This window comes from Mizuhopecten yessoensis, unplaced genomic scaffold, assembly GCF_002113885.1.
Source record: "Mizuhopecten yessoensis strain PY_sf001 unplaced genomic scaffold, ASM211388v2 scaffold8653.2, whole genome shotgun sequence".
NCBI lineage: Eukaryota > Metazoa > Mollusca > Bivalvia > Pectinida > Pectinidae > Mizuhopecten > Mizuhopecten yessoensis.
In genome coordinates this window covers 548547-620635 of record NW_018485985.1, presented here as the reverse complement: position 1 = coordinate 620635, position 72089 = coordinate 548547, and positions in this window count along the sequence as shown.

Genomic DNA, 72089 nt, shown 5'->3' with positions numbered 1-72089 from the left:
TCATTTATCTTTTATTCTTAAAATGTCCTATATGTTACGATCAAAGAAAAAAAAATTAAATTCCTTCTTTTGAAAACAAATTGTTCTGTCTTCAGTATTTGTAATTGTTATCATCGAAAAGCACAAACGATGCAGCTATTTAGGGAAGATTTCCGCACGGGACAAACATTTTAGGTGCGATTTTCAAACCATAATTAATGATTGTTAAATATAGAATAACTTTGGAAATAATTACTATAGTTAAGATAGATGTACATATTTTATCTACGAAATTTTATAGGAGCTTTGTTAATTGACTTATCAATTGTCTGTAGTCAGTAACATCAATGCTGTCTAATACATCTGTATGTTAGTCGTACTACATAAGATGGCGTAGTGCAGAGATTGGCGTCTGATACATTTATTTTGTACACAGAACCATTAGAGTTATAGAGTAAGACAATTGAAATAAATACGACAAAACAGTTTTAATATATTTCATCAACCACTTCTTTGTTTTCGACGTCAAAGGCTGCGAACTACTTAATCACCCGTTTTGTTAAAAAGGAGACAGCAATCCATTCGTCACACATATTACACATGTTAAATGGATGCTGCAACAACAACCACACTGCATGCCCACTATTTGTAATATTTGTACACATTACATGTGATAACATAGGGGCGAAACAAACAACCAAAGTCACATATTACATTGTACACGTCACACAGCAGGGATCTACCACGATCCACAAACCACACGCATATCAACCACTCAAAGGCATTGCCGTTTTATAATCCTTTCAACTTCAAATGTCAACCATATCAGCTATACATGTCATTACCCAAGCAATGACATCATCATTATAACGACGTTATAGTTAAATGTTCTGTTCATTAATAAGAGTTATTTGTGTTAATTCCAAAATTTTAAGAAATTAATTTATCTCTTTTTCAAAAGGGTCAATTTAAACATCCAGTTTACATTCATTGTCAATATGAATGCCAACTTGAACGTGAAAAATTTCGTCAAGCGCGCTAGCTAGTTGGAATTTAAAATATACATTTATACCATAAGATTTTTGTTTGGTTTGTTTTTTGATTACATTATATTAACAGCGATGGTCATTTAAGGACGTGACAGGTTTTGGTGGCGTAAGAAAGCCGGGATACCCGTAAAAAACTATCGACCTGCGGTAAATTTGTAATATTCAAAGGATAGGTATCAGCCTAGCGATTGGTCAGGTTTTTTTTAACTGACACCAATAAAACAGCTATCTTCGTGCCTTCAATTTTGCTGATGAAAACAACAACCAACCAGCTCACACATATGACATGTGACACTTCAGTGATGAAAAAAACAACCAACCAGCTCACGTACAAGACATGTGACAATTCAATGATGAAACCAACAACCAACCAGCTCACACACGTGGCATGTGACACTTCAGTAATAAGACAACAACCAAACAAATCGCACATATGACATGTGACACTTCAGTGATAAAAAAAACAACCACCCAGCTCACGTACAAGCCATGTGGCAATTCAATGATGAAACCAACAATCAACCAGCTCACACATATGACATGTGACAACTCAATGATGAAACCAACAATCAACCAGCTCACACATGTGACATGTGACACTTCAGTAATAAAACAACAACCAAACAAATCACACATATGACATGTGACAATTCAGTGGTGAAAACAACAACCAACCAGCTCACACACGTGACATGTGACACTTCAGTGATGAAAAAAACAACCAACCAGCTCACGTACAAGACATGTGACAATTCAATGATGAAAACAACAACCAACCAGCTCACACACGTGGCATGTGACACTTCAGTAATAAAACAACAACCAAACAAATCACACATATGACATGCGACAATTCAATGATGAAAACAGCAACCAACCAGCTCACACACAAGACATGTGATATATATAAGTGGTGAAATCAACAACCAACCAGCTCACACACGTGGCATGTGACACTTCAATGATGAAAACAACAACCAACCAGCTCACACATATGACATGTGTTATATCAGTGGTGAAATCAACAACCAACCAGCTCACACACGTGACATGTGACACTTCAGTGATGAAAACAATAATCCATCAGTTCACACACATGACATGTGACACTTCAGTGATTAAAACAACAACCAACCAAATCACACACATGACATGTGACACTTCAGTGATTAAAACAACAACCAACCAGCTCACACACATGACATGTGACACTTCAGTGATGAAAACAATAATCCATCAGTTCACACACATTACATGTGACACTTCAGTGATTAAAACAACAACCAACCAAATCACACACAAGACATGTGACACTTCAGAGATTACAACAACAACCAACCAAATCACACACATGACATGTGACACTTCAGTGATGAAAACAGCAACCAACCAGCTCACACACATGACATGTGATATATCAGTGGTGAAACAACAACCAACAAGCTCACACACATGACATGTGACACTTCAGTGGTGAAAACAACAAACTACAGTCATACATGTTATATTAAATCTCTCAAGCCTTAACCTTTCAAATGGAACTCTAATTATAGAAAGAAAGAAAAATTCAAACAACGCCAAATATTTTCAGCTTTGACTCCGACGATGATACCGATACATCTGCATTAAGGCATCATAGTTATATATCATCAGGGCCCTCCATTAGTGTGTAAAGGCCTAGGGCTACCTCTCTCTCAGCCTTAGTGATTTGTCTATTTTCCCTATTAACTTCACATGCCAGTCTGTTTATTTTTATGAATGTTCTCATTCATTTATTTTACTGCGCAGACGATTTGTGTTTTCAGAATTGATATCTAGAATCGTAATTCTTAATAGGATAAATGCTATCCATTCAGAATTATTTTAGTATTTTTAAGCCGGTGTGAAGTAATTCCTTTTTGTCGTTGTATTGAAACACGAATGTTGAAAGATTACATTGCATATTTGAAATACAACGCAGTATAATAAAACGCCTTCCTTAGTATGAGAAAATGTCAAATTCTGTTGTGTTTTGTTGTACTAAGTATGACTTGAATTTGTTGTCACTGTATTACTTTTAAATCCAACAGTAGTTGTGTTGCTTCTACCCAATGCCCCCATTGGGCAGACGCGATACTGTATGTAGAATAGGATGGTTTTGTGCGCCGATACAAGGCCCCGTAATTCCACTGCAGTGCTTTGTTCAAAACAAAAGTACATACTATTATAACCTGGTATACACCCGGACTTCAATGCGTCACATTCTTATTTCGGATAATGTGGACTCGACGTTCCTATTGATGCAAAGTTTACTACTTTATATTTGTGTCAAATCTCTACTCGGTATATTTTTCCAGTAGACGTTATCAGAAATCATAATACGGACGAAAAGACAGTTAATTGAAATAACGATCGAAACAAACTAAAAATAGCTCCACAATGTCTTAAACTGAACATTAGACCAAGGTCAGGACTTACCCTGAATGTCCGAAAATCTAATATCGCACCTTGATAAAAAAAAATAAAAAAAAAATAAAAAAAATCAATGATGTAGTTTTCAACCAAATTCGTTTCTATTTTTATTTTCTAACTTTCATTAATTGTAGCCATTCAAAACAATTAACAGTATTTGTATGGCCCTCGTCTTTAAAAAGCCCCCTTATGACCACCTTTATGTTGTCTGCGAACGTTGTGGTGTTGGTATTGTGCGTAGACGTAATGCCCCATGGCGTCACTGCAGTGTTCCATAAGCAGTGTTGTCTGCCATAGTCCGTATCAGGCCAATGTGATAGAGGGATGTGAAGTTGTGGCACAATTTAGAAAAGGGTTGTGAAAAATGTGCTGTACAACGACGGCTCAACTGGTCCCTAGTGCTGTTAACATTTTAATAAATCGAGGAAAATCCCGACGAATAGAACAATCCTTTCTTTCCTCAAATAATTTAGGTGGTTGTTTCTTTTTAACACGTTTTCGGCCACATCAAGATGGATGTAAATCAGGAAAAGAAATCAGCAGAATAAAACAAAACAAAACAAAAAAGAGAGTAAAATAACTCCTATTTGGGGAAATAAAAAACGCCCACTATTTGTTGTACTAATGTTGTCTGGTGCTATCATGCAATGGGAAGCAGCAGGTCAATTTTATTCCCGATCCTGATTATTTTTTATTTTTTAAGCCGGTTGAAAGTGGAATGATAATTATGTGGTACTGAGAGGTAGTTAGCTTGAAAACAAAAAACAGTTTGTATTTTACGTACGATGTTGTGTGTGCTGTGTCGCTCTAGAAACACTATACACATTGTAAATTGAAAAATAACATAATTTTGTGTTAAATGAAAGTGGTAGTTCATTAAGTATAAGAATTTGAAAACATTTTCTTATTAATTTACGTTCAATGTTGTGTGTGCTGTGTCGCTCTAGAAACACTATACACATGGTAAATTGAACCCTTGTAGAAGCGGTGTGTAGGTGGGCAGGATATGTAGGCGATAGAAACAAAACAAAACATAAATAACGCAGTTTATAAAGTGTTTGCTTATAAAATAAAGGAAGGACTGGGGGAGGATATTAAGTAATTAGGTGGATGGCATTGTCAGATCAAGGGCTGATCCTTGAATGTTTACACTGGGACAAAGATGACATCCTCGTCGACATTACGAAGGGATTAAACAGAATTTATGGGTATAAGTACAAACAAAGTCTGTTACTTTCCCGCCGTTTTCCTTTTGATCTGGTGTCCAGATGATGACCAATTATAAATTAATTGAAACATTTTCTTCACAGAAGAGAACTTGGTATCAGATTTGAACAGCTACCGATCGATATCGATGTTTTTTAAGAGGAACTTTGATAGCGGCTATGTACATATAACCCAGAAGGGGACAATGGTCAGCACTATATTGGTCTTCACTTGATAGCTACCACGTGGACGGATGTAATTAACACGGATATAATTAATATTTTCTTTCAATAAAACACCGGATTGAGGAAAATAGAAATAGAGTTAGCTGAAACCTAATCGATAGTACGCATTAGAATGTGATTTCTGTCAGGTCGTTTTAAACCAACTTGAAGGTGGTCAGCTAACTTTGTTGAAATGTTTGAACAGAATTTGTCTATAATGCCAATATTTCTTACAATTTGTCCTTTTATGAATAATGACGGACTATGGGTTTGAAGATAAACTGGGCGTTGACCTGGCAATCAGAGCGTATGCGTGCATATATTTTTTTCTGGTCATGCTAAATCATTACTAAACGAAACACCGTTTCTCTTTAGGACAAAATGAAGCAAGCCGTAGTCTTCTTTTTGTATACTTGATGTCCAATTCTAGTAACGTGCACATAAAAATGATATACATTGGTTGTACAGTTATTGTATATGTACAAATCTGTTGCAACAGCCATACACAAAATCAAAAAAGGCGTTGAGTGCTAAAGTCTTTGTAAAGGACAGTTATAATTACCATGCAAAATCAAGATTTGTTGGGTTGTACAACAATTGCAAATGACGGTTTTAATAGCAATATAGAGTCAGAATACGTTGTTTTGTACAAACACGAAAAATGAAATGATCACAAACACACAGTTAAAATATGTTAATTTGTACACAAAAATGTACAGGGCGGTTGTAATAGCCATACAAACACTTTTGAGAGGTATTGGATTGCACAATGGTTGCGCAGTGCATTTGTGATAGCCAAACACCGTTTTATATAAGTGTTGGTTTGTACTAAAAGTGTACCGGGCAGTATTCATAGTTGTACACACACAGCAAAGATGTGTTGGCGAGTACGATGCAATCCTGCTGTTTTTTTTCATTTATTTTAGGTTCTTGATTTTGTAAAAGCTACGCTATTTTAGACGATAGTGTCAACTCGCAACAAAATAACTTATTATCAATATATTTGCAACCTGGAACACTGATTTAATATATTATAATCTGGACACCGGAACATGCAATCTCGCAAAGGCCACATTTTCAGGAGAACGCTTGTCAAACATAGATTCTTAAGACCACAATACAGAAAAGAAAGGAAAAAGAGAAAAAATTGGCATAGGATAAATTGCTGACAGGTCGCTGACGACAATATCCTATTTGTTCTAAAGGGGACTCCAAATTAGTCATCTTATTCACTCAAACAATGAGTACGTTATTTCCGTTTCTATTGTACCCAACCCTACAGAGGTAGGGAGTGGTTCACGTGTTGCCATTATGAATTATTGGTTCAACTTCTTTAAAAAAAAATCTCAAGTACACCTTAAACTGATTCGTAATGTTATAATTAGGTAATAGTGCATATGTTTCCATGATTTTATATGGCTTGTGAAATACATAAACATAAACTTTGCTGAAAGAATGCATGTAATTGCATTTCAATGTGGTTTAGTGGTACATTTTATGGAAAGGATACCGAGTCGACAAGATTTAGATAAAGGGTACCCACAGAGTCATGATTATAGAGGATAATTTTTGTAATTGGACAACAAAAGGTTTAGCATACCACAAATTATTATTATTGATGGGAGGTAGTAAATAGAGAATAATAAACGATCAGAGATTCTTAGTGGACAACAGTTGGTATCCAACTTGTGAAAGGCAACTTGGTTAAACCTTTGCAGATTTTCAACATGGTTTCCTTAGCATACATTATAAGTGTGCTTGTCATATCTTGTGGTAGATACAAGGTTGGTAAGCATGGATTGTGAAAAGACTCATGTAAGCACGACCAAAAAGTGTTTATATGTGACGTTTTGATGACAAGGTCGGTGTGTACACTTATTGGTTGTGCTAAATGAATCTTTTCACAAACAATTTGATGTGTGTATCGCTGTGCTTTGAATATATCACTTATATAATAATTGGAAGTTCTTATATACCGCTTTATCATAACCTAGTTCATAGGTCGTCTGAAAGCAGTTCACAAATTAGTATTCGTGGTTATAGGGCAATTGCAACAAGCCAATATATGTATCAACTCCCTGGGGAGCATACAGCCGGTGCTGCCATTTCGGTGCTCACATACTCAACAAGTCTAGCACTGCCCAACCACGTACTTATGTACAGCTGATTAGACTGGAACAAGCGGAGTAAAGTATCTTGTTCAAAGATTCAACACAGTGCCGTGCCGTGACTCTAACATGACGAGCTCGGAGTCCTACCACTAGACTAGCATGCCTCTTATACTATACAGACACTGTTAAACTCCTTTTCTTCTCTCATTAGCATGGGCTACATCGTTTATGCTAAGGCATTCAAATACAGCTGTAGCAGTGTAGAGGCTGTTTAAATTGAAGACCCCAACAGAACACTTTTAAACAATGCATGATGACATGGAAAAAACTCTTTGACGGCCGAAATACGACACTTTTAAAATACGTATGATGAAATGGGGGAAACATCAAAATTATGAGTAGCGAGAAAAAGCAATTACATCTAACTGAATGTGATCGGGTTATCTCAGTCTTTCCTTAGATACTGTTACATCTTAACATTGGCTGGTGCGGTATTTATTATGTTATAGAATCTAAGACTTCGAATAAGATACAGTTAAAATTGAAAATTTCGGCTTGAGAGAGTGTTTGTGTTTTTTGCGTTGAATAAACCGAAAATTCAAAATGCGAATGTGTATTTGTAATTAGATATTGTATGAATAGATTTCAAGTTTATGGTTGCCATCAGGATCTCACAGTTACACATGCTATTTCTCTATGTGAAATGAAGGACGATATTATTTATAAGAGTGCCTTGTTGTTGTGGTGTCACTTATCGGTTCGAGGTCGTCACAATACTTAGATTTGACCTAGATTTACATGGATGAAGCAGAAGACGCTTATCCTTCCGGAACGCCTGGATTATTCCCCTTTTACTGATGCAATGGTCTCCATATACACTTTCCTTTGCTCATATCAGGCCCTAGTATAATCGATTCTGAGCTCGATTTATGGTTTTGTTGACGTTTCGGTGTTTTCTTGTTCTTCCTAACAAGATGTCTGCCATACTACTTGTACATACACATTCTCGTCTACACATTACTTCACTATGTCCCCGAAGTCCACATCAGCTGTGGTTGACCGCACCTTACTGGTCAGCGGAAAGCAATCATTCAGTTTCCTGTAGTTCCGTCTCAAAGTATACTTCATCGGTGGTCAGTTGTCCAGAATATTTACCTGTAAATTGATTGTCCGGGAAGGACCGATATGTTGTCTCAGAACTTGAGCCTTGTCAGTAAAGCGTGTAAATGCGAAGACACAAGTGTAGCAAATTTATGCCGCTTAATGACACTTTAGGTAAATGTCCTTATTACTTTTTGTTAAAAGTTTTAGCTAAAAAAATGGTATTTTTGTATGTATTTTATAAGGATGGCAATTTTAAATCCCATGTCATGGATATTTTGTATAAACAACACCAATATCTTCTAATTTTTTTATTTTTTTTTAATATTTGGTGCTATGCTCATAATATGTGGTGTTACTGACTTGCTAAGCTGGTAATATTTGGTTAAACTAACCTGTCCAGATGGTCATTTAAGTCCGCAAACTCATTGACCCAATAATACTTCAACGTTAGACAAAGAAATAGGTCGATAATATTGTCTTGGGGTTGTCAACATCTCCTGTGTCTTCGGTACGTCAATTATTTGTCTACATTAGCCACTCCCTAATCGTACTTATTGATATATCTCCACTGGAGCCTTACCGAGTAAGACAAAGGAGTCTTTGGGAGCAATAGGTTTACAATAGCACAATTTCATCGGCGCTCATAATTGCTAATGGCATCAATTAAAAGGCTTCTGTTTTTCAATTATTGAATAAAATCGTAAACACTGCAGTCACAGTTATAATACCTAAGCTGGTCTCAATGTAAAGTAAGTGTGATGACTAATGTAAAATTGTTTAAAGTGTCTCATAAGTCAGTAATGACTGGATGTTAATACGGTCTTACCTGAATGTGTGAAATGTATTTGTTTTATGTATGTATTAACATGACACTATAATAAACTATTTTATTGATTGATTGATATGTATTATTTGTCTAATGACAGCTACACATCACTTACATTAACAAGGACATGGCTTCTGACAATTTATTATTGTCCATATCACTTATATGGATAAACACATTTTGTATTTACCATTTGCATTTCTTAGAATAAACAAATGTTCAACAGGTAACTCAGATTCAATCGCACGACGATTATTTTTACTTAACCTCGTGTTACTCTGCCAATTTGTCCACTACGAGAATTTAATTAACATAGAGAGTTTTTGTTTCTTTAATGTGCTCCTGGCTAAGGAACACCATGGTAGCCAAGCAGTTAAAAATTGTACAACAAACAAACATATTATTTGTTTAAGATGTGTAGATTCGCATATCAAATAATAAGAAACAACATTTGGTTTTATGGTGATATTATTGTTTTTTTTTACAAATATTAAAAGAATTTACAGCACTATGTATTCGAGATGGTTAAAAATGTATCCTTCAACCCGATCCGTATGAAAAACAACGATCTGCCAGCGCGAGATGGACCATACAAATCATTATCAAGGATCCGATCCGTACACTGCTGCATGCGAAACACTAGATCCTGCTGTGGTATACATCTATCTGTATTCAATTTCATTCAGAATATAACTTAACGTAATTTGGCCAAAACACCTCTGTTGACAAGGAAGTTCGATTGGTTAAAGTGACTGTATAACAATCTTAGGCCCAGGGCTTCAATCCTAGTCTTGTCACGCTGAATTTTTACCCCTAAAACACTGCTGTTGATTCTTTTTTCCCATAACAGTCCTACACAAATGTTTTTCAGGAAGAATTTATTAAAGCTGCAGTCATGTCGGAAGAACAGATTCCAATGCATAGTAACAATTTTTTTAAATATTTATTTTCATTTATTGATTTTTTTTTTAGTGCGAGGATCCTCATATCCTCAAGTCAGTAGTAGTGATACTACTTGTTACAACTTTATGTTTTATACAACTAGAAATACGGCAATTAACGCCAGTATTAACAGATACAAACTTTCACGCCAGTTTTCATTGATACAACCTATAACGGAAGAGTTCTTTGATGTAGAGCATTTATCAATAACAAAGTATTCACTAATATAACCTTTGACGCAAGTATTTTATACAACCTTTTTGTTTCATGGCTACAATGTACTATATTTCACGCGAGAATTCATGACTATAACTTATTTTAGACACACAGATATGTATATAGACATGGCAACAAAGGATGATACTTAAGTAGAACACATGTAAACTATATTTTTACTAAGGATCAATACAATTGTCCTGATCACGATAAGATATACGCCAACTTAGGTTTGATATCAGTAATGGCAATATCAACGTGTGCGTTGTTGGAATATCACAAACACACGAACAAAAGGATTTTATTGACAACTTAAATTAACAATTGCTTTCAATCGGCATTAGATGCACTTTTAGGCAGATGAAAGGCTTGAGCATGTAACTCCAGCAAACCCAAAACGGAACAGTACCCAAACCGTGACATCTGTTGTAGCGCGGTCAAAACAATTAGCATGCAATACAAAGAAAGAATTCTACATATGCAATTTATACTAAATAAATTAACACAACAAATAACAGATATTTAATACTTGTATGTCGACTTTATTACTTGAAAAGCATTACTTAGATATAACTTTTAAAACTAACCTGTCCTGGGATTGATTTTTTTTTGATAAATTTGATTTTCGATTGTTTTGGTTATGCAAAATCGATGAAACTGGAACTTCTGCTTTATTCTTTACAACTACCTTGTAAATATTGGTTAAGACCCGGTAATGTCATAACCTCAAAGTGGGAACCGTAAGGCACATTTATTGGAGTAATGAAAAATGTAATTAAATCATCGTACAACACCTTCTAATATAAAGTTATTAATTTGTCGAAATTTAAAAATAGTAACCAGTACAAATACTTAGTAAGGAAACACGTTTAAAACCCCGATATACTAAAAAGATACGAATATTGTGACCGAAATACCATTTATGCATGTCATTCCCTTAAACGGTTGTGATAGCAATGATAAATATCCAAACTATTACAAAACAATGATGAAATAACAGAGAAATGAATATTTCATTCGTGCATTAATTCTAATGCCTGGCGATAATGGGTCGGATATCAGTGATTGGTATTAAGTATGATATTGTACTGCAATTGTTTCACACATTCCGGTACCAATGTAATCGCAAGGGCTGGAGAACTGCCACACTACTTTGCGGATTATACCATCATATGTCGCCAGGTTGTCCTACAGCTCTGTGAGTCTGTGTTTTGTGTATCCCACTAGACGACTCACTAGTAACCGTATCGTCATATGTCTAGCTATTACTTGATGTTAATACCCAATAATCGATAGACAGAAGATCAAGGTTATTCAATTTACTTATTTATTTGCTTTTCTTTACAAAGACCTTGATCCAGAGATACAGTACCGAATTTCGCAACCAGATAAATAGGATAATTTTGTTCTTTATTTAATCTATAATCCCCAGTTAATACATTCTTGAAAGGACAGGCGTCAGTTTATTTTATAGTTAGAAACAAGATTAACTCTTTACTCGGTAATATCAGAGTGGTATTTCAATGATTCTATTTCAAACAAAGTTATGATATTTCACACGGCTGATATTAACCCAGGGTGAACATATTTTCATCTTCGTGACCTCCATTTACAAGGCCAAGTCAATGTTCAGGGAAATGCTGTTCTAATTTAAGAACATGAAAGTTAGTTACATTGACCTATTTACATTGTCGTCGATTAGGGAGAAGACGCTCAGCCTTCCGTAACATCTGGTATCATCCTTCCTGTATTTGGTTTAATTATTTCCTTTGCTCCTATTTTCCACTTGTTTCATCGATTGTGAACTGTGTTTATACGTCCGATTTTCCTGCTTGTACTTTCTTATTTCGCTTACGTTTATTTGTACCATGCATTTGATTTCAAAACGGAAATAAATCAGTGTCAACTAAGTGAGAACATGTGTTCAGTGTCTCTTACATTGATAACGATAAAGCTTTCATGTGTGCTACCACTTGTGTGTCTTGAAGACTCGTCCCCTTCCAGGGCATTGCGTATGCCTTTGATTTGAGGTCCCTTTTGGGTTTCGCCTTTCTTATGAGGTTCCGCATTTCGCATTTTTATAAAGTTATAGGAGATTTCCGGTGAGTATTTCTTGTCAACTTTGTAACGTTCCTTTAAGAGTAATGAGTTTGCACTTTTTGTGAGTTGCTTTTCCGAGTTTGGTTTTGAACTTTTCACGAGGTTTGTTTTAGAGTAGTACTTGTTCCCTTTTGAGGTTTCTTTCCGAGTAATGTTATTCAATTGTTTGGTAATATGCATTTTAGAGTATTGGATTCTCCCTTTTCGCGTTATTCTTATTGAATCACTTATTACGGGCATTCTTGCTTCTAAACACTACAGTTATTATATAGTTGTTAAATCTTTCCCTCAGCGTAGACAGCACAAACGATATATGGAAAAAGATATCACAATTGTATTATTACTTCTCTTTGCGTTATTTGAAAACGAAAAGTACGATAACATTTTTAAACTGATAAATAACATGATTGAGTCGTCCATTCTGATTTGGATTTAGGTTTGATTGGTTTACAGACTATACCTGGGACTAAATAATGGTTCATTGCTCAACATCACATCTTCTTCAACAAGTAAGCAGTCGATAAATGTTTTATTACATAAAGAAAGCACAAAAAGAGTTGAGAATTGTTCATAAATGTTGGTAATCATCTGGCAGAGAATCTGCTGATTATGGAGTATTATTTCATGCTTTGATAAAGGACTCTCAGCCAATCAGAGGCAGTTTATTAACAACTAATAATATATATATAATTAAAGAGTACAGTAGACTTTTTATAAGTGTATATGTGCTGACCTGTATATAACAAATATAGACATCATTGCAAATTAATGGGTTGTGTCTTATCGGGCAATAAAACGCATAGTGAGGCAATGGAAGTGTTTTTCAAACAGTTTATCTAATTGAAGAACCCGGACGGCCATGGGCGATAGTTAGCCAGATGAGAACAAGTATTGGCAGTGTGTTATGTCTGACCTTACAGGACATGTCAGGCAGTGTATAAACCGCCATCACGACAAGCGTGGTAGATAGTAATCAAATTACAAGGACATACAGCAGACACATTAGTACAGTCTGTATCTTACAGGGCACCTCGATAGTTTAACTGTTTTAACACCTCCTGTTTTTACATTAGGTCATTATTCTACGCCAAGACATTTAAGTTCAAGTGTTCCAACAAGTTGAAATGTATAAAAAGCATGCCACTTTTAGGAAAGAAATCCCACTTATGATGCCTATGACAGAATTATATTTATTTTTCCTTTTTTTTTTAAAGAAACAAAAGACAAAACAATCTATTTTTCTAAACACGCTAGAAGTTGGCAACAACCTCGCATGATTCCGTTGATCAGTCTAATGACATGACGTCAGGCAACAATGTTCGCTCTCGTGAAATGTATCGATATTCGACTATCCTTGTGGAAAAATATATGCTTTTCAACGGGAAAACCAATAAATAACCTCTATCTTTTTCAGCGAATAAGTGTTATACGGACCTGAAAACGGATACTGACCTAGAGTTCGTCTCACCATCACAAAGTCTATTTAAGGATTGACCTTTTATTTTGACGGCGTATACGGTAGTATGAAAGCAGTTGGCAACGAACTTATTCTATGGTGCGCGTTAATACTACCGTATACGCCGTCAAAATAAAGGTCAATCCTTAAACTTACATTAAAAAATGTTAAAATGCCCCATTACGCAGGGAAAAAAAGTCGAAGCCGTGTTTGCTAGGACAATGTAGTTCCAGTGAATCTGCATCGATATATAAGTAAATTGAGAAAATACGCGGTGAATAACAATGTTTCCTTCTTTCGTTGTTTTTAGATTTTAAATTAAGCAATGTGAGAAGCCATTTGAACTTTTCTCTTCATTTACAACGGTCGTCATGTACGCGCATTGACACACTGCTCATGGAGTGATGCGGTCAGAACGAAGCAGCCATTGTTGACGCTACCGCCAATGAAATTTGAATGTGCATCTATGGAATAAGAAGTTTGTCAGCATTATTTTGTTGTATAATTAGACATAATGAATCCCGAATATGATCCAAGCATTGCTTGTCATTGGACTGTTATCTCGCTGAAGCGTGAACGGCGCCATATTTGAAACAAGTATCAATCCGCCGAGCCTTTGTTCACTGTGTATACGCTAATTAAACGCACTCAGAGTTTACTAAGCTGAAGAAGGGAGACATGTAAATATAATTGTATAAGGGTCCAGGAAAGATGATGTCATTGAGCTTGGTAGGTCAGTCACACTCCAATAGAAGACCAGTTTGTACTAAGATACATAAGCTTTGAGCTAAATTCTCGAATTAAGTACAAATAAGCGAAAATAAAATAAATATGTAACAACTATTCCCATTTTTTCCGGTTATTACCAATCATGATGCAAATGAGGTATATCTAAATGACATCTCACTGTTCTATTTTTAGAATTAACCTGAGTTGATTAACCTCTAGAAGGGATGGCTGGTAAGATCTCATTAATGCCATGACGCTAACGGTCAGTATCAATTGCTACCAAGGTATCAATTATCTATCAGAAGCTTGAATGGCCGGAGTCAAACTGGACATTCGAGCGGATATCTGACCACTCCCATTGCAGATAATTGAGGTCGCTGATTGTGTCAGTCCGGGTAGGTTTTATTAGGAATCAATTACACAATCCAAAAGTGATAAAACTGGTCGATTCGCGTTTCTATACCTACTGATTTCATTTCAGCGTATTCTTGGCAAGTTGATTGACGTGTTATTATCTTAACAGTTAAATACAAATTGTTCATCTTGTATATGTATCGTGTATTTTTCTTTTTAAATATTGAAGTCGAAAGCCAAACCAACAGGAACAAATAAAAGAGAGAGAAATAAAAACAAAACTGTACATTTTTCAGATATTTCAATAAAGTTGACTATGGTGGCTATGACTTATATATTTGCATGATATAACATGAAATCGAGGTCAGCTTATAGTAACCATTTCGAAATATGAGTGGTTCACGGTTACATTGTTCAACATTAACTCAATTATGTCAGAGATTTCCTCTGTTCTATGTCTGTCTACCAATAAGGACCATACGATAATCATGCCAAAACTAATTTGTATTATCCTAGCCTGATATAGAGATAAAAGTTGGAGGAGGGTGTTCACAAATTTGTTTTCGTTTTTCTGAAGTATAATACACTAAATAAAATGCAGTTTTGTCAAAATGAGGCAGGTGATCAATTGGTCCGACCTCACATCTCGGAGTGTTCTCAAATCTTGACTTTATTTTCTATCATATCATGACGGCATCATCGTAGGGTAGATTTATGACAAAAATGATTGGGGAAAGCCACGAGACAGCACAAATACCTTGGAGTGAAGTCCAGTCTGCGATCTCAAATACATAATCTCACTGGTGAGGACTGGATGAAGCAATGCCCGTGTTTCTACGATATACATGTTCAGGGGCGATTATATCGATACTGATGTCACAACATGTTTATAGTCGTTCAATGAGTGTAATTTGTAGGCTGTCCTCCTGACAAGAGCAGGCATGATTGTTATTACTGCAGAGCTATAATTAATCACGGAGGCTAGAGAGTGAGTGGGCTCATTAGTCCCCCCTGCAATTATACAATGTCTGATACATCAATTGTACATGGCCCTGGACGTACGGGGAAATTGTCAGAACCATAATTTAATCCTTCAACATGCTCTAGAAACATATTTACATGATTAAGATTTTTATATAGATAGATAGATGTATTCATAGATATCAATAGATGCATAGTTGTATATGTAGGAATGATGGATTATAGGCCATCGATAACGTCGTTCAATATCTTGTTCTAACCCGGCGTGGTCTTTTAGAAACGAGACGTAATTCTAGTTACATCTATATACATATATACTGTATATAATTCTCTCTCCCTACGGTAAGTTGATACACAAGACCCGTGTGAATTAAACATGAGCATAGACCAATCAGCGAGTTTTATGACATTTGCACCGTAAACCGACAGAGCCATCAAAAGACTCCTACAGTGTATCCTCGGATACGCCTGCGAATGTCCTATTGGATACACTGGGATACAGAGGCTGTAACACAATGGTCATTGTGAAGGAGCATCATGACCGTTGGCGTGATCAAAGTTCTTTTCGCGAATTGATGACATTTATTTTTCTCGTAAATCGTTTTTCTGACATTTTCTTCCCCCCGATAAAAAGTACTATTCTTATACGTAAAGTGATAAAACAGACGGAAAAGGAATATGGTCGACTTTTATGTTTTTTTCTTGTGTGCATATTCATTTTGCAACTTCAACGATTTTGAGGAGATACCAAAAAGCTATGAAATTGAACATTGTTTGTTACAGATATCTTAAGAAATAGAACTAGGTTTTGTTTGAACTTATTCATGACTTATGTTGCTATGGACAAAATGGGAAATTGAGATCAATGTAAATTATAAAAAATAACAGGTTTTTTTCAGATCATAGACGTATCCCATAAAAATGTTAGGCCTTTCTACATAAAAAGATAGGGAAACGTTGAAACAAACTATGATGCGTCTGAAATATTACGAAGTATGTTTATTCGCGCGAACCAATTTGAAAAATGTTTTCATGTTTCCCTTCGTCAGCTCTGTAGATTTCCAAACACGTTTTTGATATTCTTATATGAGTCAAACTCCGTACCTGATTCTGTTTTGTGCGTCGTTTTTCTTCTAATTAATTGATATAGATGTTTTTGACCTCGTTCCCTGGCCGGTCACCGCGATATGGTCATCTTGTTACGATTTTAGTTTAATAAGATAATTAATTATGATATTTGACCACCAGCACTTCCTCTATCAGCCCAATGGTAGTAGAATCGATACAGCGAAGAGCACTAATTTATAACTAGATAATTAATATTGCAAAGCAATATATAACCCATACCTGCCCTCTGTAATTTCATAGCACATCAGAGAATAGACGAAAATAGTGCCCTTGACATAGGTGTCCTAAATGCGGTATACAGAATGCTGAATGATCCCTATACACACAGGTACATGCATACATAGAACATTCTCTCTAGCGGACAAGACCACATATAGCAATATTTGACCGCCGAAGACTTGATAAGCCATTTGTCAGAGCGTGTTATCAATTTAGATGTATATCACGTGGTCAATTAGCAATAAAAACCTGTATGTAGAAAATTGATATTAATATTAACAAAATTGGAAAGCTTTAGCTCGAAAATATAGGTGTCTGGACTGACTATTTTAGACGATGTATGTTACAAGCACATCCCTATAAACATTAAAGGTCCATTCTGCTGCATCGGCGACTCTCGCCATGTAAATCTAGGTCAAATACAAGTATGTCACGGCCGCTCATCGGCGACACTCGCCATGTAAATCTAGGTCAAATACAAGTAATGTCACGCCCGCTCATCGGCGACTCTCGCCATGTAAATCTAGGTCAAATACAAGTATGTCACGCCCGGTCATCGATAACTCGTTTAGTGACAACAAAACCACAAGGCACCCTAAAAAGTATAATCTAACAACATCGACCTTCATATCACACAAAGAAATGGCATATTTAACGGAGATCCTGATGGCGACAATTAAAACTGTCGAAAGTTTTCATCAACATACATGATTGGAAACCCTGTGTTATACTGTAAGTTTGTCCGTCAGCAGTCGACATATATCACGAATGTCATGATATACGGAGCAAGCTCTTAAGCACTGAACCAGTAGCGACATGTGAACATCGTAGGTAAGGGAAGCAGGATTGTTACTATCGACAAAGGGAAAGTTCACGATCGGAAATCCGACTTTGACCCACTATATTTCAAAGTTATACATGGATATTGCCCTTTTACCTGAGCAGTTACTGCAAACTAACAACTTAGCTTTTTCTTTCTGGTATGGAAGCTAGTTTTAGGAGGTGAGAACAGGTAAGTACGGGGCTCAGATTTCTGCACTAGCTACAATCTACATATGCAAATTTGATTTAGTTACTAGGAAGAACAAACCTGCAGGCGTGTGTTTTTTAAAATCACACCTCGTGTCTAATTATATCAGTGTGCTTTGTTTGTTTAAAGTTTCGCCGACCATATTTTTAAAACAGTTATAGTTTTAAAGCTAGATGTCCGTAAGTTAAGATAGTTAAATATATTCAATTTCATCACTTAAGGAGCCCTGTCCCACTGCTATGTGATGTTTCGTTAATACAGTAACCTTCCGTAAATCGTTTTCGAATATAACTGTTACACACTTTGGCCTCGACATTTCCGTTGCTTAGGCACCTCAGTCGGTTGGAACCATAATTAACACTCTGAAGTCCTGGGTTCGGATCCCGGTTTAGTTCGGCTAGATTTTTTACAATCAGAGCACTATTGTTGATTATGTTTATGTTTATTTCTTCACTATTTTCCCCATAAAACTATCGCAAGTTATGGTGTTCTTTTCAGAAATGATTTACAGAAGCTATGATCATGCCGGCAAAACGATGTTCGGATTTCATTTGGAAATATGCTACTATATAAGTATTGTATGCCGTCGATCGGTGTCAAAGTAACCAAGTTATCAATTTGAGGATCTGTCATTACCTGGATTATACCAATAAATACAGTACGTGGCGGATCCGAATATCATGATTTATTTAGTCAGCAATACGACTAAATTTGATGCATTTATAAAAACATTAATTTTTTAACTTAAATTTATTTAAGTTTGATGCATTTATAAAAGCAGTTAACAAACAGTATAAAATGTCATTCTCTTTCGTTATCAACTAAGTGCTAAAACTGACACATCATCGAGAGTTCATGTATGCGCACGTGGTCCCTTGTATCACCGGTGAGTCCTAGAAGGACGAGAAATCTGTACGATGCTGTGTAATTCACTTTTGGCAAACTATTACCAAATTTTAAAGGTTGTGTGTTTGTTACATTTATCTTTCAAGATACGACGTGGTAGACTCTGCTGATGATTTCTTTTAAACACCGAGGTTTACCGTAACCTTGATGGCCACCGTTATCTATTTTGAGTAGTAACTAAGGGATTTAACGCCATTCCTCTTCTGTTTAAATAGTAGATTAGACCACTTTTGTCCCCAGCATCACCGATGAGCCCAAGAAGGACGAAACATATATGGGTCTCGAACACGCTACCCAGTGGTAGAGGGCTAGCGATTGTGGACGGTCAGACGCCTTTACCACTCGGTCAACCTTGGCCCAACCTCTTTGTGTGTTGTGGTTAGATGACAAGAGGCTGACATGTAAAAATTAACCTTACCAGATTTATTGAATTAATTCTGTCGCCTTTCCCTCTAAATGTGTACCTAACGTTTATTTTGTATTCTATATCTGTCAAAATAACTTTGTATCCTTAAAAGAGTTCATATCAGAAACATGTTTCGTGGAAATAACGCCTTTAAGACCATGCTTACTTTTGTCAAAGATGTTGATTAGGTGTTCGGATTAAAGACGACTTTTACGCAATTCCTCGAAATTACAATCTTTTTAAAAATAATTCTGCAGTGTATACCTACGTTTTTTACGGCGGATTAGACAAAGTTCCATGTTACGTAAAACTCTTGGAAAATAGATATTGGTTTCATAATTAATTTCCTAATCAAAGACGGATGCTTTCTAACATGTGTCATATTCGGGTCCTGTGGGGAATTAAGCAACTTGCATATACCAGATTCATCAGAATCGGAAACAAGGATTTGCCCCTTCTCTTGTGTTATTCAGCCTTGATGGGAGAACCGGTAGAAAATACACGGACATTGACGGATTGATTAGTAGGGAGTGATTCTTGATTAAAATAGAATATTAATCAAATTCATTTACACATGAATGAAACTTGGGATACATTTTTTGTGTTGGACATTGACAAATGATCTTATGTTACGAGTTTCTGTTCATCATGATCACGGCGCATGCGAAAAAACTGAGCTCTAACAACGCGAAAACATATAACCGCCAGACAGTAATGAATCCAGAATTTTCTCTTAAGGTTAACCAATTCACCCCTAGTAACATTTGAACCTAACCAAATCAAAAGCTGGGTAAGACCAGTGAAAATATGCCAAAAAATTAACAACTATACTGCAACCATTTTTCCAGAGACACTTGGGCGTTTAACGAGGACATACATGAAGGAAATTGTTCATATTCATAACGTTTTTGATTGGTCAACAGAATATAAAACCACTAGTGGAATAGTATTGGCAGAGGTAATTACATCTTATACCCTAATTCCTTCATGTGTTCCCAACTGTTGGACCCAGAACGAGGTTTTGATTAGTAGACGTCAGTTATCTTTCATCATCAATACTGGCTAATCAGTGGCCAATATAAATGTGTGCAAGATACAAGACCTCACGGGACCTAGAGTCTGCTAAACAAGCGTATCGTCGACCAAGAGTCTCCCAGGCAGCATCCATATCAGATGTAAGCGAGATAAACTGACGTCACAAGGATGACGTTCTCTCGCACTTGCGGGACACTGAGAATTAAACCCATACCGAGTCGCGTCTTCGTAATTAAAACTCGTGTAGCTAGGGCACACGCCATGCATGTAAAGTACTTTTCATCGTCATGATATAAGTTCTTACTGATTGAGAAAAGGTTATTAGTGTCATAGATCAAGCTTGATAAACGATGACATTTATTTTTTAAATGAGTTCTTTTTGTATTCCTCTACTCATATCCAAAATTACCTCAAGAATCAAGTGATGCAAGATAATATCGTGGCTGAATATAATGAAGCTGATTCCGTTTATTGATCAAGATAGATAATATTTCATATACTTTGACAATAGAACATGTTAGAATTCAAATGTTATATGTACATGGGAACATAGAATTTGCATGTGTACTAAGTAAACTTTTTTTTATCTAATGTTTTGTTTTGTTTTGTTTTATATTGTTAAACGTTCTATTTACAGCTAATGTCATTTAAGGCGTGCTCGTGTGAATGTGTGCCGGTGCCGAAGGCACCCAGCACAACATTCCGACCGGTCACACTATACTGACAACGGGAGAACCAGTTGTTGCCATTCCCCTAAATGCTGAAAGTAAAACAGTGAATGACAAATACTATTTTTAACGACTTTGGTGTATGTCCCGGCCTGGGGACAGAACCCAATGCCTTCCTCTCCAGGGGGAACGTTTAACATTAAAGCAAAAAGTGAGGTGTTGCCAAGCAAGGGGCTAGGAAATCAAATATAGTTAGAAGTAGAAAAAAAAAAATCTCAAATATTGCAATGGGTGCAACCGATTTATTATGGTCTCTTTTGTGTCCCCTGGTAGAGGGCACAAAAGCAAATCACCCATTCTGCTATGGGTTTCCACATTAGTCGCCTCTTACGATACACATACAGTGGGTAACAGCAGGTGTATTCTTTTCTCGATTCGGTGCTATGTTAAAAAAAGGATATAGCGAAATGTCATGAAAAAAGAAATTCAAATTAAAAATCGATAAAACTAGGGCAAAGGATAAAAAAGAAACAAAGAAAAGATTTCCTGGACGTATTGAAAAATTAAGAGGAGAATAAAACAATGTTCTTAAGAAGGGAAATCGTCATTTGATTTACCGACGACACCTGCCATGAAAATTTAGGTAATGTAATGTCTTCATACCAAGAACCGGGGTATCGGCGATTGAATCACAAGGCTGAGTATAAACATAAGCATCGCCTTTCATATCGCACATACAAGTAGTATACTTCCAAACGCAATCATGATGACGATCATAACAATTGTCCAATGTTTTCATAATCTGCACCTGTAGAAGTCCCGACTTGTATGTTTGTCTATCAGCAGTCGAATGATTTTAGTTTCCTCGCAAACACCTTTTCTTAAAGAGATACATGACGCCGGAAACGCTCTTGCATCTTTCAAAGATTGACAGAGAAATTGATATACCTTTAACTCAATATATAATTAGAATATTCAACCAAGGTTGTCAATTCGTCTCGCCACCAAGCACTAAAAACTGTCCTCATAATAAATGTAAATTTGAACCGTTCCGCAAACATTTGAAACTTGGTATTAGCGGAAAGCTTACAAGTTTCTCTTTCGGGGAAAAATAAGGATTTGTGTTGGGGTTTTTAATAAGAGAGAAAGAGTTTTTACGGCGTCATGTATCTCTTTTAAACGAATTACCTGAGCGACTAGGTGACTATATCTAACACGTGTGAAGTACATGCTAATATCGATTATTTTCGTTTGTTTGCTTGGGTTTTACGTCCTATTAACAGCTATGGTCATTTAAGGACGTGTTAGGTTTTGTTGGTGGAGGAAAGCCGGAGTTCTCGGAGAAAAACCACCGACCAACGGTCAGTACCTGCCACCTCCCCCACCTAGGTCTCGAACCCGCGACCCAGTGGTGGAGGGCTAGTGGTAGCAGAATGTCAGACGCCTTAATCACTTGGCCACCGCGGCCCCTGTTTTTAATAATGAACAATTTTATAATGAACAAGTTTAATAATGAACAATTTTATCAGTTCTTGAAAGTGATACGCAATCCATAACCAATGCAAAAGATCAACCGATTTAACAAAATGGTATCTCATCAAAACGTATGTGTACATACAGAAGAGGAGGCTAGGTACATATTATCCGGCAGCTGAGTAAACAAAAATGACTCGGAGTTTTTCTTTGAAACAGTATAACCTTGTTCCAGATTGATATTCAAATTTGTGTTTGTGTGCTTAATAAATCTAACACATAACGTTCTCGCTATGCTTCACTTTTTCTGCATAGTCCTGGACAGCATACGTAATGATTTTGAAAACCTTCCAGTTGATGGATTGTCTGGGTCACTGGTAGGTAAGCATTGCATCTTGGTATCTTTGACACCGCTAAGGTCATCCTTTATGCCATGACCGATAGGGCTTGCACAAGAGTTAAGACAAAGAACAGGAATGGGGCTTACTGGTATTTAGGTAAAATAGAGTAAGGTAATGAAGTGCTTCTATCTATTTTGAACTCGTATGAGTATGTGACGATGTAAAATATGGTAAAACGTTTGTCCAGACATTTTTTAAGCAAGCTGTGTGTTACTGATATCAATTGGGTCTAGTCAGTTTCTTTAGAGGAAAATGGAGCAGGAGGCAATGTGGAACCAACGGCCTATGTGGCGGGAACTTAGTCGATTATAGGCAAGCTAGAACCATCTTTGATAACACGGTGAAAGTTTGTATTAAGATGATCAAAACTAACCAGCTTACGTTAAACACGCTTATGCTGTGAATCACTAATTTTTGTGGGGTTTTTGATTTCGTTGATTTCGTGGGTAATTTTCATTCACGGATTCAAATGTCCACGAAGTGATTACAAGTATCACATTTCCCCATTCTCCGTGTGAGCGGTTACTCGTAATCCCCGAATTCATGCACAAAACAATGGTGTCTTTTTGAAAAACCACGATATTTGGGCCCCAAGACCATATCTAATCAGTATAACGTATTCAATCGCACTTGCATATACACTCATTCGTTGTATTACTTTCTAAAATTCGCAATGTCAATTAAAGCATAATTCGAACTCATAATCGATAAAACCATGACAATATATAAACAAAGGGAAGGTTTTAATGGAATCTTCCTAAAACATTTAAGGAGAATAAAACCAATTCCAGAAAAGTAAACGTATATTGCTCCATCGACGATAACCGCCATATAAATCGAGGTCAAAGCAAGGTAATAACACGTTCTCCGAGTAAGAACTTGGAAAAGACACCCACACATATGCCCAGTCGGGATTGCATTATAATGAAGTCGCCTTTAATTTTCCTAGTACATGTATAAGGTGATAAAACAAAAATAAAATCGATTCTACACATCACACAATAGTTTAATATGAGAACATTTTAACGTTTTGCAGGACATAACATATTCAGTCATGACTTAAACAGACAATCTTGCTTTTTATAATATTAACAACAAGTTACGTATTACAACGCATAGCACGACGTTTTGAAGACGTTTAAAGCGTGTATAAAACTTCACTTTTAACATTTAAGGATTAACTTGAATATATTTTTCGCGGTTTATGATGAGAGTACACTCCGTTTTTTTGTGTTATACATGTAGCTCCATAACATGAAAAATATATTCAAGTTAATCCTTATAATTTAATCTACTATACACTATCCCTGTGGAAATCCACTTTTATTGATGGACTCTTTTCTCTTAGAAATTATTGCGCCGCTGTATCAACCAATCAAAAGCGACGTTACAAATGGCGACGAATTTGTTTTACGTTAGGGATGATAACATAATTTTTTAGCCAATGGAAATGCTAGTTACAAGCAAGATTAAATTATTACATTATAATCTACGTCGATGAGAGTCGTTACTTTGATAGCGTGCTTGTTTTGGATGTAACACTTCCTTGAATCGCGCTTAGATCACGTGACATCACCTTTCTATGGTCAATACATATGTAAACATTAACAAGGGTTACTGCAGTTATTAATGACCTGGAGAAAATCTCACGTGGTTGTCAGGACCTGTAAACGAAGGTCTCACTTAATTTTACTGAACTGTAAACAAAGGTCTAACGTGGTTTTCATAACCTGTAAACAAAAGTCTCACGTGTTTTAATGACATAAAAACAAACTTCTCACGTGGTTTTACTGACCTGTGAACAAAGGTTTCATGTGGTTTTACTGACCTGTAAACAAAGGTCTCATGTGTTTGAACTGACATGTAAACAAAGGTCACGCGTTGTTTTGCTGACCTGTAAACAAAGGTCTCACGTGGTTTTAATGGCCTGTAAACACAGGTCTCACGTGGTGTGAATAACCTGTAAACAAAGATCTCACGAGAGGTCTTAATAGCATGTAAACAACGGACTCGAAAGAAGCCTTAATGACCTGTTAAAAGGTTACGTGACATATTGATGACCTGTAAACAAAGGTATCGTGAGGTACTGATATGGTAAAAAAGTCACGTGGTATTGATCCGTAAACAAATGACTCACGTGACATTGATCAGTAAACAAACGTGTAGCGTGATAAAAGCACCTGTGTATCACCCAATAAATGAAGATTGTCGGAGAAGCTTTAAATAACGTGTTAGGCATTGATTGGAAATTAACGAGAACATGTTCGCGGCCAAATCTCTACAATGTCATTATGACCCTAGTGGCTAGTGACAGAACGGTCAATATATTGGTCAATTTTGTTTGGGAAGCAGCCAGACGTGACATGAAGACATCCCCGGTCCCTTAGTAAAAATCAAAACAAAATAACCCTACACTGCTCAGACAAAATCATATCAATAATACCACTTACATAAAACTTGCAACCATTATGAACTCAATTGGAGAGCAATGCATTGCTATTTAGTTTGTTGCGAATACTATATACAAATTGAATCACAATATAAACACCATGAGGGTGACATCCGGTCATTAATCGTTGTTTCGACTACATTAGACCTATGTGTCGTGAGTCCATAGGATTGAGTGTTCATCATAATGGCTTCCCCTTCAGGTTTACATGTGATAACGAGAAAAAAGTGAAGCCATTCAGACATAAAAAAAATGTAAGGGAACCATGGCACTTTAACCTAATTAAGTATGACGTACGTATCTGTTCGCTTAGATTTCTATCTACTCCAGTACCCGTAGTACCTGTCATTGCATTTGTTGAAAAAATGAAAATATAACATAAGCTTGATGACTGGTGTTTTGTTTCCCGCCGTTGACATATGAATGAAACGGTAAAATAGAGTTCCAGAATATAGAAATCATTGTTAATGTAGCATGGACCTCCTGGTGTAGGGATGATATCTGATTTCTCACAACAGGGCCTTCTCGATTTCAGGCGAAATAACCTGTCGCCGTGTCGTCTGCACTGAGCACTACTGTTCCACATTACTCATTAACCACCATTATGAGTACGGATCGGTGATACATGTACATGTACTGTAAACTTTAACCTATTTCGGCACACTCGAATTTAAGCGCATTATCAACTTTTTTAATAGATAAGCGCATTGATTAATTGTCTTACTCCGAAAATATACAACAGAGAACAATAAACGGTTGTCTTTTACATTTTCGTTTCGTTTGTCTGTTCTCGTTTCCGGGTTTTTTTTCCGAATATACGTTTTTCCTGATAATTTTGACTGTGTTGATGGCCTAAGAATATAATAATTGTTACATTTATATTTCGAAACAAAGTATTGTTTCTAAGCAAGTTTCTCACACCTTTTACATAAAAATGCTCAACTCTTTTATACATGTATATGTGGGTTTTCTGGGGGTTTTCCCCATTTATACTCCCATGAATATTCTAAATGGTAAAACGGCATATTCATCGGCACGCCGTACACAAAACGACACTTTCGTGTTTTTCAAATTGTGTGCATGCTCGTGAAAAATCCTTGTTCTTTTAGGACATTGCGTTGGCAATACATCAATGAAGAATACTTCGGGTAAACGTTATTCATAAGACTGTGAATGCCATATCAAGATATTTCACCACTTAAGCTTTGAACTGTTGATATGGCATTCACAGTCTTATTGAACGACATAGTATAGTATACGTACGCTGTAGATTTTTGTTAACTTATAATTATAAATATCTTTATTAAAACACCGCAATATTATATGCATCTTGTATGTTTTTAATGAATAAAACAGCATTCTGTCAGTGGTACACTCCTGACGTCATAAGTATGACGTAATAATGATGGCGTCAGCACGTGGACCATAAAATCTCAGTCTGTATGTATGTCATCTAAATTTGGTGTAAGGATTGAATACTGCCACGTCATACAATGGTGAAATTATGTCTTTAAATGAAATTTCGTCAATGTTTACATGACATGAATGGAGGAAAAGGCAAGAAACCAAGTCGTTCTATCGATTCGGGAACTTAGAACACAAATAACATTATTATAAAAAAACAAGTTACAAATGTTAAAGACTATTAAACTGATCCCTAGATGTAATATATAGACCAGATGGTATCACAAATGTTTTCTTTACAGGGCCATTATTTATCTGTAAACGTAGGAGAGCAAAACTAAACATTTCATTCACTAAAAAATGATTAACGGAAAACGGGAATTAGAATGAATGATGATTAAATTCAAGTGGCAATAAACAGTCAAACAAGAATTGTTTATTGTGTGTGTAATATAAATGTTATTGGGCAATAAACGTCGAACGTGTGTCTACATTGTAGTAGTAAAAGCGATAGAGGGGAAAGCGACAAGACATTTATGTCTCCAACACACGACATACCCCCATATCATAGCGCACACAAATCTCATCATATTGTCTCTGCCTAAAATCTCTTGCAGATGTTTAAAGGTTTTAGCGACAAGTCTGACAATTAAATATATAGCAGATTCGTAAGTGAAAACAAACAATGTTCATTACTAGCAGCTGTGTAATTAAATTTAAATTTGATTTACTGTTTTTACTAATTTTATCTAATTGCATGATGTTACGCAAGTTGTTGTTGTTTTAAGGGAGTGCGCGATAGAGCACAAAGCTTTTAGCAGGCACAGACTTCGTTTTAGATCCTTATTATCAACTGAACCACGCAGCAATAATGGCAGTATACATTACTTTCACGCCTGTCACTTTTGTTCATCATATCTCGAATAAAACACCGGAGGTCTTTAGTTAAAAATGTTCCAAAGCTTTACCCAACGAAATGAGGAAGCGTCACTGTAGCATGTAACTTTTTTTATGAAAACTTTGACTTTTTCCTTTAACACCGTATGTTTTGAATTATTCTTGTATACAGAGCAACGCGTACACTTTTCCTTTCTTATATATACCTAACAGGGACTTAAGAATGCCACTACCACTGCCAGATTTCTTTTCCCCGCATAAAATTATAATTGCTTTGATAAATCATTTTTGAAAAGAAAACAGCACTTATGATAAAAAAAATAAGAAATAAAGATGAAATAGACAAAAACGGAAACAACAGCGTTCCTAATGTAGAAATATAGAATGGATCTCAAATTGTTATACCGTCGCTCAAACCAACACAACTACCCCGTGAACGACAGTAATCTGGACCTACTGCGTTACTCTTATAATCCAAACGTTATTAAGGAAGGTTATTGTATAAACGAAAAACGAAATAAGGATTATCTTGTATTTTGCTTGTAGAGGACCAGGAATCCTTAAGGTAACAATACGTGTTTTAATACTTATAAGAGTGCAAAAAAATACTTATTTATTATAAAGGAGATTATTACCTCATCACAGTGACTAAGCTATAAGTGAGATTTGAAAACATGATAACTCTTTATTACGTACTGTTTTCTTATACTTTGTTTTATTTGTGTCTCAATCTTAGCTGTTTATTGTTTTAACCGCAGTGGAAAGCCAATACAGACATATACTAATACCAGAAAACCACGCCAAATGGTCGTCTGCCCACATCCTACGGATGTCAGACCGACTTTTCTTCTCAAATGCTCAAAGATCAACTGTCAGTGTACCCAAAACGGGAGAGTTTTTGTTTAAAATTGATGTATGTTCTACTAGACTCTCAAATCCAAATGTGTTAATCTATTTTTTTCATAAAGATATATCATAATGATGTTCAATTTATTATTACAGGTTGAGTTTTCTGGCAAGTCCTTTCAACATCTGAGGTCATTTAAGGACGTTTCTGACACGTGGTTCCATACACTGCATGCACAGTAATATCATGGTCACGTAGGCTCTTGAACATATGTTATTGTACCACGAGAAAGGGACATCTCGGTATTTTGGCTATTATTGGTACATTGCATAAACGATCAATAAACAATACACACATTCCAAGTGTTTTCAAAGGATTATCTCGATAACTTTGATTTTTTTCCCTCAAAATTCTCTTCTGTTTTGAAATAAAATTAAATAGGTTTCTGAAATTGATACCCAAAGAAATAGCGTTACACGATAATAAGGAAAGTCATGTTTTCGTTATTATTTCCATCCTTAAACTGTCCATGTAACCATACTCAGCAGCCAATAAAGCTGATATACAGATTGATTGACACAAAAGTATCATATGTGAAAATTGCATATATATAATATTTCTTTGCATATCATGCCAATTCCATTGGTTGCTTTTCCAAAAGCGTTCCGTTTTAGGTAAGGACACTGATTAGACATTCACCTGTATCTTAAAGCTGCATGCATGATTATTTGAACTCGTCTTTTCATTGAAATGTTACCAATTCAAAAAACAAAAACAAAAATACATTTCAATTGCTCTTTTAAAAGCATCAATAGTAACGAACTAAACGTGGTTGGCAATGACATGCCATGTAACTTGTTTCGTAATAAAACTTTCCCTTTTGCACAAGAAACCTTCATATTTCATCTAACATTGTGGTTACTGAATACTATCCAATCAATTGAAATTTATCTCTTCAATACCCAATTTCTTCTTATTTTTAACGATCGCTATACCACTGCAACAACTGTCCCTGTCAAGTATTGACAAGTGATTCAGGCATGAATATAGCTTTGACAAATCGTTTCCAAAGAAATCCATATATTGGGGAAATGTATGCGAAATAATCTTGGCAAGACTGGGATTCGAACCCTGTACTGCAGATTGTTATACTATATCTCTAACTGATTGAGCTATCTGGTCAACCGAAGTGTACTAGCCCAAATGTACTACAGTTATCCAAACGGAAGTTAATGGGTGGTTACTATGCATAGGTAAAAAAGGCAGTGCAGTGGGACAGGGATCTTGAAGCCAGACTGTCTACCAGCAAATAATCAAGTCAGTTTCAACTATATTAGGCTATATAATGCATGTCCCTCGTCCCCCTGGGTTTTGAAAAAGGATGACTGTCAAGCTCCTAACTGGTAGTGTCAACAACACTCGTCAATTGGTACCCGTAGGATAGTCATGAAACTGCTTGTGTCTAGATTCTAGGTAAGCCTCTAGATAGATTATTAAACGTACACCGATACCGATTTAACTACATAATGACATGTTAATGTCATGAAAGACAGCTGACGTTTAGAGGATTCCGAAATAGAAACTAATCCGGACATAAAAATAATGCAGGTAAGACCAACACAATGGGAAAGGGCCAAAAGATATTAACGCGTATAATCTTTCACGGATCTTCATATCATAGGGATCGAAATGTACACTGAATCCTCAGTCAGGTTCACTCTTCTAATCAACAATTATGTTCCTCCAAAGATCCGTCAGAAAAATATATCTCCAATCCAGTAAGAGCAAACTCCCTCCAGTGTCCATCTAGTGTGAAAGAGACGTCTCTAACGGCTATCCACTCCATATAATAACAACTTTGAACAATATGGAAACACAATTTTTAAAACCGGCCAATCCAAAAGCACAAAAGTGTAAAAAAGTTTATGCTTGTTCACCAATCTTTTGAAAAGAAGTATCTTATCCAGTAACAAGTACAATCCGGTCGTTGTTTGGTTTTTGATATCCTGCACATCATTCTCAATATAACTGCCCACAAAAAATGCTCCGTCACATTGGCTTTTGTCCAATGCTGAAGTGGACGCTATATTCAAAATACACTCTTTGAAATGCCTTTGACTCGAAATTCATAAAAAGCCTCCTTATGGCGCGTTAATATTTGGGACATAAAATCTGAAGCAGATCATTATTACATGAATATTCTTATTCTAATAAGAATTATTTCTTATTCTTATCATTAAATTAAAAGAAAACATCATGAGGACTGCATCGCACAGTTTTTGTTTTATTTAGTTTAACGTACTATAAACAGCTAAGGTCAATTAAGGACGTGCCGCCATGCATGTTGTGTATGCGTGCATGTGTGTATGTATGGCGGAGGCAGGGTATGTTGGCGTATTTGACTCCTTGTGATAGCGCGGATCTGATGCCGACTTTATAGTGCTATATCACTGAAATACCATGCCGAAGGCACCCTGCAAAGCATTCCACGAGTTTGCAGTAGTTAAGGCTTTCCAAAGAAATTTTGCATAGTACAAGCACTATATTCCTCTCCAGAAAACGCCTTTACCAGTTACAAAAGCGATAGTTTAACAATAAAAGTGCTCTATCACTTAGCTAATACGCTTTTTGAAGATGAAACGTCGCGTTGAACGTAAACATATTCATCAACCTGCATGTGACATATTTGATCATACTAGAACTATGGAAAAGACATGTATCTCATTCGAAGAATCTAAATGAAAGTGAAACAAAACGATAGCGACTTCCGCTCCGCGAGGAAACAGATTTTTTCATGAACAATAGGTTTATAGGCGACTTTCCTAAAAGTGTTGTCTATTTAGGGGATAGTACGTTGTCTTGAGTGGCTATACTAGCGATTAGAACATGAAATTTGGGTTTGAACTCGAGACCGATAGGTCGAGAGTTTACCCCGAATTTCATGTTCTAATCGCCAGTATAGACACGAAAAACAACGTACTATCCCCATTCTAACACACCTTAACAAATATACTACGCTAATATGTTTAGAAACATTGTATTTCCTTGTACAAAAGTACGAAGTAAAATACTTTGTGACCCGAACTGGCGACGTCTCATCCTGCAGCGGACTGACAAATCGGAAAGAAGCTTTCAAAAGTCGGTCATTTGGCCCCGCCCATACTGCCGAGCGCTCGATCTGTATGTTGACGAGGCGGAATATTTGGATTGTTCGTGAACGTCCTGTTACCTGTCCTGTAAAGGTAACCCTAATGAGCTCTATATAAGGATTCATTAAATACATTGGACATCTCTAAATTGCTTTACGTTGATTCCAATTAAAATGTTTACTGATATCTGCAAAATGCAAGAGTGTTGTAGTCTATATTAATTCCAGTATTAACAAACTCATTAAGTCTAAATATCATACTGGCATGTCACAAGTGTTGTCGAACAACATAGGTTTCAAAGTCAATGTACATTGTTTAAACAAACGCAATAATTACATAAAAATAAAATAAGATAAATAAGTCTTGCACTAAAATCGTTTCGACTTACAGATAAATTTTTGGACAGAGTCAAACATATTTAAGTTATATTGATCTGGCATATCAGGATTTCCATACAGCAGCAGATTTAAATTATTCCCATGAGGAAGATTTCTAAAACATCGTAATCTTAATTGTTCGAAGTTAGGACAAAAGAGGAGAAAGAGTTCAGTAGTTTCAGCAGAACGGTTACATGAACACATGGGACTTTCAAGTAAGTTACGTAAAAATAAGTGATTTTTAAGGGAACTAGAGTTCATCCTCAGTCGAGCGTGGTGAATTTGGCCAAATCTACTCTTGCAGTTGTAGTAATAAAATGGAACACGATTATTGTGATGAAAGTCGACATTCACGGACTTCTTAAGGTTAGTGAGTGATGGGTTATCCTTAACGTCATCCCGAAGAGCATTCCATACGTCAACAGAGGAAGGTAGAAAAGAATCTTTATAGAGTTTAGTACGACATCTTATTTGACAGAATTTATTCGCGTTTCTAGTATCGTGAGAATGAATGTCAGAATGACGAGCGGGGAGTATGTTAGTTAAATAGGAGGGACACTGACCATGAACAATCTTATGAAGCTGTGTTATTAAATGTTTTCGTCTTCTTTCAATAAGAGGGTCCGAACTAGTTTCTAAATACAATCTCTCATGACTTTTTAATTTAGTAGCCCCAGTTACAATCCTGGCTCATTCGAGTTGAATATTTTCTAACAGTTGGCTTTGGCCTATCGTTATATTGTCCCATATCACGTCACCATATTCTAACAAAAGTCGAATAAAAGTAAAATAAATAGTTTGAAGCTTTTTCTGTCGATAGTAAATTTCAGTTTTCTTAAGAGGCCTATTTTTTTGAAGCTTTGTTAATTATATACTGAACATGATCAGTCCACCCTCCATTAGACGAAATAAAGACACCAATGTGTTTGTGGCATGTTACCACTGTTAGTGGGTTGTTGTTCATAGACAAAAGGGGATGAAGTGGTTTGTCATTTTTTCTGCTTACTGTCATTGACACTGTCTTACTAGGATTGAAATCGACAAGCCATGTTTTTGACCATTCATGAATTTTGTTTAGATTATCATTCAAGAGATTAGCGCTCAGATCCGGCAAATCCACTATAACGTATAGAGACGTGTCGTCAGCAAACAACTTTATAATACAATTAATATCTTCGACGATGTCATTTATAAATATTAGAAACAATAATTGACCTAGAATTGACCCTTGAGGAACTCCAGCAGAAATGTAAGTTAAGTTTGATTGTTTACCATTGATGACAACATGTTGGCAGCGATTACGTAAATAGCTCGAGAACCAATCAAATAATTTACCTGTGATACCTAAGTTTTGGAGTTTAGAAAGAAGGCCACGATGCCATACTCGGTCGAAAGCCTTACTTATATCGCAGAAGACCATTCTAATTTCTTTACCTTTATCTAAAGCGGAAAATATATCGTTAGAGATAGATACAAGTTGATTTATAGTGGAATCACCGGATCTGAAACCCGACTGACAAGATGAAAGTAGGGACTTGTCAGTTAAAAAGTTATAAACATATTAATATACTGAACAAAAAAAGAAACGCACAATTAAAGTATGCGATCAATAGCCAATGATATTTTGGGATACTGTAGAAGAAAAGTCTGTGTGACGTCACTCGTGTCATCAGTAGGTACTCAAAGTGGGATACCGTCGATCAACAGAATGACACTTCAGTACCTGGTGTGGGCACCTATTGCACGAATCCCTGCACGGATTCTCCTATGCATTGAATTCATGAGAACATTTATTCGCCTTAAGGGAATGTTGTTCCATTCTTGTGTTAATGCTGCGATCAACTGGGTGCGGTTAGTTGGGTGGTTTTGACGTTTCCTTATACGCCTGTCGGCTTTGTGCGGGTTTTGTTCAGTATATATACACCTTTCCATCATTTTACCTATGAAAGACAAAAGAGAGATCGGACGGCAATTTCCGAGAACAGATGGATCATCTTTTTGTGCACGGGACTAACATTCGCCCTCTTCCATTGCGACGGGAACTTATGAGTAGTAAGAGAGTGGTTAAATAATGTTTGAAGTGGATAACTAAGAATTTCGGCTGCTTCTTTGATTAGACGAGGGTTTATGAGGTCAGGACCAACAGCTTTTTTGCAGTCAAGAGAATGTATTACGTCAAGAACATCTTGTCGGGATATGACAATGTCAGAAAGAGTATGATTATAGGATTTGTGTAGATCAGGATGGTCAGCATTAGAGTCGTTAATATTAGATTGTGAGCTGAAGAAAGTGTTAAAGGCATTGGCTTTGTCTAAGTCGTCGTGTATAAAGTTACCGTTATCGGAAATAGGAGGAATATGCTTTTTTTTGCTTGAGTTAGACATAAGACGATTAACAATCTTCCACCATTCTTTGCTACTGGTATAAGTATGCTTTGTACATAATTTGTTAAAATAATCACGTTTGGATTTACGAATGGCATTTATACACATGTTACGAGCTTTCCTGAAATTCGACCAGTCGTCAGTATTCTGTGACTGTTTGGCTTTGCGGTGTATATACTTACGTTTACGAATCAGTTTTCTAATTGCACTATTCATCCAAGCAGCATTATTCGCTCTTACAAGTATATCTTTATTAGGTATGCACTCAGTTGCAATTGTAAGTAAATAACGTGTGAATTGCTCTGTACTTTTGTTTATGTCATTGATGTCGAAAGTGCTATCCCAGTCAACTTTAGAAAGTCTGTCACGATATTCGTCATAGTTGCCTAGGTCATATAGACATACCTTACGTTTAAAACTGGATTTTAGGGGTTTTGAAATGTTAAGAGTGCCATACACGGGACAATGATATCTAATAGGCTGAACGAGGAAATTTTCACCGACATGACACATGTTTACTAAAGAAGGATCACTTGCGCAAATTATATCTAAAAGGGAGGAAGACGATTCAGTGAAGAAAGTAGGACTGGCAATGCTTTGGGTAAGATTTAAAGTACATGTATATAGTAAATTACGTAGGTGTAGACAGTGATTAGTTTCACTTAGTAAATTTGCATTGAAGTCACCAGTTACAATTATATTAGAGATTCCGGTACTGAAAGCAAGATCTGTAGAATGGGCAATGTGATCCAAGGAAGAAACTGGTGCATCGGGGGGCCTATAGAAAGTCCCATATAAAATGGACCTTCCAGAAATATTTAGCTGCAACCATACACACTCGACTGAGGGTAACTCTAGGTCGGGTCGACGTTTAGAGGAAATTTCATTGCTTACATATACTGCCACTTCTCCTCCTTGCCTATTGGGTCTGCAGTAACAATTAGGGAATGCAAAACCAGGAAAGTCAAAATCAGAAGTTATCTCGTCAGGACTAAGCCACGTTTCGGTAAAGGACAGGATAGTTATATCATGTAGTTCACTGAAAAGAATATCAAGTTTTTGTTACAAACTTTGGACATTCAGGTGCACAAAAGAATAGTTGGCGTCATTAAATAAAGTTGTAAAATTAGAAGAACATGATGAAACCGAGGAAAGATCTGATTCAGACTCACTTGGCCCAGGGTTACTCTCAACATCACAAGAGAGAGGGAGCAAAAGTCTGATTATTAACAAAGTGATACATAGCGTGGTAGATAGAGATGCAACACTCTTAACTTCATTAGGTACATTCATATCGGTAAAAAGTGTTTGTAACTTAATCGGAGTAAGAAGGACATTCACCAATAGCGGTAATACATATAGCATAAATAGCACAATTAAGATGTCTACAAGCATAGCTCCAGACATACATGTATGGTTACAAAATACAGAATAACAACGATTGTAAAAAAGGCCTATCCGGATACAATACAAATTAGGGCAGATCGGCATTAAAGTTACAGAGGATTATCTTTGGAGAAACATGAGAAATCGCATCCGGATAGGGTGCATAGTGAACCATTTCGTACTAAGACCAATAGAGTTTTGAGTAGTAAAGTATAATGCAGTGTAGTATTTGAAGAAAAGTATATTTATAATAGGGTGAACGTTGTGAAGGGAAGGGGTCGTGCTAAAAATGAAAAATAAAGTAGTCAAAAGGTTGGAGAACATGATGAACAATAGATGGATCAGGAGGATAGAACAATGCACTTGGCATGAGATAATGGAGGAGTACGCTAGGAGAATATATACATACATCCGTACATACATCTAGAATAAGGACATATATAGCAGTATAATACAAAAGTGATGTTTACCTCAATATAATAAAGTTTAAAAATATATAGATTCACACAAAAGAAAAGACGTTTCAAGAGATTTGATTTCTACCCCAAACGAGATCCGCGAAAGAAGACATCACTAACACTCATTAGCTAGTCAGCACTATTGCATACTTAAAGGAGCGTTGACAGAAAATGAAGCAAAGTGAACCGAAATGGATGGATTGGCAATAGCAATAAATGTTCAAAGCAGTGTCGCAGCAGGGCATAAGTAAAATGAAAATAAATTCGAAATGTTTCGCAGATCACCCTTGAGACAGGGGCCAGTTCACTCGACATTTTAAAGTACATACATACATAAATACATACATACATACATACATACACACATGCATACATACTTACATACATATAAAACATAATTTATACATACATAGTACAGATATCTAGTATACATAACGTAAATACATCAACATGGTATCGGAGGATCACTGGTGTTAAGTAGCTGTAAGTACAATGAATCAGAATAGCACGTTTTTGTTTCAAATCTTATTTCATAGCTATGAAAGTCATTTTATAACTCATAGCAAAACAAACACTGCATGGAGATAATATACGACTGTAGTATAAATGGAAACTGTACTGTAGCGATGTACACTAGAGTCCGTGTGTACTGCAGACCAGAAGGGCTTACTCGCTACATTAATATAACAGTTTCATGTCATAGTCATTAGTCAAGTGTGCATATCATGGCCGAATGCAGTGAGATCTCGTTCCGTTTTTATTAGATGGACGCGCTCATTACGATCTTTAACCAATATTTTTCCGTTGGTAGTCCAGGTCTGAGAGGCAAGGCCATTTTTTACAGCCTGTCGAGCGAGATAGGCGAGTTGGCTGCGGAGCTGTGTAAGATCTTCATTTACAGATATATGTTGAAAGTTTTCATTTTTTATAAAGTTTTTGTCAGATTTCAGCAGGAGGAATTTGGTGTCAACCGAGCGAAGACACGTGATGAATTGTCGTGGCTTGGATTGGTTGGGACGGGGTTTCCCTACACGATGAGACCTTTCAACGTCGTCCGGACCCAGATTTATCCCACATCCCACCTGGAAATCTTACTAATGACCGCCGGCCATATTGCTCAACGTCGTCAATTTGGTGTCTGAGTTTTTCATTTTCAGATTCGAGGGAATTCACACGATCAGTCAAAGGAGCAATATGATTTTGGACGATAACGTTTATGTCTTCCATCATCAAGCTGCGCACAGCTTTGGCAATACGGTCTATGTCAGAGTCGGATATTATATTGCTCATGGTACTGGGCTGTATAAATTGTTGAGGTACAATCCCCTGTGACGACAGTGCGTTCATCAGCAGTTGCTGCTGAAGCTGGTTAGGGAGGGGCGTTTGGTTAGCAATGAATTATTGACCACTAGCACAAGGTGTCGACATAGTTAGATCAGATGACATGTTTGGATTACAGGTGACAGAAGGTGACGTCAATCTCACAAAGAATTTCGGTTGATTTTGCCCGTTTAATGTCTCTTGTTAATGATGGGGATGGGGTTGAGGTGGTCGAGATATTGGAGCGATTCCGTTTACTGTATCGTTCTGGAGTGGAGGTATATGGCCCGTACATGTATACAACGTGAACACTCGTGCAAATGTATGTACACCGTTTATACGCATGGATGATCACAGGTACACAAAGGCTTTGAAGTAATCATCAAATATATGAGTGTTTATTAGAGTAATATAATAACATCAGTGCAACGATAGTTCGAACCTATCTTTCATTATTTCCTCCAGTCTTTATACGTCCTCCATCGTTCATCTATACAGGGTTTTTTTCACATTTTTATCGGAGCTGAGTGGAGGCCGTCCATACTCAATCAGGGGAGGCAATTCAAATCCAAATGTGTCTATGGTATACAAGAATTTGCCTATTAAACAAGGAAGTATATCGTCCCGTCCTTTTAGGACATTAAGAGTCTATAACAAAAGCCAAGATTATCATTAGGGCCCTTATGCGGCAAATCTTCCTAAGGTATGATTTTTTCTCTTTAGTGGCGTTCTCCAACAGGAACTTTAACACTGCTGTTTGAACCCTTGGTGACGTCGAATTCGGCCGGGATGCAAGAATCTCAACACATTTTAGAACCGTATCAGTACTGTCTGCTTTGTTTAATGAATCCATCGTCTTGGTTTCTCATTCTCCTCTTTAGATATCTGAAAAAGTAAAACACCTTATTCATAAAAGAAACCTCCCAATAGCGCATTGATATTTAAACATGGTATCTGAATAACTGAAACAAAGTTAAATAATATTAACATTATTTGAAAATGTGAATAAACTACAAGCAAACAAAATTTAGTAGCGCACTCTCGGGTTTTCAGTAGTTAAGGCTATTTATTCCAAAGAATATTTCGCCGAGTACAAGCAACATGTATTCCTTTCCAGAAAACACCTTTACCATTTACAAAAGCGATAGTTTAACGATAAAAAGTGCCCTATCACATAGCATATACGCTTTGTTAATGATGAAAACGACGCGTTTAACGTAATCATATGCATGTATGTGACATAATGCATGCTACATAATGGTTCATACTGGAACTATGAAAAAGACAACTGCCATGTATGTCATCGTAGAATCTAAATGAAAGTGAAACAATACGATAGTGACTTCCGTTATGCGAGGAAACATTGTTTATAAGCAACTTACCTAAAAGTGTTGTCTACTGTTTTGTAGATAACAGACGCATGCTACGTGACGGCACCATCAAAAGATAAAACATTCAAGGTCAAACATCACATCATCGATCTCGTCGCTCCTAACATAGACAGGAAATATATTTCGACTGACCCCCTTCCAACTTGATTTTGTCGAGCAATACACTAGCATAAACATGAGTCTGTATCTCAATCTTGAAAACATTATCATAGCGGAGCAAACAACATTTCGGGAGACGATTTTGTAAATAGATATATTTTGTTGTTCCGATTCGACCTCACACCCGCTTTACTTTGCGACGGTCTTAACGAGCACCGTGGACGTGATGTGTTGGCAAACTTGAATAACCTCATGGAAATAGACTGTCTCAGACTAATCCTTTTCGATTATAGCGTTAAAATGAATACCGTAGACATTATGGGTGTTTATGCCCGGAAAAGGTTGCTATTTATGTAAACAATCACGGTTGCCAATACGTATTAGACACAGCAATACGTTTGCATTTTCAATTAGTTAAAGGTCTCAATAAATATTCGGATCTCGACTCATACATGGTGTATTCGTCAGTGACATACACAATCTAAACTAGACTTGGACGCAGAAAACATCAAATTCAGTTAGTCCACTCGTTCATGTGCGTGATATATGAAAAGATGAAAAGGAAAGAAAGAGTGTCTAAAAAATCTCAATGCTAATTTTTTCTTGATTTGTTAATACAAGCATGACAAAAACATATCAATGGGTCCCTGAAGAAAGATGAAACACAAAAAGGTAAAAAAATAATGTAAAAACAAAACACAAAAAAACCCAGAATACCGAAGTGTCAATACACAATAATTCGAACTCATAATCGACAAATCTACGGCAAACTATGAACAGAGGAAATATTTACGTGAAGACCCTAGACAAGTTACAAACAGAATAAAATAAGGGGTTCCGGAAGGTTAAGCGCTGTCTGCATCATCGATGATACCTGTCATGTATATCTAAGACGAATCAAAGTAATATCACGTTCTCACATCGAAAACTTGGGAAGTGATAAGAACACCACAAGGCACTCTAATGAGCATAACCAAAAATATTCACAGGGACAGAGAAACAGAGAAAAGGAATACATGTATTCTTTGCGAGATCCTGATGGCGACCATAAAACGTGTCGCTAGTCTTTGTCAACATGCACCTTTGGAAACCCTGTGTTATAAGTTAGTCCGTTTGCAGTCGACATCTATCACAGAAATCGTGATATTCCAAGCAAGCTCTTGCGTATCGAGTTAACTGCAACGTGTAAACAAACAAAAATGTGTATGAGGGACGTAGTAAATCAATTGCCGATGACTCCTTCTCTGATTGTGACCGGGTAGTTCGATTAAACGCCCGAGGGTATCCGAACCTTGTTTTTAATTGTAAGGTAAAAGAAAGATAACGTAGTCAATTCCTTCATGGTAATAAAACTGTAATTATTGAAGGAATGTACGGTAAATCTTGATATATGTTATATTGTTGTAATGTATTCCAATTTAAAAAAAATATATACAAACTGTCGTCACAGGGAAAAAAACATATGCAATGTTTAGTAATAATCAAATCATTTAACATGTTGCTATACAAATATGTTTGTCAGTGTCATTAACTGATTTGCTCAGCCCTACATTGCATTAGAATGTCACCTAGGCAGTGTGGCCTTGAACAGTATACAGTGTATCTATGGTAATACTAGCTGTATCAACAGCAGCTGATCATGGCGTCTGATTTCAACATCTTACACACTACTACTAGTTCGATTTGGTTAGAAGTGATGCAGTGTATAGATAAATAAGTACATATAGCCATTTTACATCTGATTTAGTTGGACAGTAAGTGGAAATCGCAGTGAGATTTGTGGACATACGGGGGTAGAGTATTCTATCAATACCGCAGTTTGTAATAAAAAATGATCAGGAACATTGTTACTAGCATCTATTAATAGGATGCGTACCTGAGGAATCAACCTTTCCAATCTTTAAAATCAATTTGCGACTAATTTTGGTAAATTCATTTACGTAATAGACATTCTGTACCGCTGTTTTTCATTGGAATAGCTGTTTCCCCTCAATGATGATGCAGATAACCTTTTTCATTATCCCACATTGTAAATTTTGATTTGTTAATTATGATTGCCTATCCACTTTTATTTACGTTAGAAAAACTCTTAAAGAAATAAATATCATAAAACATTAATAAGTCGACCGTCAAACAAAGGTAACATCAATGTACGGCTATTTTTATCAAATAGTAGGATCATCTCAGCTTAAACATCTTAATTTGTCACGTTGAAAAAGCAAATATGATGTATTTCGTGCAGCCATTACTGGTAAGAACGCGAAAGTCGTTTATGAAATAACTTCTAACGGCGATGATTTCGAGAGACTGAGAGTTCGCCGGAGACATTGTGCACAACGATTCTAATTTCTTGTGTTCTTCACCTTGTACTTTCTCGAGCGTCTCAATGAAATTATTTCTTTCAATCATAATTCGCCCTAGCTTTATTGATTTTGAATTGTGGTTTTAGTGACACTTGTGTATTTTTTTGCTTTTCGAATCATGGTTAAATGGACACTTTGGCATTCCTCCTTTTTATATAAGAAGGGAATCTTAACTAGCCAGATTGATTTGTTTAAAGGTGACATAGTATGATTGGAAACAGTAAATTGTGAAAGGTTAATTATATCAGTTCGTCAGCCTTTTACGATAACAGATTACATATCATTTTTGTGGTGTAATTTCAGTCAACAGCAATATAGCTACATTAGTGTGTAATGGAGCTGGACAGCGTTGATCGTTGACAAACAGATGACTCATTAGGTTGAGCGTCCGTCTTGATTTCGGAAGGTCCCAGGTTCGATCCTGGTCTAGCCGTGCCTTTTCCTCTCCTGTCACAGCGGTGACTGTGACCAATCCTTGTTTCAACTATTGGGTGAACGCTTTGCAAGGGGACACCCTAACCCGGGTATTTAGTGGTAATTTATTCAGGGAAAAGACTTAAAAAATGTGGGTAGGATGCAGCATAACTGGACTGGGTCAATCGTCGGCGAACAGGTACGACTCAATCGGTACGTATAGAGCATCTGTCTTGATTTAGAAGGGCACTGGGTTCGAATCCCAATCTAGTCGTGCAATTTGTGCTACTGTTAAGGTTCAACAAGCCCCCTAAAAGATGACGTTGTCAACTAAAATTCCAACCCCCTGGTAAGTCATGTTCAAAGACCTCAATTACAAATCGGAACTCACATATGTTATTTATATATATTGAACTTGTACATTGGCCATACAAAAAATACATAGCCAGGTAAACGTAGTCAAAAAAAAGGCATTAAGACTGATGTCTTTATAGAAATAGTTCACCGGACTTATAACATGTCAATCTCTTTTGCAACCCTACTGAGTCCTGGGAAATGACTCATAATCTAAAGTTTATTTATATACCTAGGTCAAGCGGGGCTTTATTTCTCTTTAACTATATGAAGTTTAAGTAGTATTTATGGGCACATGTCTATGGTTATACACATATATACCGTTAAAATATGTTACTCTGACGTTTTACTATGATTTTTGTACAGTCCCATAGCAACAATCATCTACTTGTGAGGCCGATATGCCTCTCCACACATAGTTAAAGAGAAATAAAGCCCCGCTTGACCTAGGTATATAAATGATCTTCAAATAACATGTAATTTCGAAACATTCAGTTGGGTCACTTAGGAGAATGACATGTTATAAATCTGGTGAGCAACTTTTATCATTACATCAGCCTTAATGCCGTTTTTTGACTTCGTTGACCTGGTTATATACCTTTTTAATAGCTCATGTACAAGTTCAATGTATTTAAATTACATATATATATTCCGATTTGTGATGAGAATATTTGAATATATCTTGCCATGGGGTTGAAATTTAGGGTGACTATTACCTCTTTTAGGGGGCTTGTTGAACCTTAAAGCTGCATTCCCCGGACAATAAAAAAATTAGTGTATTAAATTACCTTCCCTTAATGCACTGCATATGTAATTCAATGTCATGGCAATCTATGTATGTTGGAATAAGAAGCATATGGATAACAAATTGTCAGAAAGCAATCTCGTAGTCTAATAAATGGTCGAGAGGAGGAGTAAAAAATATGAAAGTGTTTAAAATTTGGTTCGGTTTATTTGTGTTTTATGTCCTGTCGGTAGCTTTGGTCATGAAAGGACGTGCCGCCAGGTTTTGGTAGTGAATGAAAGCCGGAATATCTGAAGAAAAACAACCGACCTGTGGCCAGTACCTGGCGACCACCCCACGCAGACTTCAAACTCTTGACCAATCAGTGAAGGGCTAGTGATCGCAGACGGTCAGACGTCTCAACCACTCGGCCAGCGCGACCTACACAGTGTTTACAATCCTAAATGTGACGCACCATTATTTTCAAAATTATCTTGCCATCCTGAGATTGTACGAAATTCGTCTAAGCATTGTGTAAACAACCGTGTCCTTTGACGCTATACATGTAACTGTTTCCGTCTACGGTTTTGTGAAGACTAATATGTGTTGGAAATAGATGAGGCAAACTATAGTTGATTTCTTCATTATCCCTTAAGGAGAAGACAGTAAGCATTATGTAAAAGAGTTCTAAACATCATCTAAACCAGCATTATATATCATCTAAACCAGTATTATATATCATCTAAACCATTATTATATATCATGTAAACCAGTATTATATATCATGTAAACCAGTATTATATATCATGTAAACCAGTATTATATATCAGCTAAACCAGTATTATATATCATCTAAACCAGTATTAAATACCATCTAAACCAGTATTATATATCATCTAAACCAGTATTATATATCATCTAAACCAGTATTATATATCATCTAAACCAGTATTAAATATCATCTAAACCAGTATTAAATATCATCTAAACCAGTATTATATATCATCTAAACCAGTATTAAATACCATCTAAATCAGTATTAAACATCATCTAAACCAGTATTAAATACCATCTTAACCAGTATTAAACATCATCTAAACTAGTATCATATATCATCTAAACTAGTATTATATATCATCTAAACTAGTATTATATATCATCTAATCCAGTATTATATACCATCTAAACCAGTATTATATATCATCTAAACCAGTATTATATATCATCTAAACCATTATTATATATCATCTAAACCAGTATTAAATACCATCTAAACCAGTATTAAATATCATCTAAACCAGTATTAAATGATCACTTAACAACATGGAGGCGCGTTTTGAGTTGCTTTGTTGACCTGCTTGTCCGCGAACTGCACTCGTTGATAGTGGGTACATGGTTAACCTGTGACACAAGTTTGGATCTGGTAGAGTAGGTTGACAAGTATACTCCAGTTGTGAGCATTACACGAAAGCTGAAATAGCACCCTCGGTGGCTGTATTCTGCGGGTGTTTTTAATGTTTTTCTCTTTCTTCTTTGACGGATATGCCCTGAAAATGTTTGGTACGAAATGTACCTTAATCTCTCTACATGAATTTTGCGTGTCGCCACATCGCAGCTGACTATTTTTCAACAAAGAAAAATAATGCGATTAATAGCCTACTTTTAATGATTAGTGTTTGATACAGTCGATCCAAAAGTTGATGGGTATTAATAACATTAGCAAACAAAATTCAACTTAAGTTACAGTTGATTCATTTCGACCTTTAAAATTTCTTCTATTTTAATGGTTTTATTTTAACGAGAAATCACTCTATCTCGCGAAGTACTGTTATACGGCAACCGATGATAGATCTAATGGCCCGGCAGTACCGCAATAATTGATCACCAGACGAGTTGTTGTTGATTTTGACAAAGCTTCAAAGGAAACCGCCCACAGAAACAAATGTCTATTCCATGATCATGTTCATGTCACAGTCTCTGTCAGTAACTTCCGGTCGTTAATATAAAATCGTTTTTGTGTAAATTGATTGCAAACACTTATAGTTTGATATCACAATGTGGTTTGATTGAAATGGTTATATAAAAAAAGTTTCGTCTTGTCCTTTGTAATGGTAATGAATTTCCTGGTAACATTAACGAGAGATACATTTTCTGTATTTCCTGTCGCATGTTTTTAGAAACGCTTTGCAAACTCCACTTTTGTGGTTTATTGAAACGATGAAAAATCAATTATTTAACTTTTAACTCAGGAAAGAAAATGTAGCTAAATTTGCGGTTGGATTAACTTCATTTTTTATTATAATACCATATAACCTTATATAGTTGTGGGGTGTGTAGTCTTGATAAATCGACAAAGAGCCCTTCATAGGGGCTTCCGTAAAAGTATGACCAAGAGTATGACCAAGAGTCCTTAAGAATGAAGATTATAGTTGTGAAATGTTTACCAAGAATGCTTTATTGTGATGTTTAAAGTTGTGAAAATAAACAATAGCACTTTAGCATGAAGTTAAATTTGTAGTCGTGAAACATTCACCAAGTATTACATAAGTAAACGACAAGACATTGCCTGAAGTTCTCAAATGATGGTTTGGTAAAGTGTACACCAAGTCTAAAATTTAATTTCGTTTTATAAAAGCTAACATAAATAAACTTTAATATGATTATATATTGCATGTTCTATAAAGTACATAATTGTAAATTGTATAGTAAACTTCTTCTGGTTTTAATATAAAGTCTTCTACTTTAATATTTTTTTTGAATTTCATTCGATACATTTTACTATCTAGTGCAACATGCAGAACATATATACCTATACATTTAACCAAGGAAAAATATTTGAATACACGTAGTTTCTTTAATTAAACATTTCCGAAATCTGTATTGTACAGAGTTTTAAGAGTCATCTTGAATACTTTACCAAAACCTTTAAATACTTACTGATTTAATGTCCGTGTATATCACGATTAGGTGCTACTCTGTAGATATAATGTTTACGTCATAAAATGGTTGAATCTGCTGGTGGACTAACAGTTCCCGAAGTTGGCCGTTACCTTACAGCTGAAGTTCATTCTGACGTGGTTTACATAAAGTATTAGTTTGAGTCTAAATTGGTTGTGGTAGTTTAGAGTTGTAAAATACTCAATAAAAATCCGAAGAAAGAAGATATATAATTTATTTATTTATTCATTATTGTACATGCAAAGAGACAAAACAAGTCACAATATACTATATCATATTGATATTTCGTCCATGTATGCCTAATCAGGGGTACCTAAAAAAGAAAGAATGTATCTAATTGTTTATTTATGTAAGTTCAGAGAATAATATCTTCCATTTATGACAAATCATTGGTACTTGGAAAATGAAGAGCACAGAAGGAAAGAAAATATATTTTCCATTGACATCTGCGAACAAAAATATCAAATATAAAAAAAGTATTCTCTAACATTACAAATTATTATAGTCTCTTAAACAGCCCTGGAAAAGTAGGCCTAGTGCATACTTCACTTAGACTTTACCGTTTTATTTAAAAGGGGCACTTCAAGGGATTCAGTGTTGCTAAATGGTTGCGTAAATTCCACTTCTGATCGTTTTTGTCAATAAAATTATACATTTTCATAGTTTAAACTTTGCTGCAACACCTGGGGTCTTCAATGTGATGTACGACGTATGTACTCTCCCTGCTCGAGTTAATTGTGTCGGCACACCGTCGGAGGAACACGATAGTCCCACAGCAAGACGCAACGTGCAAAACCACCTATATTTCTTCATTCATTAAAAATACTTTTATTATAGAATACGCGTGCGAGTGCCATTGTACACTACGATCCTAATTGCATAAACATCACCCTTAAGCTCTAGTTTACATCACGTGAGGACCTTTAGTACTCTTTGTAAAGCTTTATGGCTATTCAGTTAGTTCGGGATGACTTTACGGTAGTACTCTCAACAAAGTGCATATGTTTTACACTTCAAATGACAATTATTCCACGTGCAATAGTACCGAATTATCTCAAGATTGGCGTGACTCTGTTCTCATCAAATGAAAATGAACCCTATGTCAGACGTCAGTGACAAAGAGATAAAAACAGAATAAGCGTTAATACCGTACATTTCTTTCATATATTCAAAATGTTGAAAAAACATCATATTATATATTCATTTTTAACTTTTAATTTTTGATTAATTAATTAATTTATCTATTATTAAAATAAACCATCACATTCTAGCGGGAATTAAACATCAAACAAAAGAGCCACTGATTCCTTGTATAGTTGTATACCCAACATGGGACACAAACATGGAAGTTTAAATATTTTTTTCTCTCGGGTTTTTGAAGACATGATATAGGAAGACAAACGCTTAACTAATTAACACATCCCAAAACTAAAATATTGAACAAAATTAAACGCAAGGTTCATGATGTAGAAATTGTGGTACACTTCCGGCAGTAAGAGAATACAACTATCAACCCCTGTAACCCTATCAAGGCCCTATAACCACGGATACTAATTTGTGAACCGCTTTGACAAGATTATACGTTGCATAACGTCACATGTGGAATCATTAACAAGGTTTAAACATATTCATTCAAAGGATTTATTTTGGTGAAACGATTTATTAATGAATCGTTAATCAACGCAAAAAAATATCAATCATTTTATTTTTCTAAAATTGGTATTTTAGCCATTATTCCTTCGGCATTTTTTTTGAATGATGAAAATAACAACGACCAGTATTATGTATGTGCCCTGTTTGAATCTAACAGAATCAAAATTGTAGAGTTACGTTAATTAGCAGTCGTTAATAGCGAAAAAACGCAAGAATGTCCTGAGAAATATGCGTCACCTTCAGAAATGACCTTGGCCGTGACAACTGTGTCTTATATTTATATTAAAAATACGTCCTAAATACTTCAATTCTTTATATCATTTTCCCTAAGGATTATTTATATATATTCCTATAATCGTTAAAATAATATCTTAGTAGTTAATATATTAACAATAATAAAGATGGATTAATAAGGATTAGTGTATTATCTTTTTTCCACACTTACACATTGACCCTTGGGCTAAATTGCTTTGAGCGGGGACAAACGTGCCTTAATCTTTCTTGTATTTTTTGGAATAGATAAAAAGGATTTAAACCATTCTTAACTAAGTTAGATTGCATCGATAAAGATGATTTGATTAATTTTATAGTTATGTTTTAAAAACTATATTTTGATGTATTTGTTTCACATTCTATTATATTCATTCAAATTCCTTCATATATTTAATGTATTTTTCATTTTTATTTATATATTTATTATTCTTATTTATAAATTTGTTTATTATTCGTATTTATTGTATTTATGTATTGTTTTGACCCCGATGGTATTGACTCTTCGTTTCGATTTAAAGTTTGAATCTTGTCCTTGTGTGTTGACAGCATTGTAGAAAAAAATACTGTACTTCTTAATTTAGAGTCAATCTCAACAACTTTGAGGTTCATATGCTCAAACATTATTGTTTAGTGTCGCTAAAAGCCAACATTTGTTACATTTTTATAAGCTATTTGATCACAAATGAGGTTGAGACATAAACTAAAACATGTTTACACATTTGTTGATAGTAAGACAATTACTGATGAGAATGAGTTTATTCCTTAGGTAAACATTGCTTTGTTCTGTACAAGGAAATGACGACTTTAGTCAAATGCTTTTCACACCTGCAATCATATTGTATACAGAAATATGTGTATACCCAACATTGCTAAACCAGAAACCAGTCTGTATAATTGGAGATATTTTTATCCACACAAGAAAGTGTTATTCGTGATCGTTGTGGAACACAACAAACTAAACTAGCCTTTTCGCTGGATTTCTTCGCAAGTCTGCCTAATTCTCCGTGAGTGGTCTCATGATAGCTAAAACAAGCTTATTTCCACATGATTCCGATTATCAGTTGACTGTTCTTTGATCTACTTAATGGCGATTGAACAAGGAATGCGTGTAAAGCGTCGATTTATCCGGATCTTATTGCGCACCGAGCGATGTAAGTGGCTGTCGGTGCGATTACGTTTGATTGGGTGAGAGACGTCAGTCAGTGGTGACAGCCATTCATTGTAATCGCTATTGATTGGACAAGCACGACTCGCGAGATTACGGCACCGTCGACGCCATTTAAGCTGTCATCTCCTTCCCGCCAGTGACAGACAATACCGCACGTGGTCGGCTATGATGCGCAATCTATATGAAGCATACAGTAAACAATGAACAACCTTTCAGTCTTTCATTACTATAATAGAGTGATGAACCCCTTACTTGGTGTACAAACTTTCACAAACAAATCTACTCCAAACTGTGGGAATGATTATTTTCCTCCCACATCCAATACAAGTGGTAATGTCTTGAAAAACAAACGTTGATTTTAGAATTTTCCTGCAAATCGGAGTTATCTTCCATGATCTACTAATGTTGACTTGACGTCATTGCATTGTCGACCTGGCATCATACAAATGATACTTATTCAGCCACTCTACTCTAATTGTCACACTGCTAGGTTTAAATATCGCCGTCACGAGAAGACTTTTGTTAACAGGATTTAGTTTGAAAGTCTTGCGAAAAGAAAGTAAATGCGATATTAAATTGTTGTTTTTATTCATTATTTGATAGTAAATGGGTAAACATTGGTCATTTGTGCCTGTAACTTTATTCATGCTGATTATGATTCTTGGTATTAATATCGATGTATTTCATTTCGTGCAGTCTGTGTGGGACGGACAATTGCTTACTACACTGGTTGTCTGTATATATAATGTAGCCCGAAATGTCTCCGTAATACAACCATCTTTAAGTGGACATATGTCCCTTCAGTTAGCCAAAGTGGTCCTGTAATACCCGATTCCTATTGTCCAACTATCCAGTCAGATCTTTAAGGGATGTATGCCCTTTTTGATTTGGCACAAAGTGTTCCTTGAAGTTATACAGCCAACCCACTCCAATATTTCCACTGTACAGTTATTGCAATCACCTCTGTGCATGAGTTTGTTAAGCTCAACATTAAAGATGCAATGTGGTAGACTATGTTTTGGGACTTTTTTGTCCCTATGGTTTGTTGTAAGGTAGATAGTCTTCTAAGTTTATTTGGGGGGGGGGGGGAGTGGCTGGGAGCGGTACACTTCATAGCTATGCGCGCTCGTTATCTTATTTGAAATTAATCAGTACTTTTCTGATTTTTAAATACACAAAATTGAGCGTTTTTATGCACCAGACCTTTATTTCAACAGTAGTTCAGACCAATCTGAATTTCCTACTATTTTACCACTTACATCACCGATGAGTACTGGAAGGACGTAACAGCTATATGATGCAGTACAATTAATTTTTAAATACTGTTTCTAAATCAATGTTACAGGTGGTATCACCTGTGCGTGTTTTACGTTCATCTTTCAGGGATATACGCCCATAAAGTTTGCCCAATGTTTTCTTATAGCACAGCTATCCTACGCCAGTCTGGAGAATGTTTTAGAGGATATATATCCTCTGATGTAACACATTGCGTTTTATTTATACAGGTGTTTACAGGCCAAATTTAAAAGCCTTTATACTTATGTAATCCCATGCATCACGAGACACAATTCTTAGCGTATTAATACAACACTGACCGGAACTACAATATCTAATATAAATAAACATGACGGCTGCTGAAATATCGCTGGGCTATGTGAAATTTGACAATGTCATTGTAAATTTATGTGCAAAAGAAAAAAAAGAATAAAAAACACTTTTATTACAACGAAAACAAGACCAAGGTCTGCAATATCGTACAAAATGCACATCGGTTGAACTCACCAATGCCGGCAATGGAAACAATTTTTGCGCTCATGCAATTTATCAGAACTATCGTCTGTTACACTGCACTGATCGACAGGGGTTCGTTACAAATGTCTGAAATACACATATTCTATAGACCTACTGATACATATGTTACAGACCTACTGATATGAGTCACATAAACATTTCAGACATTTGTAACGAACCTATGCTCCGTCGCAAGATCACTCACTTCTAACGCTATCAGTTTCATGCGTCTCGCATCCACGGTTCCGTAGTTTCTGTCGACATGTCAAATAACGAGGCTGTTATAGAATCTACCGACTGTTGTCAGGTTCCCATACAATCAACAAATAAATTCACGCCTGGATTCTTCACAAAATGAGCAAAGAGAAAAGTTCGAATTAACTTCCAAAAATAACTCCCTCGTGGAGGGCAAGGTCGGATTTACGGTGTTCACTGTATTTGTCCATGCGCGAAGTTTGTTCCGGGGGGAAATCGAAACAATTTCAAATCTAACTTTCAGCTCAGAGTTCTATTGATAAACTTTAATCACCCTATAGACATATCATACGCAATTGTATTGATACTGAATTGTGGAATAACATTAAAGTGTTTGTTAAAATTTCAAAGTACTACTTTGTTTGCCAATCAGCACACGACAAACACGCTGTTCAAACTACTGAACGAAATTTTGTGGACTGTTGATAAGGCGGGCATTTTTAATTTTAAACATAAATTATAAGTTAAAAAAGAACATAAGAGGCAGAGAAACGTAAATATAAGTATTGGACTGTTTTTGTATGGTATTTATGATGTATATGAATGACAAGCGCGCATTATGTTGTTGTGTCATTCAAATAGATCATAAATACCAAACAAAAACAGTTCAATGCTAAAATAATACATCGCATTCCATTTACATAGCTTTTATACTTAAGCAGCCAAAAGTATCTCATTTATACAGCTTTTATGCTTTTATCATTCGCAGCGTTCAATTCATGCAGTTTTTATACTCATGTAACCCATAGCGTTCCATTAATCACCTTTTTACTATACATCTCTTTTGTTCACGTAAAACCGAAAGAAGACATTTCATTAAGAACACTTAAAATGATATCTCCGGTCAAAAAACAACCTTTATGCCACTCTCGGGTACAATGCAGGCCTATATAGAAACAAGACAAAAAGTTAGTATTAACTTTTTTCCCTGGCATGTCTATATTGTATAAGAATAACTTAGTGGTAAAAAGGTTGATTAAATAACAAGTATACTTGTATCCAAACAAATTATTTTATTGTGTCATTATAATAAGTTACATGTAGAACGAAATACCAACAATTGTTAACAATATTGTTTATAAAAAAAATCTAATGACGCCCTCATGATTGGTAGATAGCGAGGACTTTCAATAAGGTTTCCTTTCATATTTCATTATCGAAACAAGTCTAGGACTTTCTAAAATAAAATTCTGTTTATTTCTTTCATGATATTGATTTGTTGCAAATATTCGTGACACAACGTTTTTTCATGCTGCCTTGAAATCTAAAAACAATATATCGACATTTCATCTCCACGTCTTTCTCTTTTGTGACATCATAATGCAATTGGAAGTTTGTGACGCTATAAAAATTGTGACATCACAATTAAAAGAATGAGAATCTTCATCCAATCACAGCTACACATACATACATTGTCATTTGAACACACGTTTGATAGCTAGTTGTTATCAAACGTGTGTTCAAAAGACAATGTATGTTTTCGGTTGTATGATACTGATAACGGTTTTAGAATAAGAAAGGCCTTTGCTGTAACAGAAACAGTCAAACCTGTTCAGTTACAATGTCAGTAACCTGGCATAAAAAACGACCACACATAGTTTGATACAGTAGCTACTGCACAAACCTTATATTTATTACAAATATAATTCGGCAACAATAACGTCTATATGAGTTGTAAGATTATATCCATCGTAAAGACATTGCTTATAAAATCACTTGACACTTTCTTATTTATGTAGTAAAACACGTCTACTTGGGCGTAATTCAGTTTACAGTCTTATTTTAAGAACCGACATATGATTGTTGATATTTGTCTGCATTGCTCGTCTGTAGACTATGTAACTGTTCTTTTAATAAGTTTTTTTTAATAACATAGACCTGTTTATGTCTTCTTTGAAGGGAATATTAAGTACTTAATCCAGTTTATATGCATTTTTTTCAATATCACGCAACCTTTCATTTTTGTTTGTGGGGATTTTCTACATGAAATAGAACATTTTATAGATTATTGTAAGAATGTTTCATACACGAACACAGCATATTTTAGATTACTTTTCATGGCATTTTTCACGATCATAGAACATTTTACAGCTAAACTCTTTGTTTCCTGTGTGATTGTAAAGATAACCAAATTATGAATACAATAGTTTTAAAAATATTGTACAAGTATTTCATTTTGGAATTTACAACAGGCTCATGTTAAGGCCTATCACATTCATAAACCCGTTTTATATCGAATGTAATGCTATAAAAGATAAACTATTAAACCAATATAAATAGATAAACTAGTTAAACCAATTTGAATCGATTAACAAGTTAACCGATATTAACCGTTATAAACCGGTATAAACCAATATGTTCAATGCTGATCGTCTAGAACAGTGTAATTCGTTATTTATGTATAACGGGAAGAACAACAGATTGCAGGCGCGGCAACCAATTTGATCAAATCTTGCATCATGTCATAGCGGTAAACCTCGCTGCAAATTGAAATGATTCCAAATTAAGCCTTTTAGTCACTGTTCTTTCTTAGATCGCCAGCCTAATTTTCGCTGTGAAAACAATTGGAAATGCTGTCACGGTGTTAAATTGAAAAATTTTGGATTTCGATATCCACGTGTTTTGATACCCCCTCCCCGAGCTTAGCACTAAGTACTAGACATGCATTTATATGGATGCACACATATTGTTTAGATCGTTGGTATAACGGTAAGATGTATCAAGAATGCGTGTACGGTCTAAACCTGTACCTGTAATGAAGTATTATTTGCCAAATCTTGAGTCCTGCACATTGTGACATAAATAATCATACACATTATAGGATATAATTAAATCATACACATTATAGGATATAATTAAATCATACACATTGTAGGAAAAAGGAATTCAAGGTAAAGTTAAATATCCATTATTTTAGTAGTGATACTGGTAGTCTTATTGTTTATAAATTACTAGACTACCTGTTGATGATTCTAAGTAACAAAGTTTTTGCACATATTTAATTACCATTAATTGTGTGTTTATGTATCTATAGATAGAGATAAATGATTACAATAAAGCTAGTTAGATTTCCATCCTTTGCACAATGTTGGAAATACTTACCAGTACTCAATCTAAATAATTTTAAAGGTAAATTTTTCATATTTGTACATTATCATTAATTTTTATAACAATTCACCAGATGAATTTATCGAGGTATTTTCTATTTGAGCATCAGTATGTACACGAGAGCTCGAGGCAGAAAGAGGGGTCGCAGTTCGAATCCAACTCTCGTTGAAACCCGACACGCGGAAAAAAAAAAGACAAAAGGAAGCAGCAACAATGACACAAGATCATGAGCTTGACCAGCCACTACTGCAGTATCATCTATTCCTCAAGAACACAGGACATTGGTGTCAGGTATGCCATCAGTTCCATCACAGCTCATGTCGGTATGTGATGATGTTGATATGCACGTTCCAGCTAACTTGAAACAAAAAATCTGGAATGGCAAGTATGTTGACCTGTCTTCATTATAGCCAAAAAATGTAAACTCTGAAAATGAAACACATAGCTTATCAATTTCTGATGGCGAATTGATAATCAAACCAAGAGTTCAAAAAGTTAGGATTGACAATATTTCTTCATGGACAAATGCCTTTCTGATATTTATCAGCATTCACTGTGTAGCCCATTCTGAAGATATTCAGGGCTTGTTAAAGTATCTGCAGTCGGCAAGAATGGGGACACGCAGGTCAGGGGGGAACAGGCTGGAAAACATATGGTGAACAGATTAAAGAAAGCAGCCAATCCACGGTTGCCTTGGGGGCTTGTCGATAGTAAACTTTGGTTATTGTAGATGTATTCTCAGCCAAATAGCACGCCTAGTCAAGTGAATTCTCCTAGGGTTGCTAATGGAGGGTTTCGTTTGAAATGCTTTGAGTTTAATTACAAGGGTAATTGTACGTAGATGCACATATGCTCACACATGCATGCGCTGTTCTAGGAATCATTCAGTCAGCAAGTGTTTTCGTGCATCAAACCCCAACCCATACAAGTACCAAAACAATACAACAAAACAAGCTAGCAACAAGTCACCTGTCACAGCAAGACAGTGGCATTCTAACGTCTCTGTGGTCACTGAGAAAAACACCAATTATTCTGAACAGGTTAAAGGAACTTTTGAAAGGGTACACAAACAAAAATGCTGCCAGTGAGTTGTTGGAGGGCTTCCAGTCAGGTGTTCACATTCAATATACAGGTTCTTGGACTCCATCATCAGCTAAGAATCTTTTATCTGCTTCTCAAAATCCCGACATGCTTACTGCCAAATTAAAATGAAATCGAGTTGGGTCGATTTTCGGGTTCATATGATCAAATCCCTTTGTCCACACTTCACATTTCACCTGTTGGTCTAATTCCTAAAAAGAATTGGGGCATGAGACTCATTACCCATCTCTCATTTCCTCCAGGCAGTAGTGTAAATGATTTCATTGACCCCAACCAATGCTCAGTGCCATATACATCTTTTGATCAGGTCATAAGCATGATTTCAAACATTGGTCACTTTGCACTGGTAGGCAAGAGGGATATACAGTCAGCCTTTCGTTTGTTACAATGAATCCAGCTGATTTTGATAGACTAGGAATATTTTTCCAGGATCAGTATTTCATCGCCAAATGGCTACCAATGAGCTGTTCCGTATCTTGTTCCCTTTTCGAAAAGTTTTTCTACTTTTTTGAACTAGCTTATTAGAGACAAATCTGGGCTAAATACATCTGAACATTATCTTGATGATTTTATTTTAGCTGGTAAGCTCAACAGATTGTCAGGAACAGATGGAACTCTTCGGTGTGCTGTGTGATGATCTTGGGGTGCCAATAGCAGAGGACAAATCAGAAAGTCCTCCTACTGTTTTAATTTTCGTAGGCTTAGAAATCGATACAGTTAATATGCAGGTTAGAGTACCACATGCTAAAGTAACTGCGCTTCAAGATAGCCTTCAACCGTTTTTAACTAAACAACATAAAATCACTTTAAATGAGTTGCAATCACTGACAGGTCTATTGGTGTTTTGTGCTAGAGCAATTCCTTCTGGGAGAGCATTCACTCCGAGTCCATGTCAAGTGCAAAATAACCTCATCACCTTATTAGAATTGCAAAAGGGATGCGAGAAGATGCACTCACTTGGTCGAGATTCTTTTAGCAATTTAACGGCACATGTATTTTTCCTGAACACAGTTGGTCCACAAACAATACACTTCAGTTATTCACAGACAGTGTCGGAAGTAGTCAGTTAGGATGTTGGGCTTACTTCAGAGGTGAACGGGCCACTCTCCAATGGCCATCACATTGGCAAAACCTTGGCATACTGTCAGATGTCACCTTTCTTGAGTTAGTGCCCATTGTCTTAGCAATCCAAATGTGGTACCACACGCTTCAAGGCAAGCGCATTGTATTCAGGTCAGACAACCAGGCTTTAGTTTCCATATTGAACAAGATTGCCCCAAAGGCAGGTAGAGTAATGTCCTTCATTAGAGAACTAGTATTCTTATCAATGACAAGCAATATTGAATTCAGAGCAAAACATATTGCCGGCAGAGATAATGAAATTACTGACTCACTGTCTCGTTTTCAGTGGGAAAGGTTTCGAACCTTAGCCCCCAATGCAGCACCGTAACCAACTCGCATCCAAGACAGATTCCTCTAGATGCTATCAGCCGTGAGGTAGACAGGTTACTAGATGCATCACTGGCAGTTAATCCACAGAAAACCTATCATGCAGGAGTCCAGAATTTTAATAGGTTTCGATCACACATTACCAGTTTTCTGCCGTGCTGCAGAAAGCACTTCATTTTGGATGCTTTGATACAAAACGGTTCAAATCCCATTCCTTTCGCATCGGAGCAGCAACAGCCGTATCCATGCGGGGAATCCAAGATGACGATTACAAAAAGATGGGGCGCTGGTGTAGTCAAGCATACAAACTATATATTAGGTAAACATGATATTAGTACAAGTAGGTAAATTAATTTGTCATTTTAATTTTGTCGGACGACCATACTGAAAGCAAGTTAAGCTTTCAGGTTCAACCATCCTTGTGTGGTTAGCCGATTCTTCAATGGTAAAGCAGACTTTTGTGCACGCCCGGAACAGACCAGATGGGATACATCTTGGTATGCAGCGCCTTGGGGTAACGATTTGGTGGCAGGGCAAAAGTGGCATGTCGGCTACAAAGTTAAAGAAGACAGTACAGTTTCTTCAAAGATTTGAGGAGAGTCCATCAATTCTGGTCATACATTATGGTGCCAATGACTTGGGTAATGTTCCATTAGCTGATCTCCGTGAGGACATTTGTAAAGATATAATTGCTTTACATAAATCACTACCAAAAACGTTGATTATCTGGTCACAACTTCTGCCGAGGTCAGTGTGGAGATACAGTGATAACCCAAAAGCTATGAAATCATCATTGGTTGCGTTATTGGTCTAGGGGGAGGTTACATTAAGTATCCAGATATGACTGTTGTCTAACCAGAGTTGTATGAAGATGATGGTGTTCATTTGGCAGCATTAAGAAACAATATATTCGTAATCACTCTCCAGGGTGGAATAGAGACACTCATCCAGTCAGAAAACAAATATATATTTCCAGACTTTCACTGCGAAATGTATTTATGATCTAGGCCACAGTTTTGCCTGGCAGCGACTTCTGGCCTCCAGGGTTGTTTGTGGTGGTGGACAGTTGATATTGGCAATATCCCTGTCTATATGGCTGATGTCGCTACATAAAGGAAACCAGTATTATCATTGTTGAAGTTTCCATAATTTGATTTGTTGAATTTTATTGACTAGACATCAGAGGATGTCTGTACCCAGGATCCTTTTGATAGCATTGCATTGCGTTGTGTGGTACGCCAACTGCGGTGTACACTTTGTATTTGTATTGTAGCGGGACTGGACTGGGTCGATCGTCGGCGACAAGGTAGCTCAATTGGTAGAGCATCCGTCTAGAGTTCGGAAGGTCCCAGGTTCGAACCCCGGTCTGGCGGTGCATTTTTCCTCTCCTGTTACAGTGGTGCCTGTGACCAACCCTTTTACAGTATTATAAAATACTGTGGCCAAGATCTTCCAAATACGTCGTAGTTAAATCCTTATTGTGTGATTGAGGCATTGATCTATGATAATGATGGTTGTTCATAAATTAAGTATCTGAAACAAACATGATATCAAGAATAAAACATACAAACGAAAAAGCTACTCACCTGTATAGCTTTCCAGAAAGTATGAAATCCAGTTTCAAAATAAAATAGTAATGCCTTAAAATTGGAAGAAACTCGATGTGGCAAAACCCCTTTTCGATCCTTTTTTCTTCTGTTAATCGTATAGCTATGAATTGAAGCTATTTTTCGCCAGTTTTCATGATTATAACATACGATTCTGTTTCAGACAGCATGACAAATACCTGTTGGAATAAATATGAATTAATAAAAATATACATTTACTGCAAAAGAATATATCCATATGTAAGAACCGAACATGGCTTTCCTTCTATTTCTTCAAAGAAAGATTACAGTGATGATCAGGTTGTGGGCCAGCATCTCTTGGCTGTCGCACCTGACCTTGTTGTTTAATTATTTACGGCGGTGGACGATTGATAGCCTTACTGTAATTAATGCTAGTGACACTGACAATGGAAATTCATAGCTCCACGCCAAGGTTCAGAGCTATCTACGACGTTTCTGTCAGGGCCAACCGAACTAATGGCCACGCACTGTCCTTAACAATCGCCAAACAAACGGATTTTAATTAACTGACGTTACGGGCTGTTTGCCAGACATAGAAATTTGTGAAGATTTTAGTTAACTTACCATACAATTACAGTAATCCTAGGACATGTAAACTGGGTTGTTTCAGTGCCAACGTGGTAAATGCGTTTGAAAAATGATAACCACTAGAAGCGAAAGGAGAAATAAGTTTCAATTAGTAAATCGATGCGGAAAGTCAAATAAAGTTAACCTTTACTTCACAGTATTGCATTTTTACCAATTTAGCAGTCATAAGAACAACTTAACGTCAAAAGATTGAAATTTTTGTCAACCTATTTTCTTCACACCGGATACGCTTGCCTTATCAGTGAACATATCTTATCTTTTTAACCTTTTTTGATATTTATTTAGTTAAAAATGTTTTCTCTTCAAAAACATAATTGAAAGGACAGGAGGTATGCCAGAGAAATGTCAACAATCGGGGTGAGATTCTTGGTTGTCTTCGGCCTAAGGCTATCCTTTGGGTAAACAATCGAAAATATTACCAATTGGATTGAGATTTCTTTTTGATGCCCTAATGCTAGATTAAGATAAGGTTAATCATTGGTAGAAACGTAAAGACGATAGATCATGATAGATCCAAATCTCTGAGGTACGTATGAAACTCTTGCTAAGCATATTTACTTATTGAATAAATCAAACATGTTCTAGCGTACCAAAAACGGCGTTCTCTGCTAATGACATTTTTAAATTATTTTGTATTTATCTAAAGGAGAATACATCATTGCTGTCTGTCATCATAGAACCTGCTAATACAAATTAGGGGTATAATGAATAGCATAGGTAAGTGCACTTATTAAACATTGTTATAAATACAGTGTGCTGAAATTTAATTACAATGAACCATGCGCGCATGTGTCATCAATGTGGTGCTAAATAGTTGGAAATCCAAATAAGCCTTAACTGCTGTTGAAACCGAAAGAGAAATTATAAATTATAAATTAATTTGAAAATTAGAGGGATCAAACAAAATCTACCATTAGAGTCTACCACCGTGTATCTTTTCAGTTTCTAGAGTAAGGAATTTACAGTATACAGACTTTGCCTCAAGATTCATATCTCTTGAAAGGCGTTTTCTGATGACGCAAGAAAAATGTCATAGATTTTTTAACTTTTAACGCATATATTATTTTTGTAAAAGAATTCAACTAATTGCTTTCTAACAACATACAATCAACTTACTCAAAAGGGGTATAATACATGTCGATATTTAACGTCACTGGAAATGTTTATTTGCCGTCTTCCGCAGAGAAAGGAATATTGTGATGTCTATGAGAATTTCCAGGAAACGAGTAATTCACTCAACTAACTAGAACGTTTTTACATAATTGAAATGTCAAATTTCAATCAACATTTGTCAAATTTATTTCATGCAACGTAAAGCTTAATTTGTCAATAAAACGGATGCGTGTAGCCATGTATATCAATCTGTGTTTAAATAAATAACACTCTGACACAGCCTTTAATTGAATTTAAACTAATGCGTATGAACTAATTAATGATATTAATCAAATAGATTGCCTTTTAGAAAGTATAATTAGATTGTTTTAAAGGTGGACATGTTTAAACCGGTCCTCTATTGATCTTGTCCAAAAGTTCGTGATTTTATTTGGATGGCGTGTTTTAGTAGAACTATACATTTAGACTCACAAAGCGATGCCCTAGGCAGTTGGTTTAAACACAGAAATTGGTAATTTCTGACTTTTGAGCAACGTTTTACTAATTTTTGCAGCATCTTATTTTGTATAACTGCCATTCATTTTTAATACAATATGATTTTGGCAGAGATAAAATTTGTCTGTCAGTGATATTTTCACAGCATAATAAAAGTTAATAAATGGCTACCTCAACGTTATTTAAGATAGATCGCCTCTTTGTTTATGATTTTGCTCATCCAAAAAAGTCAAGGGGTTACGATCACCTCCGTTCTGTGCACCCCCATAACCCCTGGACATGTCATGGCAAAATCAAAGGCACGTAGTTAGTTTATTTAATTTGATTGGTTTAAGGTTAAAAACTGACCAATCGCTAGAGTGATACATAGTGTTTAAATATAACATATGAGTGAACCTGATTTCAAAGTCAGCCAAATTTACCCTAATGGTGTCGTGCCATTATTTTAATTGACAAACTAGTCTATTTAAATAATGCACAACGTTGCAGATACAGAGCCTTCAATTTCGTCATAACATATTCAAGGGGTGCAGAGAGCTTAACCTCTTAAAATTTCAATATATTGCAGTATTAGATACATTGATAGTTATAGATTAGTACACTGTATTTTCAGGGTTTGTCGCGAGAACAATTTTCTCATCGCGAGCACGTTGATAAAATCGAAAGGTAACAACAGGTTGACTCGAGATTGTGTATCTACGTGCGAGGGATGAGAACATTGTTCGAGCGACAAACACTGAAAATACTGTATGATAAACTATTTATCATCTATAAACTACTACCTTATATATTTCTCTATTAAAAAAATAAACACAGTATTTTCCATATTACTTCTAAGCTCAATGGTCAACGATCGCCTGTGACAAACGTAAACAAATAGAAGCTTTGCACGGAGGAATACAATGCACCTTAAAACTACGTAGAAACATTATTTCTAAAACAATCCTGTCGTCATTGGCTTTTCCATATGCACATTTACACCTGAAATGGTGTTTTTATTCTCACAATATTTGTCCGTTACTTTGTATTGATATGTTTATGACTTTTTTCTTACGCTGATCACTTTTGTGTGGACACTATTTCCGGTTTCGGACGTCATCTAGCGCGAGCAGACGTTCTTTTTTGAGAAAATACGTTCCCAAGTCCTGGGGAATGGGAAAATCCGTTCTCAAATTCTTCCCAAGTTGTTCTCAAGTCGTTCTCAACTTCTTCTCATACTGACAATCAATGATAATGGATTTATCATGCTACCGGTAGGTGGTATAAAGTAGTACTGTATACATGTAGCGGTTATATTTCGCGGGGGTTTAATTATGCTATATTAGCGCGTTGACTATTATCCGCGAATTCTAAACACCAGCGAAATTATTGGAAATGATAACCACTTTTACGGACCTTATCACAACATGTTGAAAGTACGTAAAACCATACGCTATTATGTATGCTTTAATGAACTCAAATGAGCTGATCACCGGACAACTGGGCAGTCCATGTAACAATAACACTTATATAACATATAACTGGCCACAACATATGTATGTGTACACAGTAGGTGATTAATTGATTACAGTTTACTCCTACAAAAATACACATTAGGGTTTGATTTGATTTTGACGAAGCTCGGGATCAGTGTTTTCAAACGGTTTACCTGTATTTCGAGGTTTAACCATTAAATGATGACATTCAAAATACTTAACACGACACATGGGATTAGGTTGCACAGCGAAATTTAACCCCCGCGAATATGTACTGAATACGAAACCACGAAATATTGACCCCGCGAATTTTAAGCGCTATACAGTATATAGAGTAAAAGCATAAATGTTCTTAATTATAAACTGAAGAGGGTACAGTCGGGTATAGCAAAAGAGATGTAATGTGACGACTACTGTGTCATAAAAGGCATGTTCAGTTTCCCTCTATTTTACCAATACAGTACACAGTCAGTCAGTTTAGTTGTCACAATATACATAGACTGTCCACATTATTTGCCATAGACTGAAATCATTAAAAATGCATTCAGGTTTTCGGCCGGGGCTACGCTCTTAATCGAGACATCAAAACTCTATGTTAGGCTATGTGCAGTGTGTGTTGCCAAAAATTGCTGTAGCAATAAAACCTATGAATCTATGAATCCCACGTAAATGCCAATATTATGACAGTGTAAAAAAAACCGAGTAAACTTGTCGCTTGACCTCAGCTGTCAGCGGGAAAAATGAAACATTTTTGTTATCTGAGAAACAACAGGTGGACTGAAGTAGCCAATATATACTTATTGAATTTCTTCAAGACATTAGCTGTTCCCGTTTAATGTCATTGTGTCGTGTTCTAACGGGTAATGCTGAATCAAACTTGGTGAATATTGACTATTCCATCACAAACAGTTAGTAGAGATATCTTCAGCAGATGTCGTAGGTAAGTAAACACAAAAACGCACGAGCCAATGGTCCGACGAATTCCGTCTTTGCGTATTGCAGAGTTACCTTCTCTTGAGAGCAGGGATTGATTGTTACGTCATTTGTTTTTGAGAGTAACGTCATCAATTTTTGAGAAAACGCCGTAATTTTCTCGCACAAACCAATGACGTAACAATCAATACCTGCTCTCAAGAGAAGATAACTCTGCAATACGCAAAGACGGAATACTGTAAACAATGGTATCAATAATGGGATTATATTGCGTTACGCCTCTTCATGCCTTAACCTGTTAATCTGTTAATTGTAATGTCCTTTATGTACAATAACATATGCCAATTGTTAAAACTCCTAATATAATTACATGTCTGAATTTGAATTTAACTCAGAAAGAAAATTGCATTTGAAAACTTAGTGACATTTCTTGTGGTCATGTTATTGTGACCGGATCAATGATTTTCTAGAAATTACGTTACCTTTGAAGTGATCTACTCACAAACAGTCTACCGAGCCGACAATAGAATTGTGGTCCATATTTTCAATCAGCTTAATCAAAAAGCCCCGCGTTGTAGTAACATTTAAATGGCTGTATTTGCAAATCAGTGAATAAGCCTCAAACGTTGTGATCAGTGAAATGGAACATCCACTTGCGTGTTAGCCTTTTTAACCAATAAAGATTTTTGAAATGCTGCTCGCGTTTGTTATCATTAATCTTACTAATCTACCGAGCAAAACATCTGACGTCACCGATCACGCGACGTATCATGTCTGTAATTTGATATAGTACTATGTATCCCGGAAAAATAAGTTTTATGATTTGTTGATTTAATCACTATACAAATGTACATGTTATTCTCACAAATCAAACATTAGGTATTTTCTGAGTAAAATACGATATTTTTTTCACATCTGAACTACGTACTACAGGTACAAATCAATTAAAAGATATCTCAATTGTAATTTGTTAATTAATTGGAATAGTGATGTTCACTTCTGTATCTTTCTTGCATCTACTTTTGTCAAAATTAAACCAGAATGTATAACTATTTGCTTCGACAATATAAGTTTTTATATTCTAACCTCACACGTTTTTTGGCATCATTTGAAAACACTTAAAACCAGATTTTAACTAGCGACTAATTCATGGAAGTGATAATTGGGAAGAGACCGTGTCACTATCACTCTTGGGTGTTAATTTCACACCCGAAGTTCGGCGTTTATTTTTTTCCCCTTAAAAATCATAAAATGGCGGAAGGGTATTCGTCAGAATCACGTGACTGTAGTAATGCAATCCTTTGGCCTTTAAAAGACGGATTAATTAGCGAGAGATATTGGTCTTATTGTTTTAGCTTCCGACTTGGCAGTAAAATTGTTTTCACTAAGCAAATGCCGACTGTCACTTGCCGCAACGACCCCGCCTACTTCTGGTGAATTCGTTAACGGAAATCAGATTTCATTAAAGGGATCATCCGTTACCTGACATCGCTTGTGTTTCCGGTGGAAAGTCCCTTAATGAGATTGCGCCCCTGGTTGACACCTTCTCCAATTCGATAAGCACCAAATTAACGATCATTGTCAGTTAGCTGTCAGGGAATCGTGTTTTACCGCCGGCAAAAGTGTATGGAAGTTCGGCATACTTAATACAGGCACACCCATACAGACGCTGAAAATAGCAAGACATATAAGGGATCTGGTCAGTAGATACAAAATATCGACCGTCGCCAGGTTCCTGTTTCCTCGTGAAAGTTATCATGCAAAAGTAGAAAACTGAACAAAAAGAAGCATCGATATATACATATAAATAATATAAACAATTATATCGTCTGGCCTTGCTAACGTGATTAAGAGTACAAAATCGGTGACGTGTAGTTCCTTTCAAACCCATGCGCTGGACAAACAATACGGCTTAATCTGTCGGTATCTGGTTCTACAGACATTTTTCACTAGAATACAGTGCAATTATACTTGACAGACCGGGCACGTGATCTTCGACAACTAACTAATAATAGATTTTTATCAAATCACAAGCTTGCATTCCATTCTCCCCACTCCTGTTCCGTTAAATAGTATGCCCTTATCACCGTGACGTCATTTATAGAAACAGCGGCGCCACATTGGTGCATGCATCCCTTTGTAAATGTACAGAAACGGAAGGCTATTAAGTGGTCTTTAAACGGGAACAATTGCACCCTGTCATAGGTCAGAAATTAAATTTTTGAAACAATCTCAATTACCGACAGATCTTGTCCAAATGCCTTATGGTGAAGTACATTGCTGTAAAAGGGAGCAAGTAGTTTACTTGTCTTCTCATAAGAGTCCTGTTTGTTCGATACGGGTTTAACATCTTTGTTTAGCAACTTAAATCACACGACGACAATGACCCATTCGAAGATCATAAATTAGTGCTACTGTTCTTTATTATGAAACAACGGACACCGACAAAGGAATATGACATGTCAATCAGATACTGTATCAACTGAATGGTTAACGTGATCTAGCTGTGCATGCAAAGCATGGCACCCGGACACAACGTCAGCACAATGAGTAACCAGGAATACCTAGACAGATATAGATATAACGACTCGTTTAGACACACTTGTTTTTACAATATTATATTTTCGGTTAATGTACCTCTCAATGTCACCTAAAATAATGATTAAAGATGACTGGGATATAACTGAAATTTGATTCTAATTCATTTTCCAAACTTCGTTACCTTTGGTAACCAAAGCTAGCAGGAATGACCTCTTTTTCTCTCTGTCAAAACCACCATATGTTTCCCTACTCCAGACTCGTTAACCCTGATAGGCAAGTTGACCTAGATAATCTAATCATTTTGATTAAGCCTATCATTTGCGCGGGGAACATTCTGAACGTGAGCTTGACAGGTTTTAAGTACATGTAGATCTAGAGGTTAAATGGAAATGTTTGTTTGTCCGCTAGCAAATCTTTAAACACACACAAACTTAATATATGCGCTGACAAGACAAACAGATATTTATCACCGAAAAGTACTTTAAAATGTTAAAAGATCGTTCAAGAAATTCAAATAATGAGTTTTTACTGAAATATCTACATTGTACTTTGAATTGTCTTAAACAATCTTTCAAACTGTATCGAAATAAGTGTTTGTTAAATCTTTTGAAACACGTACAGTGGCCTTTTATTATACTTACTGATATTACATATTTTTGTATGTTTTGAATGTGACAACGAAAATTGGAATTAAAAAAAATCGTTTTGAAACACATAGCGGGTTTAACGACACGTCAATGATTTCATTCATATAGTTAGGATTTGATGAGTTTGAGAGTACCGAAATGCCAACAAAACAAAACTGAATGTCGATTATATTGAAACAAATATGAACAAGTAGTACAGGAAGACCATTGCAAAGGTAAAATGATAAAAAGACCAGGTGTTCCAAAAATAAAAGCGCGCTCTAATTCCTCGACGGCATCCATTGAGTGTTAAATACAAGTAATGTCAGTTTAAAATGTGAAAACCAAAGTAGAAAACACGAAACCCTTTGCAGCTGATTTCATAACGTCGGTTTATATATATATCGCATGAGGAAATAACACATTTTTAAATGAAGTTGTGTGCTGTAGATAAAGTGAATATTTGTTATATGTAATATTTATTTATTTTTTAAATGGAAATATTTATAAAAACATAATTATGAATTGTTCCCAGCTCGCTTCATGGACTTTCTCACGTTCCAGTGTAAGCATTCATATTGACTGTGAATGCTAAATGAAAGCAGTCTAATGCTTAAATGGTTTCACAACAAAAACTCATCTGTTCTTGTTGATACTTTTCCTAGTAAATGTGTCTCTCTGATCAATTTACTGTGAAAGAATGAAAAAAATGTGATTTTCCACACTGGATATATAAAATAAAAATCAACCGTATTTACGCATTTCAACGATTTTGGTCACCGCCTTAAGTGTATTAGTTTTTTTTAAGATTTCAAATATAAAGTTCATGTACAATGCGTTTCGACAAATAAAACAGCTGTAAACGATAGTTTTATTATACTGTATATCTTATCGAAACGTCTCCATGTTATACCAAACCATTCAACACTGAAATACAGTATTACTCCTGTGTGCTGCAGACATAGAAATCTCCGAACTTGTTAAGCTTTCCAAAGTTGGGTATTCCATCCTCAACCCCAACTCCCCTACATAAAAAATACATTAAAATGCAAAAACAAAATTGATGACGCGATCTTATTGTGCTCTGGCTACGAGCATAAAGAGATGACGTCTGATGACGCCGTCTGAGTGTTAAGTAGTGACGTGTTTAGCAGAAGGGGGCGTATGCGCTGTCTCAATCAAGGAAGATCAATACAGCTTTGTCATCTTTTTCTAGTAATACCTTGGGTATACACCTGTGAAGGTCACATCATCATAAAGAAAGATAAATCTTTCCCTAGCAACACCTAGAAAATGCACCTCTGTCGTGTAGGATATTATTTTCTTTAAAAACCCAAAATAACCTACCATGGTATATTACTATGTCATCTTAACATAACCACTGGCGGTGCTTCTACTGTCGGTGACACTTTTATCAACCATGGTGGGTGTTTTTGGAAAACAAGAACTGGACTATCTCGATCATATTTACCCTGAGCCTAAAATCAATGTCCCTAGAAACGATTGCACGATATGTATTTCAGACGCTTACCTAGATGTAGACCTAGTGGGACAGCTTATCAATGCTGTTTATGATAACCGTGACTATTGTGTAGTACCGTTCAAGCTTTTTCACCAATGGTTCTTAAATTTCGTAGTTTTTTTGATATTCACGGGCTTGCTTGGAATATCACGATATTCGTGATAGATGTCGGATGCTGACAGACACATACATAAAATTGGGTTCAAAAAGATACTGGCTGATAAAATATATAGACAAATCTCATGCCTGCCATCGATCCTTACCTAGAAATATAATATTTTCTTGTGAGATATGAAGGTCGATATTTATCATTATGGTCATTAGAGTACATTGTTGTTTCGTTTTCATTATTCCTTACACAGTTTAAGAACATTACGCTATTTGGATTTGACCTAGATATTCATAACAGATGTCATTGATGAATCAGAACGAGCTTACCTTATCAGAACACCTACTCTTATTCTCTTTGTAATATTTCAAAGAGTCGAATATAGCAGGCGTTTTAATAAAATAGCTTTTGGCTCACGATAAATTTACATTCGGAAATAAATCTTTTCCATTTAATTCCACGGTTGGTATTTCATGGAGGAAAAGAACTTCTTTTACGGGGGAAACATTTTTGATTTATTAGTGAAACTATTGCCAATGATTAGCCAGACACACCTTCTTCAATTCATTCAATTACAAAATGTAATTATCACTTATTGAAAGGTATTTCAGAATTAATATATCTAACATATTGATACCGTAAAGGTTATTACGGTTAAATAAATATAGTGAATTAAAATAGACAAGGAAGACAATTCCTATATAAAATCACATGTATAATTGGTAAGGTAGAATAACCCCTTAATAGCAAACAAATGTACATTTTAGTGGTAAAACTGTTACCCGTCAATCAATATGCTGTGAATGTTAGCCGTATAGAGAGGAGTATAGGAGGGTATTTCATGCCTATTGTCTGCTCTTCACCAATATAGCTTTACCACGTGGGTGCACAGCCTTGCCAATGCTTTGAACGTGTATTACAGCTTTAAGGAGAAAATACATTACCCTACGCTTATTCATTCTTTAAGGAACAGACGCAAAACATATAGATACATCTAACTATTTTGTTCTCTAATAGTTTCATCATCACGAGTATCCGTGACATCATTAATGAAAGTTTAAACAAAAATATAAAAAGATCCTGTGTTTTGAGTTCCTCGTTTTGCTATTGTCACACATTTATCCTTATACATCTACCTACGTAAGTTAAAAAAGACACGTTTGAGCAATTGCTTTACGTCTCATAATTTGGAATTTAAATTTGGGCTGTAAAACGGTTTTATTGTTTTTAAGATATAAAGTAGCAAGTTTATCTTTCCAGTCTGTCAGTTTCAATAATTACAACCAGCGAACATTCTGTTGACAACTACATGTATCATCTGTCGCGTTAGGTATATATATATATATAATAAAAACAATTTTTTCAGATCGTCCGCTTCGCAAGGACTTATTTATTTATTATCTACTATATATATATATATATATTGCTCTTTTATTAACTGAACACCTACCTCCGTTTTATTGACGGTAAACGTCGAGGGAAGGTAAAACCTAAGGCTCCTTAATTTATTTGTAAGTAAACTCGTTAAATATTACACAAAACCCCCCCACATAGCACTGGTTAGGTTTTGGAATGGAAATAAACAAGTCAATAATGAAAATCGTTTAATTCATGGAACTTTTTTATGAAAAACAACAAGAAAAGCTTCAATATGCACTTAAACTTCAAGAAACAACCTTCAAGTAAACACAGTTTCAACTTACTTGAAATGTAAGTTATCATCATCTGAGCAAAATAAACCGAACATAAAAAGCCAAGCTACTATGGTTTACCATTCTCTATAAAGGATGCCGTGTAGTATGTGTCGTTACATAAAACAGAGCTAACTATGCCGGTGATAGCCTAGTCGTGTATGCAAGTAGCTTCTGTGAGCGATTAATGCGAGGTTTCAAAGGAACAATAACACGCTAGAAATATTGCTGAAAGCTAGCAACATAACTCACTGAAAAGTGAATTTAAGTTTTCAAGAATCACTTTTATGTTAGACATGTTCATTTTTGGCAGTTTTTCTGTGTAAAAGCCATCACCTCGAAAATTTACAACGTGGCTAAACTACCTAACAGCCGTAAAGCAAAGGTTATTTGCTATTGTGAAGTTTTGACAAAATATCTGTTAACAAAAATAGGCATGTGTCAATGTTAACTGGTCGAAAAAACATGGAATTACTTTTTATATTAAAATAAACAACAACAACAAAACAAAACCAACAAGCAATAAATAGATAAACTTGTGAATGACTGCCAATTTCGTTCTGGAATAAAATATTCTACAAAGATGAACGTAAAACAGAAACACGTGTGATAGCACTTGTAACATGTGTTAATAGATACAGTAAACCAAGAATAAATTTCACTGAAACTTACAGCTGTTTTTTCTGTCTAGTATTACTCATCGGTGATGCTAGAGGACAACATAAGTAGATAGTCCTTATGATATTGATCTATAGTGGTCAACATAAGTAGATAGTTCTTATGATATTGATCTAAAGAGGACAACATAAGTATATAGTCCTTATGATAGTAATCTATAGAGGTCAACATTAGTAGATAGTCCTCATGATATTGATCTATAGTGGTCAACATAAGTAGATAGGCCTTATGATATTGATCTATAGAGGACAACATAAGTAGATAGTCCTTATGATATTGATCTAAAGAGGACAACATAAGTACATAGTCCTTATGATATTGATCTATAGAGGACAACATAAGTAGATAGGCCTTATGATATTGATCTATAGAGGACATCATAAGTAGATAGTCCTTATGATATTAATCTATAGAGGACAACATAAGTAGATAGTTCTTATGATATTGATCTATAGAGGACAATATAAGTAGATAGTCCTTATGATATTAATCTATAGAGGACAACATAAGTAGATAGTTCTTATGAAATTGATCTATAGAGGACAACATAAGTAGATAGTCCTTATGATATTGATCTATAGAGGTCAACATTAGTAGATAGTCCTCATGATATTGATCTATAGAGGACAACATAAGTAGATAGTCCTTATGATAATGATATATAGAGGTCAACATAAGTAGATATTCCTTATGATATTGATCTATAGAGGTCAACATAAGTAGATAGTTCTTATGATATTGATCTATAGAGGACAACATAAGTAGATAGTCCTTATGATATTGATCTATAGAGGACATAACAAGTAGATAGTCCTTATAATATTGATCTATAGAGGTCAACATTAGTAGATAATCCTGATGATATTGATCTATAGGACAACATAAGTAGAAAGTCCTTATGATATTGATGTATAGAGGACAACATAAGACGATAGTCCTTATGATAGAGGTCAACATAAGTGGATAGTCCATGTGATATTGATCTATAGAGTACAACATCAGTAGATAGTCCTTATGTTATTGATCTATAGAGGACATAACAAGTCGATAGTCCTTATAATATTGATCTGTAGAGGTCAACATTAGTAGATAATACTTATGATATTGATCTACTTATGATATTGATCTACTTATGATATTGATCTATAAAGGTCAAAATAAGTAGATAGTCCATATGACATTGATCTATAGGGGACAACATAAGTAGATAGTTCTTATGATATTGATCGATAGAGGGCAAGATAAGTAGATAGTCCTTTGATCTATAGAGGTCACCATTAGTAGATATCCTTATGATATTGATAATAGATACAGTAAACCAAGAATAAATTTCACTGAAACTTACAGCTGTTTTTTCTGTCTAGTATTACTCATCGGTGATGCTAGAGGACAACATAAGTGGATAGCCTTATGATATTGATCTAATATATATATATATATTAGATCAATATCATAAGAACTATTTACTTATGTTGACCTCTAGAGATCAATATCATAAGGACTTTCTACTTATGTTGTCCTTTATAGATCAATATCATAGGGACTATCTACTTATGTTATCCTCTATAGATCAATAACATAAGGACTATCTAGTTATGTTGTCCTCTATAGATCGATATCATAAGGACTATCCACTTATGTTGTCCTCTAGCATCACCGATGAGTAATACTAGACAGAAAAAACAGCTGTAAGTTTCAGTGAAATTTATTCTTGGTTTACTGTATCTATTATCAATATCATAAGGACTCTCTACTTATGTTGACCACTATAGATCAATATCATCAGGACTATCTACTTATGATATTGATCTATTCTATAGAGGTCAACATTAGTAGATAGTCCTCATGATATTGATCTATAGTGGTCAACATAATTAGATAGTCCATATGATATTGATCTATAGATGACAACATAAGTAGATAG